We start from the raw sequence: 71,600 nt of genomic DNA, 5'->3' as shown, positions 1-71,600 counted from the left end.
CAGAGTTCAGGTGAGAGACAATAACACTAGGGTAGGGGTGGTGGAGGGATGTGGATGGACTGAGAGATGTTAGGAAGGGGCCTTAGCAGGACTTGGGGACTGACTGGATGCGGGGGTGAGAGGGACAGAGGAATTCCGGCCAATGCTCAAATCTGGGGCTGAATAGATAGAGGTGGTGTTGCTGAGAAACAGGTTTGGGGAGAATGAAGAGTCAGTCCCCAGTGCGAACATGAGCCCCTCAAGTAGCCTGTGCCCAAGGAAGCTTTTGCAGAGGGAGATACAGGCCCCCCCCATGAAGCCTGGCTAGAGTGAAGCCCCCACCACACCTGGAAGGCTGAGTGGACATTCAGGAATGTCCCACTAGAGCCCCAGTTTCCCAGGACATGGCCTGGGAGGTGAATTTGACCTGCCTGGAGTCTCTTTGGAGGGGTGCCAGACTCCAACTGCAGGGTAGCTTGTCATGAAGACACTCTGGAAAAGGAAGCCCTCAGGCTGGCAGAAGGAATTCTACTTCCACAGCCCAGTGCCTGCCAGTGTGGCTTCTAATCCTTACTGCTGGGAGTGCCCTAGGTAACTAGATCTGAGATGGGTCAGGTCCATGCCCCTTCCCTTGCTATGTGACCTCAGTGAGTTACAGGATAGCTCTGGGCCTCAGATTCCTCTACTGGGCCATGAGGCAGATCAAGGAGCAGTAGGGGTAGCAACATCCTCTCCCACTTACCAACCCCAGAGAATGAGGACTCCTATATGCTCCCAGAAGAAGGCGGGGAGGTGGAGGTGTGACATCTTCAGGAACCTAGAACTGTGGGGTCCAAAACGGCTGCCCTGGGGCCAGAGTCAAGGGTACGTGTGGAACACGCATGGGCAGGAGGAGGCAGGCTCCATCCTCAGCTGCCCCCTCCTCGAGCCCAAAGCACACTGAGGGCTCGGGGTATAGTCAAGAAAGCTCAAGAACCCAGGGGTGGAAGCATCTGACGGGGAAGGCAGAGCCTCTCCCTCTGCTCCTGTGGGATGTGCCTGAGTGTCTGCGTAAAGGGCTGGGAGTGGGTGGGAGCACATCAGCGTATGAGACTGCAAATCTGCCAGAGTGCACACGTGTGTGTGTGTGTGTGTGTGTGTGTGTGTGTGTGTGTGTGTGAGATGGCATCTGTGTGACTCTCACTTCCTGCCCCTTTTCTCCTCCTTCCCTGCGCTGCCTTCCTACCATTTTCTGTCTCCTGGGGCCATACCTGTTCTCAGTGCCCATTTGATCCCAGGCCCACCAAGGACTGTGACTCCTCCTTCATCGCTCTTCATTCCTTCTAGTGCTCACAGGCCAAAGCTGGTGATGCCCTTTAAGATCATCCCCTCATTTTAGTGAAAACTGGAACCCAGAGAGAGGAGAAAACTGGCTGAGTTACACCCAGGCTGAATCCATGCCACCTGCCTGGACCACCCTCTCCAAATCATGGCTACTCTTGTCTAGTACAGACTCCTACCTGCCTTTCAGGAAAACCATAGCTCTGATCTCCCCCTTGGCCTCAGTGGGACCATCTTGGTGGCTCCAGGCCACAGTATCTGATACCCAAGAAATACCGACCCTTTGGGGTGGCGCACCAGTGCCTCTGACTCAGCACGTCTAAAACCAGACTCACCCTCAACCCGTGATGGTCCTTCTCTCTCCATTGCCCTTCCTTCCTTCCCTCCCTCATCCCAGTGGGGAAATGTGATCATAGTTACCCTTAGTTTCCCCTCTCCCTTTTCCCTAGGTTCAACTTGCTACCAAGTCCTATTGTTACTTCTTTTGAAATGTTCCTGGAACCTTCACCATGTCCTATCTCCCCACATAGTCAGGGCCAGGGGCACAGCCAAGGGGGCTGAAACCTAGCTGGGGCACTGCTTGCCAAGCCATTCTGTGGGCTCAACTGCCTCGGAGGGGGTGCGTTTCCTTCTAATTCCTCTGTTCCACGAGAATGTCTTTTCTAGTTTTGCCCAGAAGTACAATATAGGCTAGGGGTGGCCATGCCCATGGGCTCCTGAAACTCCAGAATCCACTAGACTCTGGTGTCAAGGTGTCCACCTGTCTTGCCTCACCTCCCACTGCTCCCCTCACAATTGCATACTTTCAAGTTAGCCTTCTCACAGCCAGAACCTACTTCAACGATTGCTTAGCTGTTTCCATCTTCCTTAATATCCTCTCTTCTCTTCGGGGCGGATGCAGCTATAATCAGCCTTCAGGCCTGACTGAAGCCCACTTCCTTATGATCAGTCTCTCCCAGCCTGGAGAGTTGACAGTCAGCAGCGTGAACTTGGCATTCTGGGCATGAGGAGAACTGTGAGCCCATGGAGTTGAGCCCCACAGGTGCGTAGACTTCAGAGCTCTCTGACCCTCACCTGCCGCTCTAGAATTCCACAATGGAGCCTGACTTGGGAGAGACTTTTGCGTTACACTCTCGTCTGAGCCAGAAAAAGTTCTCCAGGACTTTTGCTCCATGGCAAAGAGCTTATTCCCTCCCGATATAACCCAGTCTGTTTGGGAGCAGCTTGGACAGTGAGGAAAGTACTTCTCCCCTTGTTCTTACTTGCCCTCTTGTAGCTGCCCCACACAGGTTGCCACTCTGCCCTCTGTGGCAACACAGAACTGCTCTGCAGAACCTAAAGGCCACATCTGGAACACAGAGATGTTCAGTGAATGTCCCTTTGTGGATTATATGCAAAGGGCAGAACGCCCTTCTTTCTCCTTGGAATGGCGTCAGGCTGTTTTGTTTATCTGTGTTCTCCTGCCATTGCTCCCACTTAGAGACGGTGGAACCCAGACCCTAGGAAAGGAAGAGTTCACCCAAAGTCAAGTAGAACCCATCAGCAGAAAGGCGAAGGCCAGAACCCACTGGGGGCATGTTCTGTTGGAGCTGTGGCCTGGCTGCATGTGGGCGGGCTCCTCTTGAGAGCTGCCCTCCAGCTGTGAAGGAGCTGGCACTGCCCCATACACAAAGCCGCTGCCCTTCTGGGCTCAGAGGCTTCTTTCAGAGCGCAGGACTCAGGGTTGTGGGCTCCAAATGCGGAGATGGCAGGGAGGGTGGGAGGGGCTGAGGGAGGCAATAATCCCACACCCTCACCCAGCTTCAGAGGAGCTGGTGCTGAGACTGTTGCCATGGTGACAACAGCTCCCTGGTCAGGAGATTTTTCTCTTTCCTCTTCTCCCTTTGCTCTTCTCCAAGCAGTGGCCATGGCAGCAAAAGCCAGGTCTTCTCCCTCTCCTTATTAGTGAGACACAGGGAATGATAAACAAAAGGTGGGCCCTGTTGAGCACCTCCACCTTGGAGCTGCCCATGCCATGTGGGCTGATGGTCTAGGAGGGACTCCGAACTGCTGAGGAGGAGCCTGGGCCTGGAGAGTATGTGGGAAGGGGTTGGCCCGTACCCAGGCCTGGGTAAGAAGCAATGTCCTTTTGGTGACGACTAAAGCCTCCTCTCTGAAATGTCCTAATGGTTCAGGGTAAGAGAGAAAGGGTCCTGTTCTCTCATAATCAACCACAGAACCAGAGTGCGTCAGTGTTGGAAGGCTGTCCAATATCATCTCATCAAGTCCACTCTCTGTCCTGCCCACCCTGCCCCTGTTCCCCATCTCATGAAGGATCAGAGAGGGAAGTGACTTGGCCAAAGTCAAACAGCAACAGAGGCAAAGGCAAGATTTGAACCCAGCTCTTCTGCCCTCCAGGTTCAGGCTGCCTTAGGGAAGGAGTAATACAGTCCACACGGATGAGACACAGGAAGATAGGAGAGAGGGAGTGGCTGGGAGCAAGAAGGCCAGAGAGGGTACGAATTAGAAAGATATTTGAGAGGTGGAATGAGAAAACTTGGTGCTTTGGCCGTGAGAAGTCAGGGGAACGGAGGAGGTTGGGATCTTGGCAGTGGTAACTGACAGGTATGGATGGTCTGCTGGGGAATGGTGTCCCTGATTTATCTTGAAGCCAGGTGAAAGAGGCCAAACATGGGGCCTCTGCCTTGCACTGAGACCATGGGCAGGGGGGCCTGTTGAGAGAGGGTCACAAGGAGGAGAAGTGGGTGGTGAGCCTCTTCCCACCCCGAGGTATGCTGTGAGCTCTGTCACCTTGAGGGGTGGAGGTGGGGACAGTCTGAGGGGACAGTGTGAAGTGGGAGTGGGCTCTCTTTGGAGGTGGAGGCTGTCTTTTGGGGCAGGGACATTACAATGTGAAGTGCAGTGAGCTGCGGGTAGGGCCGGGTAGGGTGTGGGTAGGGGCTATCTGTGGAGGTGGGAGGTTGCCATGGGGCTGAGCGGACTACCCACCTGCAAAGGAGGGAGGGTGATGGGTTCCTCTCTAGCACCCGCAACACCACACCCCCGTGTGTGTGTGCGTGTGACTGTGTATTGGGGGCCAGAGCAGTGGTTGCTCGGGGGGTAAGGAGGCAACTCTGCCTCCTTCCCTGGGACCTGTGGGGCGTGGACTTGAGTGGGGGGGTCCCCTGGCCAGGGGCGAGCCCTCCACATGCTGCCGCCTATGCTGGAACCAGGGGTCAGGGAGATGAATCAGAGGGGGCAGGAGACGAGGGAATGGGAATGAAGAGTGGAGGGGGAAGGGATAAGGGCCTCCACCCGGCCCTGCCCACGTTACCTGAGGCCGTTCGCCGGGTCGCTGGATGACTCTGAGCCTCGGCGGGCCGCGTAGACTGAGACTGGCTCGCGGGCCGACGGCCAGGTTCCCCAAGGTCCGCGCCCGAGTCGCCTCCCAGCTCTTGTATCACTATGTGTCTCTCAGAGGCGACACGATTTGCATAAGCCCCGCCTCATCCCGGGCAGATTGGGCGTTGATTGGGTCGGCTGAGGCGGAGTGGCAGGCGGGGTTTCAGGTGGGGACCTGGTGCCCAGTGAGGCCCGGCTGCAGGAGAGCGCTCCGCCCGCCCGCCCTGAGCTTCCCAGAGTAGCGAGGAAAGAGCGGAGAGCTGTACCCCCATCTGTACCCCGTCCTGAGGCTCAGACCCCGAGCCATCGTCTGAGGTTAAAAGTGTCCACGATTGAATTGGATTCGGAAAAACAACCGCATGGTTGCTATGGAAACGGAAGAGCCAAAGCTGAGTCTCTAAGCCTTTCCTTCTTGGGCCCCAGCGGGGGTGGGGATGGAAAAGAGGATGAGTCACAAGATGTGTCCCCCCCCACCCCATATCCCACCCAAAATCGGAGGAGGGCAACGAGGAGCTGAGTTGGGGAGGGAAGAGATGAGGTGGTCAGCAGCCCACGCCTTCGCATCATCCCCTCCCCCAACACATCCACTCCCCTCAAGCCATGGCGGGTGGGCGAGGATGGCAAAGTACCCAGCCTCTACCTAGCCCCATTCTAGCCGTGGGCCCCTCACAGCCTCTAATTCCGATCCGTCCCTTCCTTATTTCTCACGGAGTCCCAGAGGCCTCCCGGAATCTCCCCCGGAAGGATCTGCCTACCTCATGAACCCCTCCATTCCCCACCCTCCCGTCTTCCCGTCCCGTAGACGAAGCCTGTCCCCAGCCGCCAGTCTCCGGCCTCTGATGTTGACACAAGCCAGAGGCGGTTTACACTGAGTGGGTCTGGAAGGTTTCAGGGCCCTGGGAACACCTCCTCCCCGCACTTGGGGGTCTCCCCAAAGCCGGGCCCGGCAGCCCCAGCTGCAGTGGCAGCTGAGAGCTCCTGACCCAAGGCAATGAGACGGAATCGTTTTACTCCAAACTGGGGGCGAAAGGGGAGCAGATAGCCTCGGGTTGGGCCACGTGCGGGGGAGGCACTTCTAACCATCTGACAAAAGTAGGGCGGGGCATCTGGGGATTGGTTGAATCTGAGCCCGGATGTTGAAGAGCTTGCGGGGTGGGGGGGGGTGGAGGCGGGGCTTCTGCCAATTGAGTGAGTGTTGAGGTGGGCTGCGCAGTAGGGGATGCGGACCAGCTTGCCAAGAGGGGAGGCTAGGTTTCTCTGGCTGATCCCGGAAACTTCAGGGCCAGGCTCGCTGGGGAGGAGCCACTGGAGTTCTCTCTTTTTCTTTAGAAATCGTCCCGTTCCCCGTGAAAACTGTTTTGCTGTCCATCCTCCCAGCTTCAGGCTATGTCTTCTCTCCGGGGTCCTAGCAGGATGAGAGCATACCTGGGGCACCAATTAGCAGGCACGTCCCTGGCCCCTTTGTTTGGTGATTTACGAGAGACAGGTGTTTGAAAGTCCTGACTCTGTCACCTTCTGAGCACCTGGCCCTGGGGACCCAGAGACAGGCAAAAACTCATCCCTGCTCACAGATACCATAATCTAAGGCATGAGGAGGTGGGGAGAGGCAGCATGAGATGCTGGAAGTGGTCTCTGGAACTCTAAAATAAAATCCCATCTTTGCCAATGACCCCACATGTGACCATGGGCAAGACCCTTCTCTCTCTGTGCCTCCCAGTCTGTAAAATGTGGGAGCTGGTACAGGAGGCCCAGGATAGCAGGGGAAGAGTTTCAACTAGGAGGGTGAAGAAAGATTGTTTGTCACCCTGGACAGAATTATGTGGGCATGAATCTGACTGCTCCACTACACCTGTGAGCTTCTTAACAATAGGTAACATACAGATAGCTTACTTTGTGCCAAATGCTCTTCTAACACTGTATATGTATTGCCTAATTTATTTCTCATAAGAACTCTTCGAGGCAGGTACTTTTATCACTCCCATTTAACAGATGAGGACATTGAGGCACAGAACAGTTAAGTGACTAGCCCAAGTTCACATAGCTAGTAAAGCTGCAGAGCTTGGATTTGAACCCAAGCAGTCTGGCTCCAGAGCCCAGACTTGTTGCCAGTACACAATACCGCCTCTCTTTAAGATCATTCAAGTCCTCAACGGGAGGGGCCTTGGATTGGAATATTCTTTCCTGAACCCCCAAGGCATTAAAAAGACAAAGCCTAGCAGGATATATTGGTCCTGCTCTGGCTCTTTAATTCAGGCAGGACCACCCACAAGGCTTTGCCCTTGACTCATCCCCGGCCCTGTGACTGTTCCTGAACTGCCAGTCATAACCCATCTTCACCAGCTTATAATACTTGAGACCCTGATCTTGATCCTGCCTCTGCCCTTTAGGTTCGATGTTTAAAGCAAGAGCAACTGACATTGACTGAGTTGCTTCACTATGTACCAGACACTCTTGTTAGGGGAAACACTGACTGAAACTGCCTGCCCTGGCCAGGCAAAGACAGTAACAATTTGCATGACTTATTTTACGACAGGAGATCCTGGTAAGGAACATGGAACTAATAAGCCACCACCAACCGGAAGAATATGGGAAAGGTCAAAAGGAGAGAGGAGAGGCCAGTCCACATGTCCTACCAACCTCCCAGACTCCTCGCTGGAATCCATCTTGGCTGAGCGGTTGTGCGCGCCACCAGAAAGGACCCTGAGTCAGAATGATTGGCCAGAGACAACCTGGAAACTAATCCCATCACCTTAAAACCTGAGACTGTGAGCCACGTGGCAGAGCAGTCCTCCTGGGTTCCCTTACCCTCCTGCTCTCCGCCCGGGCGCCCCTTCCCAATAAAGTCTCTTGCTGTGTCAGCACGTGTGCCTCCTCGGACAGTTCATTTCCGAGTGTGAGACAAGAGCCCACTCTCGGGCCTGGGAAGGGGTCCCCCTTCCCGCAACAACTCTGCCCAGTCCTTTATCTGCATCATCCCAGAAATGACCTCTGCCAGGGGTCATTTCTGTTGAGGCACAGGCGTTACCAATCAGAACAGATGCTGGCCTTTGTGCTAGATCAAGGACTCTGTTCTGCCAAGAGTGAACACTTTAGTTACTGGATCAAGGGCAGCAGGCAGGAGAGAAGCTAGGGACGTAGGGACCCAAGGCTATGGCTATTTACCAATCAATCTGCAGATATTTTGATGTTTTAACAACCAGCTGTACCATTATGTAGGGACTGAATTTCAGTGCTGGTATCGTTACTTTATTTCATGACAGTGGATGGCAGCTCAGAGATGTTAGACAACTTGCCCATTGTAACACAGCCCACTAGTGACAGAACTGGGATTCCAACCTAGGTCTGACTCCAGAGCACACAGTCTTAACCAGTAACTGTCCTGTGTTCCTGGGAGAGGAGAGTGTCCAGAACAAGAGTTGTTGTTTCCACTGTTCTGCGGCTAAAGGCTGAGCCAGATGAATGAGGTTTAAGTTCTGAAACTTTGTCGTGGCCTCTCTTTTCTCAGGCTTGGCAATACCTACTACGTATGTTGAGGGAGTGGGCTCTGCAAAATAAGGAGGGTGGGGCAGGATGCAAGGAAGAAGGAATGGTGTGTCTGTGTGGGAGACCTCAGAAAGGAGGCACAGATGACACTGAGCCCATCAGGGTTTCAGTGAGGGCAGAAGTTTGCAGGCTGTGGCCACTTCAATTTGCTTCACAAAGATGCTAGCATTCCTCCCGTTGTTGGTCCCAAACTGTGCCTTTATGATGGATAATGCCTTCCTGGCTCCCTGGGTTTCCTCAGCCTTGGCAAGTACAGCCTGGTGATGGCTGGAATTCACCTTGGTTCTAGATATTTCCTAGTCTTCTTAGTGGCTGGGAGAGAGTAAGATCACCAGCTTTGGGCTCTCTCCCTTTCTCTATTGGCTAAGCAGGATTTTTTTTTTTTTAATTTCCAAAATAGAAATCTTTTTTTTTTTTTCCTGTTAATGCATAGTGGCTAAAAAAATAATAGAGAGAGTGGAAGTTCCCCATACTCTCTCCCTTGAACATTACCTGCAGGGGACCTTGTGTTTTGGCTGGCCCTGCCCTCACTCACTTTCTGCTGGAGAAGCCCCATAGTGTAGTGGGTTCAATGTATAGACCCTGGGGCCAGGCTGCCTGGGTTTGCATCCCAGCTCTATCACTTCCCAGCTGTATGACCACAGGCAGTTTACTTTATCTCTCTATGTCTCAATTTCCTCATCTGTAAAATAGGGATAGTAATAAGAGTACCTATTTCAAAGTGCTACTCTAAGAATTAAAAAGAGTTCATATATGCAAAGCACTTAGAACTGATTTTGCTTTGGGGAATTAGCCCCCATTGTATACAGTCTTGGTGGGACTATCAATCCGGTGTCCTGCCTTCCCATGGGCAAGTGTTGGGTGTGAGACTCAGGTAAGGCTAAATAGTGTCTCTCTCTCTCTCCCAAGCTAATCTGAATCTTGAGTAAGGTGACTCAAAGGTGGTAGATAATTAGCTCTGGTTTATTCCAGAGCAGTGCCCTGATGACACTGTACGTTCATTCCTGCTATCTGAATCCCCAGGGATCACTTTGGTACACATCTCTTCCAAGACCTACTTCTGCTTTTCCTTTGTCCCTGTGAGCCATTTCACATCCCTCCCCCCAAATTTATTTTCTTTCTTTTTTTTTTAAACTTAAGCTATCTAGAGGTGACTTCTGTTTGCTTGCAGAAAGTTCATATGAGTTTGTCATATTTCTCTATCGGTGATGACTTTTGGTTGCAAGTGACAGAAAATCCAGCCCACAATGGGCTAAGCAAAAAAAGGATGGAGTGGCTCCAGTAAGGGAAAACCCCAGGAGTAGATTGGACTTCAGGAGTGGCTTGATTCAGGGGCTTAAACAATGTGATTAATATCTGACCTCTTTCTAGGGCTTGGCTTTACTCACTTGTGTCGATGTCAATTTTGTTCTTGGGTTCCATATAAAGGCAAGATATCTGCCATCATCTCTAGCCAACATCCTTTCAGGTGGAGTCCCACAGAAAAGAAGAGAGTTTCTCTTCCCCAGGGCATCTAGTCAACATCCTGGGCTGGTTCTCATTGGCCTGATTTGGGACAGGCTAAGTTCAGAATCAATTGCTGAAAACAGGGGGATGCAGTGCTTTCATTGGCTAGGGCTGAGTCACTTGTCTACCCCTAGAACTGGGAGGTAAGGTCAACTCTTCCCAAAGGATGTGTATCCAGAATAGGGAAGGAGGGTGTTCCTACCAAGGACAACAGAAGTTCCTAAATTATAAAAACACGTACAAGTTATACTATCAGAGTACTGACAGGAAACAGATGGTACTCAAAGAGATAACTAAGACAGGTCAATGGGGGAACTATTTACACAGATACGGTGGGCAGGGTTGAGAAATCAGCAAGGTATTGTCCAGCACCCTGGGGCTAGCGCCAGTGGAGAGTCATGACTATTTCTAGCCTCCCGTGGCGAGAAAGGGAACAGAGCTGTTACTTTAGGAGAGTCTTCCAGTGGGATCCGTGGCCTTTGGTAAAGGAACAGAGTCACTGCCAACACCTGGCCTGGTACAGAGAGACTGAGGGTGGGTGGAATAAATACACTGACCCCTTCTATTCCCATGTGCCATTCTCATACTCATGTCTTCCATTGGCCAAACACAACAAGAAGCCAGAGGGCAAAGTAGCCCAGTTGATGCAAGTTCACAAGTCAGTCTCCCGGGGCAGCACAGAGAGGGTAGAAAGTGGAGGCAAGAAGAGAACAAACCTAACGGGGGAAATAAATAGATGATATAGATATGGATACACACACATATATATGTATACTAAGTAGCTCTCTCTATATAGACTTTCAGGTGCATTGACGTTCAAGTTAGGCAGCCCTGGGACAAGTTACTTAACTTCTCTGCAATTCTTTTTCCTCGTGTGGATTGGGCATAATAAGAAGAATGACTTGTTATGGGAGGCATTCAAGCAGGATAAACTGCTTAGCAGAGTGCCTGGCACAAGTAAGCACTATGTTCACATAAATATATAAACCACAGTTAAGGTGCTATATTTGTTGGGGCAGAGGCTAAGCTGCTGTAACAAATAGATCCAACCATACCATAACTCAGACGCAATAGAAATGTTTTCTTGTTTATGTACAGTCTAGGGTCAGTGTCAGGTTGGTGAGTGGCTCTCCTTATAGGAATTTGGGACGGAGGCTCCTTCTACATTGTGATTCTACCATTTCCTAAGGTCTCCAGCCAGTGAAAAGGGAAGGAGAATGGAGGAAGCTGGAAATGGCTCATATCGCTTCCTTTCATGTACCAGGGAAAACAAAAATGATTCTAGTATTTCCAAGAGTGTATTTTTTTTTTTTTTTTTTTTTTTTTTTTGCGTTACGCGGGCCTCTCACTGTTGTGGCCTCTCCCGTTGCGGAGCACAGGCTCCGGACACGCAGGCCCAGCAGCCATGGCTCACGGGCCCAGCTGCTCCGCGGCATGTGGGATCTTCCCAGACCGGGGCACGAACCCGTGTCCCCTGCATCGGCAGGCGGACTCTCAACCACTGCGCCACCAGGGAAGCCCTCCATGAGTGTATTTAATACAAGAGATTGGACACAAAAATGTTAGAAGGGCTCTAGGAACAAAACACAGACAGTGAGGTTACCCAGAGATGTCTAATTAGGGGACGCCATTACCACCAGTGAGCTGGAGGGGTAAAAAGGAAGACGATGCTCTCCAGAGCCCCTGTTCATTGCATTGCGAAGGCAGCTGGTGCACCTGCTGCTGTCACTACTAGAACCACCACCACTGCTGCCCTGCAGGAAGCCAGGAGCTCACTTGCTGCTGAAGTCACTTGCTGCTGCTGTTGACACTGCCAGACTTAGAGTTCAAGGGCACCAGGCTGCTGAGGCTGCTGGAGTGCCAGCCACCTACCACGTCTGGAAGAGTGCTGCTTGAGCAGGAACCCAGGAGCCTGCAGCCACTCATTGTTTTTGCTGCTCTTACAACTGCTGGAGAAAGAAAAAAAAGGCTTCTCCCTTCTGTCTTCCAAACTCCCACCAGTGCCTCTGATTGGCAAAACCTAAGGGGAAGCCAGCTGAAAAAGGAGTCTAAGAAATGTAGATTACAGGCTTCCAGCTCCAGGTTATACAGAGGAGGGCAGAGTAGGACGAGAACAGAGTTAGAGCAAGCAGATAAGTGGCTGGTATTATAAATTCAGAGTACTGAGGACTGTAGTTTCAGCCACCTTCTTCCAGTGTTTACTGAGAGATGCTCAACTTCAAAACTAGCCCAAGAATCTCTCTACCCTCCCAATAGATTTCTACAAAGAGGACAGAAACCGGAGGAGATTACGATTGTAAAGGGAGACAGACTGTCCTCGCCCCTCATTCCTTGTGAGTGTATTCATCTGGTTCCCTTCCTGATAGCTCTTGGAGGGGGATCCCAGAAATTAGCTCATGAAGTTTTGGGGTATCCTCAATATAAAGGAAAAACCTGTTTTCTGCTTCCTGTGTCTTTCTTTCCTGTGTGTCTCCTTTACTCTCACATCACTACCACACTCACACAGAACACTTCACTTTTGACCCTTCTGGTCCCCACACCAAAACAATTCTCTGGGACACAAGCTGGGTGGCTTAAAATTTAACTCAATTCTGATGCTATCTACCTGGAGATAGAGCCTGTGAGATCCCACGGTTAAGGGCTCAGTCTTACAAACTGCTCCCATATGAACCTCCCATTCAGATGCCAATCACAAGTAGTAGGTCCCCACGTCACTCAAAATTTCTATCCCACTTGGCTACAAATCATGGGTTTCCATGACCCCCTCCTTGGGGTTGATTAATTTGCTAGAGCCACATGCAGAACTCAGGGAAATACTTACGTTTACCACTTTATTAAAGGATATGATAAAGGATACAGATGAACAGCCAGATGAAGAGATGCATGGGGCAAGGTATGTGGGAAGGATGCAGAACTTCTGTGTCCTTTCCAGGAGCATCACTCTCCCAGCACCTCCAGGTGTTCACCAACCTGGAAGCTCTCCAAACCCTCTCGTTTTGGGGTTTTTATGGAGGCTTCCTTACATAGGCATGATTGACTATGTAATTGGTGATCAATTCAACCTCCAGATGATCTCGGGTGGCCTCGCCCTGCAGCGACTTGAAGCAGGGTTTCAGTTCCTGGCCAGAGATTGAGGTCGGGTCTCGTCAGTCAGAGCACCAGATCCTAGCCACTGACCAGTGGTCAGTGACAAGGCCCCTGGCCCTTCAGCTTTGCAGAAAAGAATTCCCACAAAGATGGAAAGTAGTGAAACAAGTAATTATTAGGAGGAAAAAGAGTGCAGTTACGTGGATGGACACACAGGTGGACTCAGAGAGAGAGAAAGTCGCACCCTCGTGGTAGTTTAAATCACTTATATGGGGCATTTCTTCCAGGTTTCCTTTGGCCAACCATTTTGATTTGCCTGGTTCAGAGTCCGTATTTGGTATATCTCAGGATCCTCCTATGTGTGTGCGTGCATCTCTCAGCCAAGATGGATTCCACTGAAGAGGACTATGGGTAGTTGACATCATCTACTATGAGGTGGCACCCCCTCCCCTTTTGACCTCCAGGAGCCTTTCTGCACATGTGTAGTCAGGGAGGTCTCCCTGATTTTCATGTATGAGAAATATGTGGTCTCTTATCTTTTATCTGGGCAGGGTCCAACCTCCTCTCTCAATTGTCCTGCCATTCTCCTCTTGGAGTATCCATCCACAGGGAACGAATCTCCAATTGCTTTCCTTGGGGGACCCATCTACCTCCTGCCTCACAGCCCTTCTCCCCTCCCAGGAGGTCAAGGGATGGGAAAGAATGTTCCAACCCTACAACCAAAGAGTTGGTTCCCCTGGCAACCAGCCCCATCCTTAGGTGACCCGAGGGCACGCCAGAAGTCACCTCATTAACATGACAAAAGGCACCATTCTCTATCCATTTAGGAAATTCCAAGCGTTTTAGAAACTGTGCTGTCAACGAAGACCAAATATATATTTCTTATTATAATTCACAATATCACACTCAGGAAAGGGAATTGACTCATTTGTCAGTTCTCTCTCAGTTGACCCATAATATCATCTGCCTCAGTGCTGCAACGGCAAGGGTAGGATGATGTCGGAAAAGGTATCGGGGAGAGATGATGTAGTGACAGTGCCAATTGGAGAGAGAAAAGAGCGTGCCCTGGAGTGGTCAGTTCCTGAGAGTTACAGAAGACAGATCTCACAGTCCAGCACTGATCCACTGAACTTTTGGCGACAATGGGAAAGTTCTACCTCCATGCTTATCGCTTATCCGATATGGTAGCTATTAGCCACTCGTGACTAGCACTTGAAGTGTGGCTAGTGTGAATGAAGAAACAATTTAAAATTTTTATTTAACTTTAATCAATTTTAATTTAAATAATCACATATAGGTCGTGCTTATTAGATCAGACAGCACCAGCTGCCGAACTTGAAGTTGGAGATAAAGAGACTACATAAGATTGGGAGCTGCAGGCTTGCTGGGACCATTGCAGAGGAACCCCACGTGCTGCCAGCTGGGAGTCAGCAGACAAATGTGACTATGTTTCAAGAGCCCATCCATATCTGAGAGAATGGTTTAGGATCAAATCTCTCACCAGCAGAGCCTGTAGGGAGCTCACTGCTGGCTCTTGAGTCTGCAGACCATGAATTGGATTAGTGGTGGCGAGGCTGAAATTCAACCAGAACACGCTGTCGACTAAAAAATTATTCACAGTCTAAAAGTTGAAAGTTATCTTTTATTCTGTAACGGAGCAGGACCCTATGGGGCCTTCCTGGGACAGGCCTTCCCCCATATCCTCTGTTTTAGCTCCTCTCTGAAGTAGCTAGATAACAGTATTTGATACACATTTCCTGAGTTGTTTTACAGATGTGAAAACCCCCCACCAAATGGAAGATGTTAACTACTTGATGACCATGAGCACATGGGCCCAGGCCTCCTGGAGCCTAAGGACTGATAATGTTAACCCCTGTGACACCACCCTGTTATCTCACCATCAGCCAATCAGAGAACTGTGCATGAGCTGATCACTTACCCTTTGACCCACCTCCCCCTCACCTGGCTTTTTTTTTTTTTTTTTTTTGGCTGCGTTGGGTCTTTGTTGCTGCGCACAGGCTTTTCTCTAGTTGCGGCGAGCGGGGGTTACTCTTTGTTGCGGTGCACGGACTTCTCATTGCGGTGGCTTCTCTTGTGGTGGAGCACAGGCTCTAGGCACGCGGGCTTCAGTAGTTGTGGCTCTTGGGCTCTAGAGTGCAGGCTTGGTAGTTGTAGCACACGGGCTTAGTTGCTCCGCGGCATGTGGGATCTTCCCAGACCAGGGATCGAACCCATGTTCCCTGAATTGGCAGGCGGATTCTTAACCACTGAGCCACCAGGGAAGCCCCCCTCACCTGCTTTTTTTTTTTTTTTTTTTTTTTTTTGCGGTACACAGGCCTCTCACCGCTGTGGCCTCTCCTGTTGCAGAGCACAGGCTCCAGATGCGCAGGCTCAGCGGCCATGGCTCATGGGGCCAGCCGCTCCGTGGCACTTGGGATCCTCCCGGATCAGGGCACGAACCCGCGTCCCCTGCATCGGCCGGCGGAGTCTCAACCACTGCGACACCAGGGAAGCCCCCCCTCACCTGCTTTTAAAAGTGCTTTGCCAAAATCCTTCCGGGAGCTCGGGGCTTTTTAGGGAATGAGACACCTGTCTCCTTGCATGGCCCTGCAATGAACCTTTCTCTGCTCCAAACTCCGATGTTTCAGTTTGTTTGGCTTCACTGTGCATCAGGCACATGAATTTGTGCTAATAATTCAGTGGGAATTTTTAGGACTTTAAACCCAGGAGGCAGCATCTCAAGTAGCCATGATAGAACTGCTCCGAGGAGGTGAGGGGGGAGCTAGGATATATCGGAGTTTTGCAACAAAGGGCAGGAGTAGGGAACATCAAAAGATTATTTTTGCTCACCCCCGCCAAAGCCTCCTCTGGCTGCACGGGTCCCAGGCCTAAGCCCCACCCCTGCCAAGGCCTCCTCTGGCCGTGTGGGTCCCAGTGGACCTGAGCACTGCCACTCCCCCATAGCCTCCATGGGCCACACGGGTCCAGGCGGGCCGAGCACCACGCGCCTCCAACGCCTCCTCCAGCTGTGCCGGCCCCTGCAGACACACCCATGGAAGCCAGCGGCCCAGCCAGCCTGTGCAGGCACATGCGCTCCAGGTCAGCTTCAGGGGCATACACTACTGAAAGGAACACACACAGAGGTGGTGCTGACACAGCAGGTTCAGAGACCTACCTAGAGGTCTTGGAGGCCCTCCTGGGGAGGCAGGGGTTGGATGTAGCTCACCATGGCAGCAAGGACCCTAATAGCAAAGGCACCAGGGAATTTTAATTTATTTTAATATTTTTCCAATTTTTTTCTAATTTTTTTTTTGCTGTTGTGTTTTGTTGTTTCAATTTTACTTTTCTAATTTTATTTTATTTTTTATGCTTTGTTATTGTTATGCTCTTTTTTGTTGTTGTCTGTTTTGTTTTTTGGGTTTTTTTTTCTCCCCGCTGCATGGCTTGCGGGGTCTTGGTTCCCAGGCCAGGGGTTGGGCCTGAGCCCCTGTGGTGGGAGTGCTGAGTCCAAGCTACTGGAATAACAGAGTACTTCAGGCCCCAGGGAATATTAATAGGTGGGAGCTCTCCCAGAGGTCCTCATCTTGGCACCAAGACCTGGCTCCACCCAACTGCTTGCAAACTCCAGGGCTGGACATCTCAGACCAAACAACCAGCAAGACAAGAACACAGCCCCACCCATCAACAAAAAAGAGATGACAGAGAAATATGTTACAGACGAAGGAGAAAGGTAAAAACCTACAGGACCAAATAAATGGAGAGGAAATAGGCAATCTACCTGAAAAAGATTCAGAGTAATGATAGTAAAGATGACCCAAGATCTTGGAAATAGAATGGAGAAAATACAATAATGTTTAACAAGGACCTAGAAGAACTAAAGAACAAACAAACAGTGATGAACAACACAATAACTGAAATGAAAAATACACTAGAAGGACTCAATACCAGAATTACTGAGGCAGAAGAACAAATAAGTGAGCTGGAAGATAGAATGGTAGAAATAACTGCTGAAGAGCAGAATAAAGAAAAAAGAATGAAAAGAAATGAGGACAGTCTCAGAGACCTCTGGGACAACATTAAACACATCAACATTCAAATTATAGGGGTCCCAGAAGAAGAAGAGAAAGATAAAGGGTCTGAGAAAATATTTGAAGAGATTATAGTCAAAAATTTCCCTAACATGGGAAAGGAAATAGCCACCCAAGTCCAGGAAGCACAGAGAGTCCCATACAGGAAAAACCCAAGGAGAAACATGGCAAGACACATATTAATCAAACTAACAAAAATTAAATTCAAAGAAAAAATATTAAAAGCAGCAAGGGAAAGCAACAAATAACATACAAGGGAATCCCCATAAGGTTATCAGCTGATTTTTCAGCAGAAACTCAGCAGGTCAGAAGAGAGCAGCAAGATATATTTAAAGTGATGAAAGGGAAAAACCTACAACCAAGTTTACTCTACCCAGCAAGGATATCATTCAGATTTGATGGAGAAATCTAAAGCTTTACAGACAAGCAAACGCTAAGAGAATTCAGCACCACCAAACCACCTTTACAACAAATGCTAAAGGAACTTCTTTAGGTGGGAAACACAAGAGAAGAAAAAGACCTACAAAAAAAACCCCCCAAAACCATTAAGAAAATGGTAATAGGAACATACATATCGATAATTACCTTAAATGTAAATGGATTAAATGCTCCAACCAAAAGACACAGACGAGCCGAATGGATACAAAAACAAGACCTGTATATATGCTGTCTACAAGTGATCCACTTCAGACCTAGGGACACATACAGACTGAAAGTGAGGGGGTGGAAAAAGATATTCCATGCAAATGGAAATCAAAAGAAAGCTGGAGTAGCAATACTCATCAGATGAAATAGACTTTAAATAAAGACTCTTACAACAGATAAGGAAGGACACTACATAATCATCAAGGGATCAATCCAAGAAGAAGATATAACAATTATAAATATTTATGCACCCAACATAGGAGCACCTCAATACATAAGGCAAATGCTAACAGCCATAAAAGGGGAAACCGACAGTAACACAATAATAGTGGGGGACTTTAACACCCCACTTACACCAATGGACAGACCATCCAGACATAAAATTAATAAGGAAACACAAGCTTCAAATGACACATTAGACCGGATAGGCTTAATTGATATTTATAGGACATTCCATCCAAAAACAGCAGAAAACACTTTCTTCTAAAGTGCACATGGAACATTCTCCAGGACAGATCACATCTTGGGTCACAAATCAAGCCTCGGCAAATTTAAGAAAATTGAAATCATATCAAGCATCTTTTCCAACCACAATGCTATGAGATTAGAAATCAATTACAGGGAAACAAACCATAAAAAACACAAACACATGGAGGCTAAACAGTATACTACTAAATAACCAAGAAGTCACTGAAGAAATCAAAGAGGAAATCAAAAAATACCTAGAAACAAATGACAACGAAAACATGACAACCCAAAACCTATGGGATGCAGCAAAAGCGGCTCTAAGAGGGAAGTTTATAGCAGTACAATCCTACCTCAAGAAACAAGAAAAATCTCAAATAAACAACCTAACCTTACACCTAAAGCAACTAAAGAAAGAAGAACAAACAAAACCCAAAGTTAGTAGAAGGAAAGAAATCATAAAAATCAGAACAGAAATAAATGAAACAGAAACAAAGAAAACAACAGCAAAGATCAATGGAACTAAAAGCTGGTTCTTTGAGAAGATAAAAGAAATTGATAAACCTTTAGCCAGACTGATCAAGAAAAAGAGGGACAGAACTCAAACAAATAAAATTAGAAGTAAAAAAGAAGAAATTACAACTGACACCACAGAAATACAAAGGATTATAAGAGACTACTACAAGCAACTACATGCCAATGAAATGGATAACCTGGAAGAAATGGACAAATTCTTAGAAAGGTACAACCTTCCAAGACTGAACCAGGAAGAAATAGAAAATATGAACAGACCAATCACAAGTAATGAAATTGAAACTGTAATAAAAAATCTTCCAACAAACAGAAGCCCAGGACCAGATGGCTTCACAGGTGAATTCTATCAAACATTTAGAGAAGAGCTAACACCCATCCTTCTCAAATTCTTGCCAAACGTTGCAGATGAAGGAACACTCCCAAGCTCATTCTACGAGGCCATCATCACCCTGATACCAAAACCAGACAAAGATATCACAAAAGAAAGAAAATTACAGACCAATATCACTGATGAACATAGACGCAAAAATCTTCAACAAAATACTAGCAAATAGAATCCAACAACACATTAAAAGGATCATACACCATGGTCAAGTGAGATTTATCCCAGGGATGCAAGATTCTTCAATATATGCAAATCAATCAATGTGATACACCATATTAACAAATTGAAGAATAAAAACTGTATGATCATCTCAACAGATGCAGAAAAATCTTTTTACAAAATTCAACACCCATTTATGATAAAAAAAACTCTCCAGAAAGTGGGCATAGAGTGAACCTACCTCAACATAATAAAGGCCATATATGACAAATCCAGAGCAAAATCATTCTCAATGCTGAAAAATTGAAAGCATTTCCTCTAAGATCAGGAACAAGACAAGGATGTCCACTCTCACCACAATTATTCAACATAGTTTTGGAAGTCCTAGCCGTAGCAATCAGAGAAGAAAAAGAAACAAAAGGAATCCAAATTGGAAAAGAAGAAGTAAAACTGTCACTGTTTGCAGATGACATGACACTATACATAGAAAATCCTAAAGATGTCACCAGAAAACTACTGGTGCTAATCAGTAAATTTGGTAAAGTTGCAGGATACAAAACTAATGCACAGAAATCTCTTGCATTCCTATACACTAGCAACAGAAGATCAGAAGGAGAAATTAAGGAAACAATCTCATTTACCATTGTCATAAAAAGAATAAAATACCTAGGAGTAAACCTACCTAAGGAGACAAAAGACCTCTACTCAGAAAACTATAAGATACTGATGAAAGAAATCAAAGACAACACAAACAGATGGAGCGATATGCCCTGTTCTTGGATTTGAAGAATCAGTATTTGAAAATGACTATACTTCCCAAAGCAATCAATAGATTCAATGCAACCCCTATCAAATTACCAGTGGCATTTTTCACAGAATTAGAACAAAAAATGTTACAATTTGTATGGAAACATGAAAGACCCTGAATAGCCAAAGCAATCTTGAGAAAGAAAAATGGAGCTGGAGGAATCAGGCTCCCTGACTTCAGACTATACTACAAAGCTACAGTAATCAAGACAGTATGGTACTGGCACAAAAGCAGAAATATAGATCAATGGAACAGAATAGAAAGCCCAGAGATAAACCCATGCACCTATGGTCACCTCATCTATGACAAAGGAGACAAAAATATACAATGGACAAAAGACAGTCTCTTCAATAAGTGGTGCTGGGAAAACTGGACAGCTACATGTAAAAGAATGAAATTAGAACACTCCCTAACACCATACACAAAAATAAACTCAAAATGGATTAAAGACCTAAATGAAAGGCTGGACACTATGAAACTCTTAGAGGAAAACATAGACAGAACACTCTATGCCATAAATCACAGCAATATCCTTTTTGACCCACCTCCTAGAGAAATGGAAATAAGAACAAAAATAAACAAATGGGACCTAATGAAACTTAAAAGCTTTTGCACAGGAAAGGAAACCATAAACAAGACGAAAAGACAACCCTCAGAATGGGAGAAAATATTTGCAAACGAAGCAACTGACAAGGTATTAATCTCCAAAATATACAAACAGCTCATGCAGCTCAATATCAAAAAACAAACAACCCAGTCAAAAAATGGGTGGAAGACCTAAATAGACTTTTCTCTAAAGAAGACATACAGATGACCAAGAGGCACATGAAAAGATGCTCAACATCACTAATTATTAGAGAAATGCAAACCAAAACTAAAATGAGGTACCACCTCATACAGGTCAGAACGGCCTTCATCAAAAAATCTACAAACAATAAATGATGGAGAGGGTGTGGAGAAAAGGGAACCCTCTTACACTATTGGTGGGTATGTAACTTGATATAACCACTATGGAGAACAGTATGGAGGTTCCTTAAAAAACTAAAAATAGTACTACCATATGACCCAGCAATCCCACTCCTGGGCATATACCCAGAGAAAACCATAATTCCAAAAGATACATTCATCCCAATGTTCATTGCAGCACTATTTACAAAAGCCAGGACATGGAAGCAACCTAAATGTCCATCAACAGAGGAATGGATAAAGAAGATGTGGTACATATATACAATGGAATATTACTCATCCATAAAAAGCAACAAAACTGTGCCGTTTGCAGAGACGTGGATGGACCTAGAGACTGTCATAAAGAGTGAAGTAAGTCATAAATAGTAAAACAAATATCATATATTAACACATATGTGGAATTTAGAAAAATGGTACAGATGAACCTATTTGCAAAACAGAAATAGAGACACAGACGTAGACAACAAATGTATGGACACCAAGGGGGAAGGGATGGATGGGATGGATTGGGAAATTGACATTGACGTATGTACACTACTATGTATGAAGTAGATGGCTGGTGAGGGCCTACTGTATAGCACAGAGAAGAAAAAAAAGAAGGTACAATCTGTTTTCAGGACATATATTGAGTTAACCTTAAAAATGGATTTCAATATACATTGGGAGCAGACAAATACTGTTTGATTCCACTTATACGAGGTAACTAGAGTAGTCAAATTCATAGAGTCAGAAAGTACATTGGGAGATGCCAGGGGCGGGGGTGGGGTGGGGGGGTGGGGAGTGGGAAAGGGGGTTAGTGTTTAATGGGGACAGAGTTTCAGTTTAGGAAGGTGAAAAATTCGGGAGATGGATGGTGGTGAGAGTTGCACAACAGTGTGAATGTACTTAGTGCCACTGAACTGTACAGTTAAATATGGTTAAAATAGTATGTTTTATATATGTGACTTTTACCACAATAAAAAAAAACATTAAAAAAAGATAACCAGGATATATTAAGTAAAAAAGAAAAAAAAAAGATTACTGTTAATTAAAGAGAACCAGGTATCCCAAGTTAAGGAATTTAGCGCTTTTCTATGTATGGGAAGATGCAAGAGTCTGAGCTCACTGAAATCATTCCTGTGATATGTACCTCAGCTATCTGGGGCCAGTATCCTGTGTTTTCACATCCGGAGTTTCCTCAGGGTCTGATGGCTGCTAGATGGCAGGTATTCTTTCCTTCCTGAGTTTCCTCAGGGCTCACCAGCTCCTGTTGGAGGGCTGCAATCGCTGATGACTGTGACAGCCTTTGTTTACTGATATGGCAGGAAATATCCCATTTCTCGATGCCAGAACAACATACCAATCATTAAAATATCGAAACATTTCTACATCAGTTGGTAAATAGCCACTTGCCCAAGTGCCACCTGCCACCCTGCTCCCACCGCCAGGACTCCCTGGATTCCTGAACCACCAAGTGGAACCACCCCTGCTCCTCTGCCTCTGGCCTGACACATCACGGAGCTTTCAGGACCGGCAACTGGCCTGCAACTGTTCTGATGGGTTGGTGCCTGTGCTATTGTGGTTGTTAAATGTTTGAAGCATCACCCCTGGTGTTGGACACTGAAAGCACAGCAACTGCCATGTGTTTGCTCGTGCGGGGGAAGAGCGGTTATGATCCACAGGAAGAGGCCTGCCCCAACCCACCATGGGCAGTCACATGAGAAACCTGTTTTCTCCTTTCTCCCTCCTCCCTGAAACTCACACCAGAGAAGCAATCACAGGAAGGGGGTGAGTGTGTCAGAGCTCCCTCCCTGCCCCTAGCAGCTGGAGCTTTAAGTCTGCCTTTCATGGAGTCATGGAGTGGAGCTGGGAAAGAGTTTTGAGTCAAATGTGAAACTGAAACTTTAACGAATTGAGGTCAATTCAGTCATTAAATGTGACGGAGGGCTTCCTTGGTGGTGCAGTGGTTGAGAATCCGCCTGCCAATGCAGGGGATACTGGTTCGAGCCCTGGTCCAGGAAGATCCCACATGCTGCGGAGCAACTAAGCCCGTGCGCCACAACTACTGAGCCCACGTGCCACAGATACTGAAGCCCGCGCCTAGAGTCCATGCTTCATAACAAGAGAAGCCACCGCAATGAGAAGCCAGTGCACTGCAATGAAGAGTAGCCCCCGGTCGCCGCATCTAGAGAAAGCCCGTGCGCTCAACACAGCCATAAATAAATAAATAAATAGATAAATAAATTTATTTTTAAAAAAGTGATAGAAATAGTGGGGTAGGGATGGGTGGGAAGGTGAAAGGAATCTACTCCCTTGATCCAGGCGCTGACCTTCTGTCTGCTATTGCCCATCTCTGGCACATCTTCTTCTCCCTGGCCCTGGAATGCTCAGCCACTGAGCCCAGGGCAGGCCCTGTCCTTTGGCCACACACACACACACACACACAGACACACACACACACACACCCTAGCATGCCTGGTTGCCTCTTAAGACGTCTAAGAACCTTTGGGAATACCAGAACAGATCAAGGCATGTAGGGGCCAGCCTGGCCATTAAAGGAGGTGAGCTGCCATGTGGCCCCATGGCCTCAGTCTCTACTTGTGGAAATACCTGTCTCAAGTTGTGCTGATCAGATGCCATCTCTGGGAATTTGGAATTTTGAGTGGAGAGGCACAGAAATCTCAGTGTCAATGGACCAGAAGCCCTTTGATGGTGGTGCTCTAGGAAGAAAGCCCTGTGATCTCTTGCTGGGGCAGGGGAGGGAGTGTCTCTAAGTCTGCCCTTGTGGCAATTTCTTGGCTGTTCAACCCTGTCTTGGAATCCATGATCTATCCTTGACCCTTCATGACCCTAATGTTCATCCCCTGCTCGCCCCTCCTACCTTCTGCCTTTTTCCCCTTAAGTTAGCCAGAGCTAGTACCTATGGCTTGCAGCCAAACCACTCTCAACTAATGAAGGCCATGTAAGGTGAGAGACAGGAGATACAATGAGAAGGAGTGCCAGCAGAACACACTCTCGGCTCACTTTGAAGGGGTCTTTGAGTGGTCTCAAAGGTTCTGGAGGCCTTTGAAGGGAAGACGGGTGGCTCTTCCTTTATGTATTTATTCTAGCAAGGACAGGGAGGGTACATGAGGAGATGGTGAAGTGGAAGTTGGGGCCTCTGTTTCAATCATATCTACATCATTCACTTTACTCGCTGTGTGACCTTGTGCAGGTCACCTAACCTCTCTGGTTTCCTCATTTGTAAAGCTGAGATAAAACTAGAACCTACCTTACAAGGTTGTTGTGAGGATTAAATGCAACAATGCATCTTTTATTTATTTATTTATTTTATTTTTATTTTAATGCATCTTTTTTTAAAAAAATTTAAGTATAATTGATTTACAATATTGTATTAGTTTTAGTTATACAGCAAAGTGATTCAGTTATACATTATATATATTTTTTCAGATTCTCTTCCATTGGAATTCCCTTCCATTCCATTCCCTGTGCTATACAGTAAATCCGTATTGTTTATTTTATATATAGTGGTATATATCTGTTAATCCCATACTCCTAATTTATCCCTCCCCTCACCCTCTTTCTCTTTTGGTAACCATAAGTTTGTTTTCTATGTCTGTGAGTGTGCAACAATGCATCTTAAGTGCTTAGGAAAAGGCCAGAGATAGAGCCAGAAAATAACAAGTAACAACAAAAGAGGGTGACTGGACAGTGGTCACTGACTTCAGACGCTTCTAGAGAACAGAGATGTTATGGGGGTGGGAGGCTTGGTGCAGAGGAGGAGGATGGGAAGAGGTGGAAGATTCTGAGGTCAAAGTTTGGTGGAACAATCTGGAAAAGGGAAATGGGGACACCTTCTCCTTTGAGGTGATAGGAAGGGCAATTAGGACAAACACTGGAAAAATTGCAGGTAGGCGTGTAAGTCAAGAGACTTCCTCCCCTCACACAGGCCTCCAGTCTTTGTGAAGCAGCCCATCTGCTCAATGAGGGGCTGGATGAGGAAGGTTCAGCTCCTCCACATTCACAAGCCTGGGCCTCCTTTTTCATGTGAGTCCTATGTCATTCTTCTCTTAACTTGCATCATTTATTCATTCATTTAATACATATTTTTGGATTAAATGTACTAATTCTAAGTACTAAACTCTGGGTATACAAATGTGAACCAGACTGTATTAACCAGGGTTCTTGAGAGAGACAGAACTAAAAGCAATTTATCTATCTATCTATCTATCTATCTATCTGTCTACCTATCTACAGAGAGAGAGAGAGAGAGAGAGAAAGGGAGAAGGAATGGCTCCTACCTTTATGCAGGCTGAGAAATCCCAAGATCTGCAGCCAGCAAGCTGGGGACCCAAAAGAGCCTATGGTGTAAGTTCCAGTCCTAGTCTGAGTCTGAAGGCGGAAGCAGACCAATGTCCCAGCTCAGAGATAGTCAGGAGAGAGAGCAAATTCTCCCTCAGCTTTTTGTTCTATTCAAACCTAAGTGGATTGGATGAGGCCCACCACTATGGGAAGGGCAATCTGCTTTACTGAGTACATTACGTCAAATACTAACCTCATCCAGAAACACCCTTGCAGACACACCCTATATGGCCCTGTCCAGTTGACACATGAAATTTACCATCATGAAGACCAACATGGCAACCCCTCTCACGGAGTTTACAGCCAAACAGACATAAAGTTACCAATAATTATGTAATTACACATTGTTGTCACAATATGCCATGAGGGAAATGACAGGATGCTTGACCGAGTAAGGGGGAGCGGAATTCGGTGCCAGACTGGAGGTGTGGGGAGGCGCCTCCACGAAGATGGCATCTAAAGGACTGGAAGTGGCCAACTGCATGAGAGAAGAGGAGGAGTGTGCCAGGCAGAGGGACTGCATGGGCAGAGAACTTGAGGTGAGGAAGAGTGACTTCTCACATGAGCTCAGAGGAGACCTTTATGGCTGGAGAGAAGTGTCTTTGCTGAGAGAAGACCACGGCCAGGAGTTTGGATTTTATCCCAAGTGCCATCAGACTGTTTTGTGGCTGCGGGTGAGTAACATGAACAGCCTGAGTCACACTTTTAGGGATTACTTGGGCTTCTAGGTGTCGAGTGGGTTGGGGGCCTGAGAGCTGGAGTGGCTGAGGGGATGGAGGTCTGGACCGGAAGTGCTGGCACCCGATGGAGACGGGTAAGCAGATAAGAGCTGTTGGGAGAAGAGTCTGCAGACCCGCTCCCATGACCTCCCACACCTAGAACATGGGAGGTGATTGGGAGCCTGGCCCATCATTCCAGATATTGGGGGCATCTGGGTGCTGGGTGCAGGGAAGGTGCCTGTGCATTAGGGTTCTGGGGGTGAGTGGTGAAGCCTGAGGGGAGCCAACCCATGGAGAGTGAAGTGCTAAGCTCATTCCTCTCTTCCTGGTAGACAACAGGTAGCTAGACTGAGTTTCAAGGGCACTTCTGGATCTGAGTTCCAGCTCCTGCTCTTGGGTGAGCATGTAGGAAGGGAAAGAGCAGGCTTCAGGAGGCTTCAGGACAGGTCTGAATGGAATCCCGACTCTGCCCTATACTCTCTACTGGGGCTTCACTGATGCCTGGTGTCCTCTTCTCAGAAGCAGGATTAATCATGGTCCCAGGACCCTCCTACACTGTTGGTGGAAATGTAAATTGGTGTAACCACTGTGGAAAATGCTATGGAGGTTCCTCAAAAAACTAAAAATAAAGTTGCCATATGGTCCTGCAATCCCACTCCTGGGCATATACCCAGACAAAACTATAATTTGAAAAGATCTATGCACCCCTACATTCATAGAAGCACTGTTTGCAATAGTCAAGACATGGAAACCACCTAAATGTCCATCAACAGAGGAATGGATAAAGAAGATGTGGCACACACACACACACGCACACGCACACACACACACAATGGAATAATACTCAGCCATAAAAAAGAATGAAATAATGCCATTTGCAGCAACATGGATGGAAGTAGAGATTGTCATACTAAGTGAAGTAAGTCAGAAAGAGAAAGACAAATACCATATGAGATCACCTATATGTGGAATCTAAAATATGACACAAGTGAGCTTATGTATGAAGCAGAACCAGACTCACAAACATAGAGAACAGACTTGTGGTTGCCAAGGGGAGAGGAGGGAAGGATTGGGAGTTTGGGATTAGCAGGTGCAAAGTATTATATATAGGATGGATAAACAACAAGATCCTACTGTATAGCACAGGGAACTATATTCAATATCCTGTGATAAACCATAATGGAAAAGAATATGAAAAAGAATGTGTATATATATATATATATATATATATATATATAACTGAATCACTTTGTTGCACAGTAGAAATTAACACAACATTGTAAATCAACTATACTTCAATAAAATAAAATTTTAAAAAATCCCAGGCTCATAAGATTTGTTGTCAGGATTAAGTGAGGTGATACATGAAAAAATACAGCATGGTGTCAGGCACATAACAGGGGCTCCACAGGTGGAGGTTGCTTCCCAGTGCCTAAAGAAAGTTCTAGTTTCTGGTTGAGACTAGGGGATGATCAATCTGGGGCTGTGTGATCCGAGATGGGTCTGCAGCCTCAGTTACCCTCTCTTATTTGCAGACAGAGCCTGGATACTTTGGGCCATCCAACCCTATCAACTGGGGGTAAAGAATCACCAGATCTGGAAGGCAGAGCAGTAGCCTAGAGCCAGAGAAGGGCAGGGCTCAAAGTGGCCTGGAGAAAGTCTTACTGTCTCAAAATTGGAAACTCAGGGGTGACTCCTGGGAATCTGCCTTTGTGTATCATAAAATTTGAGAATTGCTGACTTGTCCATCTTAGTTATTTTCAGTTCAGGGAAACTGGAGGCCAAACGAGGAGAAATAAAAGCAGGGTAGTTGGTGCCCTTGGGTGAGGAGCATTGGATGGGAAAGAAAGGGCCCCAGGATAAACCAGCTGTGCATGGGGTGAGGACACAGGGTTTGCCTGCAAGCAGCCGCATGGCATAGGGATATTGGCTCGGTGCTTTGTGACAGCCTGGAGGGGTGGGATAGGGAGGGTAGGAGGGAGGGAGACGCAAGAGGGAAGACATATGGGAACATATGTTTATGTATGACTGATTCACTTTGTTATAAAGCAGAAACTAACACACAATTGTAAAGCAATTATACCCCAATAAAGATGTTTAAAAAAAGAACAAATGAAATGCTTCTACGATTTGAATTCTGAAAGGAGAATTTGCAGGTGGGAAGAACTCCAACTAAATCACCAGTTTGCCCTGCCATCCGCCCCCAACGATGGCGAGCACTAATGGGGCTGCGGGACAGGTATGCACTGTGAAGCCTGTGACAGGGGATGAAATATTGAAATACTAAGATATGAGTTGGCAAATGGTAAGCAGCAACTGCAATAAATAGTACAATTAATTATTTATAAATATGTTATAATATAAGCTCATCCGTTCATTGGATACCATCATGACCATTGATAAACGGGCCTCTTAAATAGCCACTTCTGAAACACCGATGGCATTCTGCTGCTTCGCTCACGTCCCCGGCCACAGCACACGCCGCATTGCTCATTCTTTAGGAAGAACTCTGCTCTGTGCTTTAGAGGAATCATCAGTTTATCTTTATCCTCAAATTACTCACCTGTTAGTGATTCTACATAGTTGACCCTTTCCTTTGGTTTTATTGTGGCTGTGTTCTAACACTGGTATAAGTAGTAAGTCAGCAGGGTTTTGTTTTCTTGAAAGATCCAGAACCAACTAGTGTGGCACTTGCACCATTCAGAAACGGCAATTATGTTCAGTTCAAATCCAGAGTTGATATTGATCATGGTTGGATCATACAAATGGAAACACGATGGCCAATATAGGAAAAGGAATGAGAATTCATTCAATTGTTGGGATTCGTTCAGGGCGGAGTGGGGGAAGGTGTATCTCTGTTCCTCAGTGTCTGGGGCCTCGGTTGGGAAATTTTGACAGCCGAGGGCTAAAGTCATCTGGAGACATCTTCACACTCATGTTGGGCACTTGATGCCGGTGTTGATGGGGATCTCAGCCGGGGCTGCTGGGGGCGGACATGTGACTGAGAACTGGAAGTGATATGCCTCGCTTCCTCATACAGACCTCCCAGGCATGATCCTTTCTCCTCTCCATCTATCAGATGAATGGAGAGGATTTCAAGGACCTAGAAGAAGGCAGAACCCTAAGATGGGAGAAGTCTGGGTCTCTGAATGACCGTATAGAGCAAAGACCTCACCATCCTACATCGGATGGTGACATGAATGAGAAATATCTTTCTATTAAGTTCAGCCGTTTACATCTGGAGATGTTTGTTCCAGCAGCTAACGTTACTCACCCTAACTAATAACCATCTCCGATCATTTATTGAAGTTCTGAATGACTGGAGATGTTCAGCTGGTGAGATCTGGTGTTGGGAACATCCATGGTGGTTTTTCTCACCATCACACTGTTACGTAAGCCCTGTTTATAGTCACAGGTTGGTCTTGTAGCTTGTATTACTTAAAACGTGTTTGACGGCATTTTAATGATCACATATGCCTTTTTTGACTAATGGTCACAGCTCATTATATTGGCATTTTGTTAGGAAAAAAGAGGAATTCCATTGTCTTTCTATCACCAAGTTGACAAACCACTGATGTCTGGATCCATCTCTTCTGCCCCCATGAAAATGGAAAGTGTTCGTCTCCTATCTAAAGGCAGTCCAGGGTACAAAAGCCCTCCACTCTACCAAATCCAATAGCAATTTTATATTCTTGTCCCTCTTAATCCCTTCAACAACTTTCAATGTAGTCGAACAAACTCCTCCTCGAAAAACTTTCCTCATAGCCTTCTGTAACACACCTTTCCTGTAACTCACTGGCCTCACCTTGGCCCCGTTTGCGGGCTCTTCAGTGAGGTATCTAATAGGAATCTCAAATCACACACATCCATATTAGAATCTTGATTAATCCTGCCACGTCCACGCCTCCCAGACATCCCCAAATAAATACATGACACCACTATTTGTCTCGTGGCCCCGGCCAGCTACCTAGGAATCATTCTCGTCACTTCCCGCTAATACCTCCAAACTCTAATCAGTCAACAAATCCTATCAAGTCTACCTTCAACTGATATATATTAGAAGCAGTTGATTTCTCTCCATCTCTGCTTTTATTACTCTAGTTCCAACAGGCATCACCTTTGACATGGATAATGGCAATAGCCTTGGAATTGGTTCGCTTTCCTGTACTCTTGTTCCTATATTGTCTATTCTCCACACAGAAATGAGAGTGATCTTTTATTTTGTTTTTGTTTTTTTTTGCGGTACGCGGGCCTCTCACCGTTGCGGCCTCTCCCGTTGCGGAGCACAGGCTCCGGACGCGCAGGCTCAGCGGCCATGGTTCACAGGCCCAGCCGCTCCACGGCATGTGGGATCTTCCCGGACCGGGGCACGAACCCGTGTCCCCTGCATCGGCAGGCGGACTCTCAACCACTGCGCCACCAGGTAAGCCCGAGAGTGATCTTTTAAAAGCCAAAATTGTGCTTTCATTTCCCCTAACATACCAAGTTCTTTCCTGCCTCAGGGCCTTTGCACGTGTGGGTGTCTTTTCCTGGAACATCCTTCACCTGCTTGTTGAACGGCTGACTATTTCTAATCCTTCAGGTCCAGATCTAAATGTCACATCCTCAGAGAGCACTTATCGCCCTGTAGAAATTAGGTTCTCCCTCTCTACTATTCTCTATCACAGCACCCTGTTTACTTTTTAATAGGACTTGTAATTATATTTTTGTTTACTTGTTTATATTGTTAAGTTGTCAATCTTCATGAGACCGTAATCTCTGTGAGGGCAGGTGCCGTGGACTGAATTTTATCCTCACAAAATTGATAAGTTGAAATCCTAATGCCCAATATGACGGTATTTGGAGACAGGGTCTTTAGAAAGTAATTAAGATTAAATAAAGTCATAAGGGTGGGACTCTAATCCTTTGATAGGTCTGGTGACCTTAGAAAAGGAAGAGAGGGAATTCCCTGGCGACCCAGCGGTTAGGATTCCGCACTTTCACTGCTGAGGGCCCAGGTTCAATCCCTTGTCGGGGAACTAATATCCCGCAAGTCACATGGCCAAAGAAAAGAAAAGAAAGAAAAGAAAAGAAAAGAAAAGGAACAGAGGGATCTCTCTCTATCTCCCCCCTCCACCACAAAATGTACACACAGAAGAAAGTCCACGCAAGAACACAGAAGAAGAGAACACAGAGAAGGTGGCTGTCCAAAAGCCAGGAACGGAGCCTTCCCCAGGAACTGAACTGGACTTCCACCCTCCAGAGCTGTGCTAAACAAATTTCTGCTGCTTACGCCACCCAGTCTGTGCTATTCTGTCATGGCAGCCCGAGCTGACTAAAACAGCAGGCTTACAGAGTAGGCTTGTTTCCACTTTTTCATCCCCTACACTTAGCATAGTAACTGCTACGTGTAGGCAGGTAAAAATTATTTGCTGAACAAATGAATGGGCTGCACACAAGCTTCTCCCTACTTGCACCACTGCTTCAGCTGTCTCTACCACCCCGAGGCCAATCCTCAGATGCCCCACCTGGGCTGCTTTGAGGGAAAGACAGTGTTAAATGTCACACTCGTGTCACAGGCATTTGAAGAGCAGCTCTTCCTTTCTCCTGCCCGCCCCCCCACGTCTGAGAGATTCCTGACGGATGACTACACACCTTCCCTCTGCTTAAGACAGCTCTATCCAGAGCCAAGCTTAACTCATCAAGGTTGGCACATGAGATGAAACCTGTTTGCCTTCCCTGGACTCACAGAAACCAGCTCTGCTGAGAAAACCAGGCCTGCCTGCTTGGTCCTCACTCAGGACTGGGTTAATAGAAAACTGGGTTTGGGGTTTTCCAAGCTTGTTCCTATTTTCTGTGAGTAACCGTGGCCTGCAGTGCAATGACCTGTGAACAGCGGGGAGGAGGCCTGGGTGTTACCCACCCCGCCTCGGGCATGGAGGTCGGTGCTTCTGTTGGGAGCCCCCGTGTGGGGAGCTGGGGGCGCTGCAGCAGCCTCCCTAGGACACAGGCCATGCTGGAGGTGCAGAGTGGAGAACTCAGGCCCTGGTCCTGGGTAGAGCTCCGCAGCCTCCCTGTGTGGTCATGGGTGAGGCCGGCTCAAAGCTGCCAGAGTTACATCTCCAGCCCAGACCGCTGAAGTCCAGATCCGGAAACCCAACAGCCAAATGTCTCAGAGGCATCTCTCCACTTCTCACCACCTGCACTGCCACCTCCCTTTCTCCCCTGACCCCGCCACGTCCCCACCACGTGTCCATCCCTGCAGTGACCTCCCTGCCTCCGGCCTTGCCCCGCAGTCCATTCTCCTCACAACAGCCAGGAGAAGCTTTGAACACACAAGGTAGATGATGTCACCCTTTTGCTCAGAACCCTCCAGTGACTTCCCAGCCCACGTAAAGGCCAAAGCCCTCCTGTTGGCTACGAAGCCCTACACCATGGGCTCCTCCCTCCCATCCTCACCTCTGGCCCCATTTCATAGGACTCACCCCACTGTTCACTCTCTTCTGCTACCCCGGCCTGTATTCGTCAGAGTACTTCAGAGAAACAAACCAATAGGATGCATATTATAACTATGGTGAGAGAGATGGATTTTAAGGAATTGGCTCACACTGTTGTAGGGGCTGGCCAAGTCTATAATCTACAGGGCAGGCCAGCAGGCTGGAAATTCAGGCAAGAGCTGATGTTGTAGTCTTGAGTCTGGTGGCTGAAAACTCAAGCAGAAATTCTGTGTCGTCTGGGGGCAGAATTCCCTCTTCCTCAGGGGCAACTCAATTTTTGCTCTTAAGGGCTTCAGCTGGTTGAATGAGGTCCCGCCACATTACAGAGGGTCATCTGCTCTACTCAAAGTTGACTGATTTAAGTGTTCATCACATCCCCAAAAATGTCTTCATAGCAACAGCTAGACTGATGTTTTACCAAAGAACTGGGCACCATGACTTAGCCAAGTTGACACATAAAATGAACATCACGGAACTTCCCTGGTGGCACAATGGTTAAGACTCCGTGCTCCCAATGCAGGAGGCCTGTGTTCGATCCCCGGTCAGGGAACTAGATCCCACATGCGTGCCGCAACTAAGAGTCCACAGCTAAGGAGCCTGCCTGCCGCAACTAAGACCCAGTGCAACCAAATAAATTAATTAATTAAAATTAAAAAAAAAAAAGAACATCACATGGCCTCTTTGTCATTTCTTGAAGACAGGGTCATCCTTTCTCAGGGCCTTTGCCCTTACTATTTTCACTACCCAAATGATCTGCTCCCAGATATCCACATGGCTCCTAGACAACCCCATAGCCCATTCCCTCCCTTCCTTTGGATTTTGCTCAGTGTCACTCCTGGAAGCCTTCTTTGATAACCCCATCTTAAGTTACAAGCCCTCCTCCGGCCCTAGCTCTCGCAGGCCTTCTCTGCTGGCCTTCCCTATGTGGTGATCTCAGGTGAGGCATGTCTCAAAGGTGCAATTTTCTACTGTTACTGTCCAGTCATAAACAATTTTGTCATAGACTAGAAGCTCCTTCGTAAACAGACCTTATTTAACTTGTACACTGGCCAGAGCGTCCGCTGTTATCTCTCTGCTTCAAACTCTCCTTTCTGTACTCTCCCTTGTGAGGCTGGAGCTGGGACTCTTGACACCCACATTTCTCCTTTGTGAACTGGCTTCCTGTTAGGCTCTGTCATGAAGGGATGCTACAGGGTGTTTTAAGCATACCTGGGATTTGATTAATCTGTGTGACACACAGATATGGAATTGACCATCATGAAGGAAGAAATTTGCTCAGTTCCCTAGAGACAGGAGGCATGGCACACCACTCAGGGTCACATGGCGAAGCACCAGGGTGGGTCAGGGGGCAAAAGGGGTGAGGAATAAACATGGGCAAGAGTTTTTATTGTGGTTTTCACTGGAAGGAACAGGCAAGGCAGGGTAAGCAGGCTTAAGGTTGGCTAGTTTGAATAATTTCAGTGGTCTCTGAGGTATAGGGACTGTCCTTAGTTGTCTGGTACCCGGCCTTGGAGTGATTAGGGTGGATGGATAGTGGCCCAGAGTGTGAGAGCTCAACAGAGGAGATGGTTGGGATCATGGGCTCTGGATCAGTTGGTTTGCATATGAAAAGAATGCTCTAAGGCAAGTTGTTTGCCATCTCTAAAGGGGATGTTAGCTAGCCTTGGAAGAAACAATCCCTCCAAGGTCAGTAAGGCCCCAGAATGCCCAAGCAACAAATAACAGGAAATTAAAAGACGTGATTAATACACAGGGAGAGAGAACACGCAAGGACGGTGGTAGCAGAAGAAACTTGCTTTTGGTTTCCTATGGGCTCTCTGATGGCTTACACTTTCTGAGTATCACCCCAGGGATGCTTCTAATCCCTGGTAACAGCAGTTCCTTCCTGTAGCAGCAGCTGCATCCAGTCACAATCTCCATCACTTGCAGAGACAGCTCCATGGTGCTTTTCTCCGAGATACCAGCATGAGCTGGCCAGTGCCCTGTCCCCGAGACGTCTGGTTCTCAGCCCCGTGGGACCCTTTTCCAGGTTCAGAGACACCAACATCATCTAAGCAGTGACTCATCCTTAGGGATGTGAGTTTCAGCTCTACAGTGCCCCTCCTCTACGCTCAAGCGTTTTGATTATTCACACTTCTTCTCTTAGTTCCTTCAACCCTGCGGGTGGTAGCTGCTTCCTCCAATTGCTATGTCTATGATAAATTGGTGTATTTTTTATTGCTCTTTTACTTACCTCATTAACAACTGTATATCTAGTTTGCAATGATTTATAATCAGTTCTCTCTGTTCAAATAACTGGTGGGGTTCTGTCTCCCCATTGGACCCTAGCTGATTGAGAAATTGGTACCAGAAGAGGAATTTTTGGACAATGCTTTGGTTGTGTTCTTGGAGTTGAACTCAGTGCTGACCTCCTTGACGATGGGAAATACTAGCAATCCATGGTGTGCAGTGACTTCATGATGGATCAAATTTTCACCTGTGGTTGATTGTGATGAAGTGCCTATTGAAAGGGCTGTTTGACAGAGTGGCTCTTTCACTTGGTCTCAGGGCACTAATAAGGACTACAAGGACTATGGTGTGGGATGAATCCTTCTGAATGCCCTAGAGTGCCTACAGAGAGGGAATGACAAGCTCAAATGAATAATCAGTTGGGATTAAGGCTGAATTTGAGGAGTAATGAACATGTTTTAGAAATGGATGGTATGCCTGTCACTCAAAGATGATTTGATTATACAATGATTATGGCAACTTTGCATCTCCTCATTCAGGGTAGAGAATTAGATGTCTTCGTTTGAATGAAGGACAGTTGTACCTTGTTAGAAAGAAAAATAGAGTGTTTTTAATTTTCTTAAGGAAGTTCAAATATGTGAAGAAGGTACATAGGGATGCTGAATAGCCAAAGGGACGGATTGTGCCATTAAATAATCTGTTTTCTGTTAGCTCCAACCCACCCTTCTATACTCTACGTTGTGATGCTGGGGAAGGGACCAGAGTAACCATATTTCTGCTTTGCCAAAAGCAGGTTCCTCTTAGGCATTATGAATAGGTGGTACGTGAGGGGGCTACAAGACTGGAGGAGGAAGAAGGAGCTGGTTTCTTCCCTTGGGCTTCCTGAGCTTGTGAACATCCTCCAGCAATGCTTCTTCGCCCTGGCCGCAACACTTCCTTCCTGGGGAGGATGCGGAATCTAGTTTGCAGTATTTCCAACACTTGCGTACCAACCTTATTGTGCTTCACCCAGAAAATCCAGCAACAGCTGAACAGTCCCCCCTCCTCAGAAATCTGAGTTTCAGCTCAGCAGGGCCACTCCGCTAAGCTTGAGTTTTAATAATTTAAATATCTTCCATTTGTTCTCCCAGCCTAAGGGGCAGTAGATGCTTCCTTAATTGCTGCTTCCAAGATACCTTACTGTTCCTTTCTTGAATTGTCAGTTAACCAGTTAATAACTTTATACCTAGGTAACAATTCTTTATATTAAAATCTCTGCTCAGGGTTTCTCTGGTGGCGCAGTGGTTGAGAGTCTGCCTGCCGATGCAGGGGACACGGGTTCGTGCCCTGGTCCGGGAAGATCCCACATGCCGCAGAGTGGCTGGGCCCGTGAGCCATGGCCGCTGAGCCTGCGCGTCCGGAGCCTGTGCTCCGCAACGGGAGAGGCCACAACAGTGAGAGGCCCGCGTACCGCAAAAAAAAAAAAAAAAGAGAAATCTCTGCTCAAATAACCAGTGTAATTTCTATCTCTTGATCAGACTCTTCCTGATACACACACACGTTTCAAAGGGTCTTTCAAACGGAGAATAGTGCCTGACATTGTAGGCACTCAGAAAAATATTTGTTGAACTAAAGGCAATAGCACTTAGTGAGTTCTTACCACCTCAGGCTTTGTTCTAAGTGCCCTACATGTATCATTTCATCATCAAAATAATCTCATGAGATAGGAACTCTAATTCCTAATAAAAAAATAAATACTGATATGTGGTCAGTGATTAAACTGACTGTACTGCTGGGTAAGGCAGGGAAACTTGATCTAGTACAGAAGTCAGACCATGTAAGATTGGGTCTTCAGATGAAATGTTAGCAAACAACTCAGGATGATTAGCTAAAGCATAGAGGGTTTACTCTCAGGTAGGGTATCTACAAGGAAAAACAGGGCACATGAAGACTGACTCCCACTCCAAAGACAAGGATGGGCTTCTAAGAAAAAAAGGCACTGTACAATATAAGGAGAGGTGACTGGCTGGTTAAAGAAATCTTTAGCTTGTTGGCACAGGACTGTTTGGCTTGTAATGAAGCAGAGCCCCAATTCCATTTGTGGCTTTTAAGGACTTTATTGACCCAGTAGGTCCAGTAGGTTGAGTCCAAGTAGTACATCTGAGACACAGATCACAAACATAACAAGTTCATCATCAGGCTGGCTATTTTATTTTATTTTTTTTTTGCGGTACGCAGGCCTCTCACTGTTGTGGCCTCTCCTGTTGCGGAGCACAGGCTCCGGATGCTCAGGGTCAGCGGCCATGGCTCACGGGCCCAGCCGCTCCGCGGCATGTGGGATCTTCCCGGACCGGGGCACGAACCCGTGTCCCCTGCATCGGCAGGCGGACTCTCAACCACTGCGCCACCAGGGAAGCCCCAGGCTGGCTTTTGTGTTTGTTGTTGATTTGTTTTCTGCTGATTCTGATCAGTTCTCCAAGAGGGATGCACTTTGGTTCCTTCTTTTGGGACCCTGACTGATTGTTTTCTTGCATTTTATTAGCAATACAGGCTCGAGTCATGCGGTATACCGCATATGCTCAAGACTCAGCAAAAATTTCCTTTTATCCCCTCATTTTTACTGATAAGGAACCTGAGCCACAGAGCAAGTAAGTAACTTTCCCTTGGTCACACAGCTGGCAATAGAGCCAGAGGTTGGTAGGGTTGCTAGGTGCCTTACTCTTCATGGGACTCAATTTCCTAATGCCATTATGCCCCGCAGGTACTCACTGAGGCCCAGCCTCCCTAGTCAAGCAGACTGACTTTAGAATTGTTAAGAGTTGGTACATTTAACCAGTTTGATATACTGTTTCTATTGGGAAGAGAGAGAGAGAGAGAGAGAGGGAGAGAGAGAGGGAGGGAGGGAGGGAGGGAGTGAGGGAGGAAGGAAAGGAAAGAGAAAGAGAGAGAATGAAAGAGAGAGAATGAGAATATAGTGTGGTTAAGAGTATGGATTTTAGTGGGAAATAGATGGAGGTTAAAATCCCAGATCTGCTTTATGCTGCTTAAAACTGCTGTAAAATAAGCAAATTACCTAGTTTTTCTAAGGCTCAGTTTCCTCATCTGTAAAGTGAGGGAAATAATACATACCAAAAGGGGCACTCAGTTTAATCTATTTTTAGGTAATCGTTTTTAGAACAGCCCTACCAATTTATGATCTATGACTGCCCTCTAGAGGTAAAATTAAAACATTGTCTCCATAACCATGCTAAATACGATCCCTGAAAGCCTCTTTCTTCCCAAATTGTCCAGCCAAAAAGCAGTAGTTTCTGCAAATCAAATTGCCCAATAACAACTGGTCTTTAGTGACTCCAATATTTTTGAACTGAAATATCAGACTTCCTTGAAGAGAAACAGGAAGGCTTGGCCCAGTTGCGTAATGCAGGGCAGAATGGCACCAAAGAATTAATTGCCATGAAAAATAAGTTACCCGCCACCACCAATAACACACACACACACACACACACACACACACACACACACACACACACACACACACGGCATGAAAGCCAGCTGGCTTCACAAACAAGTTTTCCACACTTTAAAGAAACAAATTATCCCTATCTTATGCCAACTATTTCAAATACACTGCTTCCCAACGCCCCGCCAAAAAAAACCCCACAAAAAAACCTGGAAAATCTGACCAGTTTATTACGGTAAAATGGTCCACTATCCTCATCTTAAACTTTTTGGGGTTTGGAAGTTTAGAAAGATGATGCAGTGTGTAACTTGTGTATAAACACCCTCAGCACAGATGGGACCAGTCCCCTACAATTAAATATGTTCATATCTCTGCCATAAAACATACTAAGTGGGACAAATAAAAACTGTAAATAGTCTCACAGATCAAGTTTAGTGGCCAGGTGAGTTTGCTGAAAATGTACCCCCTCCCCCCAAAGAAAACCTGTTGCTAGTTTTCAGAACTTTTAGAATTTTGGAATTGCAGATAAGAATTGTAGACTTATATAACTGATGCCAAACCAATCTGGGATGCTAGTACGAGAAAAGAAAATTTAGCCCAAACTCATGAATATATTTGCAAAAATCCTAAGATAAAATGCTAACAAATAGAATCTGGCAACTTATAAAAAATCATATATCACGACCACCGGAATGGAAGGTGCAGTACCACCACTGTGATTATGGCTTCAAGTTGGTGATCAGACCCATGAGACACAAATAGATTTTTAAAAAATATTTATTTATTTGTTTGGCCACACTGGGTCTTAGTTGTGGCACATGGGACCCTCGTTGCCGCGTGCGGGATCTTCATTGCAGCATGCGGAATTTTTAGTTGGCGGCATGCGGGATCTAATTCCCTGACCAGGGATGGAACCTGGGCCCCCTGCATTGGGAGCATGGAGTCTTAACCATTGGACCACCAGGGGAGTCCCACAAATAGATTTTAATCTAGAATACAAAGCAGGATATATGAGATGCCATTTTCATCTTCCTGGGAGGCCCAGCAGCTACCCAAGTACACAGATTCTTTTGTCGCTTACCCACAGGTCATGTACAGGAGAGCCAAGGTGTGTGAGGGTCACCTTGACTTATAGAAGCTGCAGCCTCTATTTCCCACCAATAATTTACACCATTTTGGATGTGTAAGCCCATTGACAACCCCCCAAAATTTAAGCACACAACAAAGGAGGTGTACACTATAACCCCCTTTTATCTTAACTCTACTGTTTCTAAGGAAACATTATTGTGGAAGACCATGTTCAGTGTCAGGCAGGCTTGCATCAGCCCAGGTCCGATATTAATTTTCACTTTACTCACAGAAAGATAAGTTAACATTAGGAAATCTATCACTGTGATTTGCTAATTAACTGATAAAGGAGAAAATCAGATGATCCTTTCAAAAACTCAAAAATACTTCTCAACAAAATGAAACAGAGATTCCTTATAAAAATGCTTAGCAAATTGAGAATAGAAGGGAACTTTTAAAAGGTATCTACCCCAAACCTAACCTTTATACTTAAGATGAAAGTTTGGAAGCATTTCCATTGAGTCAGGAACAAAGGAAGATTGCTCACTGTCACCTTACTAATCACCACTATCCCGACTTCCTAGCCAACGTAATGAGTGAAATAAATACAAGGGATAAGAATTAGGAAGAGGCAACACTGTTTCTATTTTCAGGTTATATTACTGTCAATTTAGGAAATCTACAGAAAAACTATTTGAACTAATAAAAGAGTTTGGCAGGGCTACTAGATATAAGATCAACATACAAAAATCAACAGATTACCATACTGATTGTAATAGGAATAAGAAACTAGAAGATGTGATAGGCAAAAAGATACCATTCACAATGTCAGTAAAAACGATCATGTATCTAGGGATATATCTTTAAAAAAAACATGCTAGACATTTACAGAGGAAAATACAAAGTATTTCCGAGTTATAAAATGAATATTTTAAAAATGGAGAGATATAACATGCTTGTGCATGGGAATACTATCATAAAGATGTCACTTCTCCCTTAAAATAAATCTACAAATTCAATTCATTCCAGTAAAAATGTATGAGGATTTTTCATGTAACTTGATAGGTGGATTCTAAAATTCATATGAGGGCTTCCCTACTGGCGCAGTGGTTAAGAATCCGCCTGCCAATGCAGGGGGCACGGGTTCGAGCCCTGGCCCAGGAGGATTCCACATGCTGCAAAGCAACTAAGCCCTTGCGCCGCAACTACTGAGCCTGTGCTCTAGAGTCCACAACCACAACTACTGAGCCCGTATGCCGCAACTACTGAAGCCCACGCACCTAGAACCCATGTGCTCTAGGTGTGTTGTCTGCAATAAGAGAAGCCACCGCAATGAGAAGCCTGCGCACCGCAATGAAGAGTAGCCCTCCTCGCCACAACTAGAGAAAGCCTGTGTGTGCAACAAAGACCCAACGCAGCCAAAAATAAACATAAAAATAAATTAATTAAATAATTTAAAAAATAAAATAAAATTCATACGAAAGAGTAAACACCCAAGAATATACAAGGTAATTCTGAAAAAAGAACAAGATAGAAGATATAAAAATTTATTATTAAACTATAGATATTAAATAGGATAGAATTAATTCAGGATCATTCTAAAGGGGTAGAGAGCCCAGATACAGACCAAAAACACTGGAGACGATATATGACAGAAAGGGCACAATCAATCCTACAGGATGATAGAATGGGGCATTGGACCATGTTAATAAATAACATAACAACTATAATATAGGAAAAATCAGCTTTCCATCTGGAAAATCTCTGTAGATCAACAGGAAAACGGGGGAAATGGGGGAAAAAAACCCTAATGATATGTTCTAGCAAATCTCAACATAGGAAAACACCATGGCCATCCTCAGCATCATTAATATTCAGATAAATACAAATCAAAGCCACACTGAGATACCACTTCACACCAACTAGGTTGGCTATAATAAAAAAGACATACAATGACAAGTGTTGGCGAGGATGTGAGAAACTGGACCCCTCATACATTAACGGTGGGAATGTAAAATGGTTCAATTGCTTAGGAAACGGCAAAAATGTCCTTTATTGTCTCTTTTTTATAGATGAGGAACCTGAGCCACAGAACAGTGAAACAATCTGCCCTTGGTCACATAGCTGGTAAGTGATACAACCAGACTTAGAGTTCCTCAAAAAGCTGAATGCAGAGTTACCATATGACCCAGCAATTCTATTCCTAGGTATATGCTCCAAAGAATTGAAAACATATGTCCACACAAAACGTGTACAAGAATGTTCATAAAAGTATTATTCATAATAGCCCACAGTCCATCAACTGATGAGTGGATAAATAAAATGTGGTATATTCATATAGCAGATTATTATGCAGTTAAAGGAAATGAAGTACAGACACACGCTACAGCATGGAGGACCCTTGAAAGAATTATGCACGTGAAAGAAGCCAATCACAAAAGACTACATATTATGCGATTCCACTTATATGAAATATCCAGCATAGGCAAATCCACAGAGTCAGGAAGTCAATCAGTGGTTGCCAGGGGCTGGGGGGCAGGGGTAACAGGGAGTGATTGGTATGGGGCATCTTAGGGGGAGGGATGAAAATGTTCTAGAATTAGATGGTGATGATGATTGCACACCTTTGTGAATGTACCAGAAAACACTGATTGAGCACTTTAAAGTGGTGAATTTTATGGTACATGAATTATGTCTCAATAAAGAACATGTTAAGCACCTTTCAAGCAAAACGAAACAAAAACAAAAAACAGAATTGACCAAACTCACTACAGATGTCTGTCAGAAAATCCTGCCCAAGCATCTGATTTGCCACCTCTGCCCAAGCCCTCCTCCTCCCCTGCTGGCCCTCCGCAGGCTCCTATTCATTCTCCTCTTCCTCTGCTCGCCCTCACCTGTCCACTTCCATGATGTCAGCTCCACAGACTCCCGAATTTCGGTCTCCATCTCACACTCAGCACACCCCTAACCAGCATCCATCCCTACTCCTGCACACCTGTTCCTTCACCACAGGAAACAGCACTGCCAGCCACCTAGTCATCAAGGCAAAAGCTGGGGAGTCGTCCTAGTGACCTCCCAGCCCCTCCTGTCCCACCTCCCGGCTCATTCGTCTCCACCTCTGCAGCCTCTGGTTTACTTCAGGTTGCATTGTCTCTTGCCTGCAAACAGGCAAGAGGCAGAGAGCAGAACTGTATACACATCATTCCCTCACCTCCATCTCAACAATTCATTCACCACTCTGCAACCTGAGTGATTTTCCAAAAGACAAATCTAACCCTGTTACCTCCCAGTTTAGAACATAGCCTATTCTTGACCAATAACGGCTAACAATGATTGTGATTCACTTGTTGCCATTTGCTAAGCATTTTGTATGAATTATTTAATGCTGCAACAACCGTATGAGGTAGAAATGATTATTATTACTCCTCCATTATGGATAAGAAAACCAAAGCTGATTTTTCTGTACCTGTTGAATGTGATTAATGTTAAAACAACTTTATTGAGGTGTAATTTACATATCATGAAATATGCCCATTGTAAGTGTGTACTTTGATGATTTTTAGTAAATTTACAGTTTGACAACTCTGTAAGTCACAACCCAGTTTTAGCACATTTCCATCATCCCTAAAACTTCCCTTGTACCCATTTTCAGTCAGTCCCTTCTTCCACCCCCAGGCCCAGGCAAACAGCTGATCTACTTTCAGTGACTATAAATTTGCTTTTTATGGACATGTTATAAAAATGAATTCATACAATATATAGCCTTTTGTGATGTGTTTACATTGTGTTTTTGAAGTTCACCTATGTTGTAGCATGTACGTTTTATCCTTTTATATAGCTGAATAGCATTCCATTGTATGGCTATACTATCGTTTGTTTATCCATTCTCCAGTTGATATTCAATGAATTCCACTTTTTAGCTATTTATGAACAATGGTCCCATGAACACTTCATGTGCAAATCTTTGTGTAGACATATGTTTTTACTTCTCTTGGATAGATACCTAGGAGGGGAATTGCTGGGTCATAAATAGAGTTTAAATTTTAGTAGTTGCCAAACTCTTCAAAGTGGTTGTACCATTTTACATTCCCATCAGAAATATATGAGGACTCCAATTTCTTCACACCCTCACCAATATTTGTTATTATCCTTTTTTATAGCCGTTCTAGTGACTGTGTAGTGGTATCTTATTTTTGTTTTAATTTGTGTATCCCAAACGACTAATGATCTTGGGCATCTTTTCATGTGCTTGTTAGCTCTTTGTACCTTCATATCTTCTTTGGTTAAATGTCTACTCAAATTTTTGCCTATTTTTAAATTGGATAATATATTTTCTTATTATTGAGTTGTAGGAGTACATTATTTATTCAGGATATATATCCTTTATCAATCATTGAGAGTGAGGTATTGAAATGCCAAAACTATAATTGTTTATTTCTCTTTTCAATTCTATCAGTTTTTGCTTCATGTATTTTGGGACTTCTTTGTTAGGTATGTATAGATTTATAGTCGTTACATCTCCCTGATGTCTTGACTCTTTTATCATTATAAATATTCCTCTCATTGCCAGTAACATTTCTGATATTAACACAGCCACCTCAGCTCTGTTAGAGTTACAATTTGCATGGTCTCTTTCCATCTCTTTACTTTCTACATGCCTGTGTCTTTGAATCTGATTTGTGTCTCTAATAGATAGCATATAATTGAATCTTGCTTTTTTAAAAAAAAATCCAATCTGACAATCTCTACTTTTTGATTGAATTGTTTAGTCTATTCACTTTTAGTGTAGTTATTCATATGGCTGGCTTTATGCCTGTCATTTTGCTATTTATTTTCTATATTTATCCTGTTTTCTTTTGTTTCTCTTCCCTCTTTGACTGCCTACTTTTGTGCTAAACTATTTTTTAGAGTACCATTTAAATTTATTTGTTGATTTTTTTTAAATGGTATTTTATTGAGTCATCCAAACTCACTCAAGAACTTCAGCCATTTTACTCACTCAAACTATATTTGTAAGTAGAGTGGTTGCTCTGGGGACTGCAGTATTCATCCTTACTTACTATAATCTTCTTTAGATTAATATTAGCTTAAAAACGGTTAAATATAGCAACTTTGCTCCAATATAGCTTCATTTCATACCCCCTCCTTTGTGTTATTATTGTTACATGTATTACATCTATATATGTTATAAACCCAACATACAGTGTTATAATTAGTGGTTCATAAAATCTTATATCTTTTAAAGAAATTAACAGGAGAAAAGAGAATATATATTTGCACAGTTTTTTAAAAATTAATTAATTTATTTTTGGCTGCATTGGGTCTTCGTCGCTGCACGTGGGCTTTCTCTAGTTGCGGCGAGGGGGGCTACTCTTCGTTGTGGTGCACGTGCTTCTCATTGTGATGGCTTCTCTTTTTGCAGAGCACGGGCTCTAGGTGCGCGCGCTTCAGTAGTTGTGACATGAGGGCTCAGTAGTTGTGGCAAATGGTCTTAGTTGCTCTGCAGCATGTGGGAACTTCCCAGACCAGGGATGGAACCTGTGTCCTCTGCATTGGCAGGCGGATTCTTAATCACCGCGCCACCAGGGAAGTCCCTTTACGGTTCTTTTTTTAAAAAATAAATTTGTTTATTTATTTATTTTTGGCTGCATTGGGTCTTCGTTGCTGCGTGCAGGCTTTCTTTAGTTGCGGTAAGCACGGGTTTCTCACTGCAGTGGCTTCTCTTGTTGTGGAGCACGGGCTCTAGGTACGCGGGCTTCAGTAGTTGTGGCATGTGGGCTCAGTAGTTGGGCTCGCGGGCTCTAGAGCGCAGGCTCAGTAGTTGTGGCAGACGGGCTTAATTGCTCTGTGGCATGTGGGATCTTCCTGGACCAGGGCTCGAATCCGTGTCCCCTGCATTGGCAGGCAGATTCTTAACCAATGCGCCAGCAGGGAAGTCCCTGGTTCTTTATATTTACCCACATACGTCACTTTTCTGGTGCTCTCCATTTCCTTCTGTAGAGTCAAGTTACCACTGGTCTTATTTCCTTTCACTGTGAAGGACTTTATTTATATTTCATGTAAGTCAGGTCAGCTAGCAATGAATTCTCTCAGTCTTTGTTTATCTGGGAAAGTTTTTATTTCATCTTCATTTATTTTTTTAAATTCAATTTACTTAAACTAAAAAAATAATCCATTTATGAAGGATAATTTTTTTTGGACATAGAAACTTTTGTGAACAGGTTTTTTTTGTTTTTTTTTTTTCTTTCAGCATCTTGATTATGTTATTCAAATGCCTTCTGGCCTCTGTTGTTTCTGTTGAGAAAAGGCTTGTCACAACTGTACTTAAGAGTTCCTTTTTTATTTTTTGGCTGCACTGTTTGCGGGGTCTTAATTCCCTGACCAGGGATCGAACCCAGCTCCTCAGCAGTGAAAGCACCAAGTCCTAACCACTGGACCACCAGGTAATTCCCGTTTTTTACTTTTTATTTTGGCCGAGAACTCTACTTGTGAGTTCTGATGCGCTGTTTTTCTCTTGCTGCTTTCAAAATTTTCTGTGTTTTAGGCTTTCAACAGTTTGATGATAATGTGTCCAAATGTGGATTTCTTTATGTTTATCCTACTTGGAGTTCTTTGGATCTGTAAATGAATGTTTTTCCTTAAAATTAGGACATTTTTTTGGCCATTATTTCTTCAAATATTTTTTCTTTCCCTCTCTCTCTCTTTTTTCTTTCTGAATTGCTGGGTCATATGGTAATTTTATGTTTAACTTTTTGAAGAAGCACAAAACTGTTTCCAGAGTGGCTGCGCCATTTTACATTCCACCAAGAATGTATGAGGCTTCCAGTTTCTCCACATATTTGCTGACACTTGTTTTCACTTCTTTTTTCAATCATAGCCATCCTAGTGGGTATGAAGTGGTAACTCATTGTGGTTTTGATTTGTATTTTCCTAATGACTGATGACATAATGACCTTGATTCTTTTTAGCTTTATTGAAATATAACTGACCTATAACATTGTGTAAGTCCTAGGTCTACAACGTCTTTATTTAGTACACTTATATATTGCAAAATTATTACCACCATAGTTAACTAATACCTCCATCATGTCACATAATTACCATTTCTTTTCTGTTGTGAAAACATTTAAGATCTACTTTTGGGACTTCCCTGGTGGTCCAGTGGTAAAGAATCTGCCTTACAATCCAGGGGACGCTGGTTTGATCCCTGGTCAGGGAACTAAGATCCCACATGCTGCGGGGCAACTAAGCCCGCGCAGCACAACTACTGAGCTCGTGCGCCTCAACTAGAGAGAGAAAACCGGCACGACACAGCTAGAGAGAAGCCCGTGCGCCACAACAAAGATCCCGGTTCCGCAATGAGAGATCCCACATGTCTCAATGAAGATGCTGCAACTAAGACCCGACACAGCCAAAAATAAATTAAATAAATAAATAAATAATAAATCTTTTAAAAAATCTACTCTCTTAGTAATCTTCAAGTATATAATACAGTATTATTAATAATGAATCCTCAGAACGTATTCACCTTATAACTGGAAGTTTATACTCTTTGAACAATATCTCCCCATTTCCTCCACCCCCTCATCCCCTGAAAACCACCAATCTACGTTCTGTTTCTACGAGTTCAGCTTTTTTAGGTTCCACATGTAAGTGATATAATGACATTGATCTTGTCATGAACTTTTGATCACTTACATCTCTTCTTTGGAGAAAAGTCCTTTGCCCATTTGTTAATAGGGTTGTTTGCCTTTTTGTTGTTGGGTTTTAAGAGTGCTTTTCACATTCTGGACAGGAGACTCATCACCTATATCATTTGCAAGCATATTCTCCCATTCTGTGGGTTATCATTTCACTCTCCTGATAGCGTCCTTTGATGCACAATAATTTTTAATTTTGATGAAGTCTAATTTACCTATTTTTCTTCTGTTGCTTATACTTTTGGTGTCTTATCTAAGAAACGATTGCCAAATCCAAGGGACAATTTTTTTTGGACACTATCAATTGTTTATTTTTTATTGAAATATAGTTGATTTACAATGTTGTATTAGTTTCTGGTATATAGCAAAGTGATTCATATATATATATATATATTTTATTCTTTTCCATTATAGGTTATTACCAGATACTGAATATACAGTATAATATTCCCTGTACTATACAGTAGGGCCTTGTCATTTATTTTATATGTAGTAGTTTGTATCTGCTAATCCCAAACTCTTAATTTATCCCCTCCACTTTCCCCTTTGGTAACCATGTTTGTTTTCTTTTTTTTGCGGTACACGGGCCTCTCACTGTTGTGGCCTCTCCCGTTGCGTAGCACAGGCTCCGGACGCGCAGGCTCAGCGGCCATGGCTCACGGGCCCAGCCGCTCCGCGGCATGTGGGATCTTTCCGGACCAGGGCACGAACCCTCATCTCCTGCATCGGCAGGTGGACTCTCAACCACTGCACCACCAGGGAAGCCCATAAGTTTGTTTTCTATATCTGTGAGTCTCTTTCTGTTTCATAAATAAGATCATTTGTATCATATTTTAGGTTCCACATAACAAGTAATATCATATGGTATTTGTCTTTGTCTGACTTACCTCACTTAGTATGATAATCTCTAGGTCCATCCATGTTGCTGCAGATGGCATTATTTCATTCTTTTTTATAGCTGAGTAGTATTCCATTGTATATATACTTGTATATATCTGTATACTGCATCTTCTTTATCCATACATCTGTCGATGAACATTTAGGTTATTTCCATGTCTTGGCTATTGTAAATAGTGCTGCTATGAGCATTGAATCCAGTGTTATGAGATGATATTGAAAGGAAGGAAAAGTGGCCACAAGCTCTAGGTTCTGGCATACCTGGACATCTGTCCCTCCTGCTGCCAGTGAAGAAAAAAGTCCATAGCTAGCAGAGAGAATGTTTTAACTTCTAGTCCTTCAAACAGTCTCCATGATATAAACACTGACTCAAAGGAAGACGTCTGGAGAGTGTGGTTGCCAAGAATGGTGGGATCTAAGTTGGCTTTTTCTTTTCCTTAGGGGTTCCCACTGCACCTGAGCCACCACTCATGCCCGTGCTCCTCCTTGGGCTTTTGCTCCACGGAAATGCACCCAGTGTCAGCAGCCCACATCCCATGCTTCATTCATCAGATATTAAAACTCCACTAAATGCCAAGGAATTGTGAGTGGGATGGCGTCACAGTGGTAAACAAACTGACATAGACTCTGCTCTCAAAATGCTCCTTCTGTAGCAGGAGAAAGGGGATTTTAAAAAGTAGATACAAAAAAAAATTAAATACAACTTGTGCTAAATGTGAGCACAGTGTCTAACTACTCCCTTCAGAAATGCAGGAGAGAAACGGATGTGGCCCACTGTCTCATTCACTTCACCTACCTAACGCTCTCTAAATATGGGAGTTCCAAAATGTAATGCCCTGTTGAAAAGATACGAATCCTTTCTTTTTTTTACACCTTTCCTTTGGATTTATTCTTCTTCACAAGTGAAGCAATTACTATTAGAATTCTTTTAATTGGGCTCAAACATTGCAATGCATGAATCCTTTCTATAGCCTGCAAGGTCCTGCTTCTATGCCCCAGATCATCACTGACCCCACAGAAGCACCTAGACATTGATGTCTAGAAACATCTCATGTTTCTATAGAGCATTTTATGAGAGAGGGCGTATGGTATGTAATAATTATAACTGGTCTGAAATGCATGCCCTTGGGCCCAGTCCTTTCTGGGAGTCCCTCCAAAGGAAATAACGGGGTCTTTAGGAAAAAGCTGTACTGCTAAAGATAGTTACTATAACTTTGTATGTTCAATAAACAAATTCAATACTCAGTTTTTATTTTGCTAATGTGAGGAAATGACTTGACCTCATTGGGCATCATGGGTAAAATTGGGTGATAATCTCTACCTGCAAAAGTTTATGAGGACTAAATATCTGAGGAAATATCTGCCTAGCACTAGGCCTGACAAAGAGCAGGTGTGTTCTCTATGGGTTCATTTCACCTCCCCTTTCTGACTGTACTGCATTGTATTACATACCTGAATAGGTACACAGGAATCTATATAGGTTTTATATTCCCACCACTCCCCTCTCAGTGGACTGAATTTGCACAGGGACCTCTCGTCCTCCTCTCCTGGCGTGCTGAGTGGTAGCATTCAGGTGTTGAATGGTTGGACTGTCCTAACCTCTACCACTGTCAAGTGTCCTTTCCCTGGTGCTAGCCCGCCGCCTCTCCTGGTTCCCAGGCACCCCAGCCTGCGGTCCACGTGCAGGGGCAGGAGCCGCTGACCGCCTCCATGCTGGCCGCAGCACCCCCGCAGGAACAGAAACAGATGCTGGGTGAGTGACCCACGTGCTTGCAGAAGAGGGGGCCAGAGCTGCTACTGACCTGGACACCAGCGTCCCTTCTCTGCTGGGATGCTACTGGGTTTTTCACGGAATACCTTCCCACAGGTGAACGTTTGTTCCCGCTCATCCAGACGATGCACTCAAACCTGGCTGGGAAGATCACGGGGATGCTGCTGGAGATTGACAACTCGGAGCTGCTGCACATGCTGGAGTCCCCCGAGTCTCTCCGCTCCAAGGTGAGCAGGTTCCCAGACCCCCGCGGCTTCCGCTCACTCGGCTCAGGAGGGCAGGGGGTGGCCTTGGGCACCCAGGGGCGGCAGAGAGAAGTGTCTGCTGCCCCTGTGACCTCCTCGTGCCTCGCCTGTGACCTGAGGGCTGCTGGCGTGTGGGTATCTGGGAAAGTGGTCAGCACCAGGAGAGGCCACCGCTGGGCCTGGGCGCCAGGGAGGGGCGGAGGGGCTCTCCTCAGGTGTCACTGACCACCTGGAGCTTCTCACAGGTGGATGAAGCTGTGGCGGTCCTACAGGCTCATCATGCCAAGAAAGAAGCTGCCCAGAAGGTGGGCGCTGTTGCTGCTGCTACCTCTTAGACAAGGACAAACCGTGTGTTTGGCTATTTCATTTCCTGCGATGGTTTTGATTTACAATCATCATCCTAAAAAGGCAGAAGGAGGAGGGAACGGAGAGAACCCTGCTTCTGTTACTGCTTATCCTGCCCACTTATCCTGTTACCTTTGTGCCTTATCTGTCATCTGAAGTTAGAGAAAGGAGGGGATAAGCTGTGAATTATAAAGGGCAAACAACAGTTTCCACTGTGGTTTTCTTCTGACACCAATCAATTCTACAATTTTCTGACAACAGCGGGGACCCACCATTTCAATTCAGTTCTGATACCACGGACCCCACAGGTTAAGGGCTCAGTCCCACAAGACTGCCCCTACTTCAGACACCAGCCACAAATGGGGTCCCTATGCTACCCACACTTATGCTCAGCCAACTACAAATTTGGGTTCCCATGAACTGCACGCCCCCCAGGTTTGAAAATTTGCAAGAATAACTCAGGAAAGAGGTATACGTATGATTATAGATTATTATAAAGGACACAACTCAGGAAGAGTCAAATGGAAGAGAAGAATAGGGCCAGGTGTCAGAGGAAGGAGATGCGGAGCTTCTTTGCCCTCTCCAGGCACACCACCCTCCCAGCACAGCCATGTGTTCACCAGCCCAGAAGCTCCCCAAACAAACCGCATTTAAAATTTTTACATGTGGTTTCACTATCTAGGCATGATTGATTAAATCATTGGCCATTGGTGATTGAACACAATTTCCATCCCTTTTCCCCTCCCTGAAGGTCAGGGGTTGGAGCTGAAAAGTTCCAACCCTCTAATCATGTGGTTTGTTCCTCTGCTGACCAGCCCCCATCTGGAAGCTATCTAGGGGCCTGTGATAGATAATTTTATATACCTACTAGACTATGTCATAAGGTGCCCAGATATTGGCTAAACATTGTTTCTGAGTGTGTCTGGGAGGGTGTTTCTAGATGAGATTAACAGTTGAATAAGTGGACCCAGTAATGCTATTGCCCTCTGTAAGGTGGGTGGGCCTCATCCAGTCCATGGAGGGCCTGAACAGAACCAAAGGTGGGGGAGAGGAGAATTAGCTCTTTCATCTGCCTAAATGACTGAGCTGGGACATCTCAATTCATCTCTTCCTGTCCTTGAACTGGGATTTATACAATTGGCTCCCCTGGTTCTCATAATAAATCTCTCCATATGTATCTATATGATGTATATATATTTATCCTATTGGTTCTATTTCTCTGAAGATCCCTAACTAATACAGGACCCCACTATGCGTCACCACCTTAGGGTAAACTCAGGTATGGTCAAAAGGGTTCATTATGAATTTTAAAAGGCCCTCCTAGGGCTTCCCTGGTGGTGGAGTGGTTGAGAATCTGTCTGCCAAGGCAGGGGACACAGGTTCGAGCCCTGGTCCGGGAAGATCCCACATGCTGCGGAGCAACTAAACCCGTGCGACACAGCTACTGAGCCTGTGCTCCAGAGCCCACGAGCCACAACTACTGAACCTGTGTGCCACAACTACTGAAGCCCGCGTGCCTAGAGCCCGTGCTCCACAACAAGGGAAGCCACTGCAATGAGAAGACTGCGCACCGGAACAAAGAGTAGCCCCTGCTCACCACAACTAGAGAAAGCCCGTGCGCAGCAATGAAGACCCGACACAGCCAAAAATAAATAAATAAATAAATTTATTAACAACAACAAAAAGGCCCTCCTGTCATTCAGGAAATTTCAGGGGTTTTAGGGGCTCAGTGCTAGGTACTGGGGACAAAGACCAAATATATATATATATATATATTATACCATATTCACATAAAGGACACCTGGTCAGGTTCCTCTCAAGAGTGACCTGTTGGTCTGGAGTACAGACAGTTTCACAAGGGGATCTTGTAATCAGATCTCACAGCCTCATTTCTATGAGCAGTACCCCTCTGGTTTGGCCTAAGGATGCTGAGGTTGGCTGTGTTTGCATCCACTGCTTAGCTCTGGGAACACAGCAGACACAGGCCTTGTTGTCAAAGAGGGAGACAGACACACACGTGACTACAGTCACAGGGTGTGTTTCAGTCAACTGTTGGACTTGGAGGCCATGGCACCTCTCTGAGGGGTAAGCAGGACCTCCAACAAGGACAGGTGGATGCCTCCAGATGGAGAAAGGAGAGAACCAAATGGGCAGAGGCAGAGTCAAGAGAATCAAGCACATGGTAAGGGCCAGGGCTTGTGTGTTGGTGGGGCTTGACTTGACGTGGCCATGGCCCCTCGTGAAGGGCTCTAGGAGCCTTGTCATGAGTAGCACTGATTAAGAAGGGCACTCTAGGGCTTCCCTGGTGGTGCAGTGGTTGAGAGTCCGCCTGCTGATGCAGGGGACAGAGGTTCGTGCCCCGGTCCGGGAAGATCCCACAGGCCACAGAGCGGCTGGGCCCGTGAGCCATGGCCACTGAGCCTGCGCATCTGGAGCCTGTGCTCTGCAACAGGAGAGGCCACAACAGTGAGATGCCCACGTACCACAAAAAAACAAAAACAAAAAAAAAAGAAGGGAACTCTAGAGAGTTGAGGTTTGTTTTGATGAAAGATCATCCTGGGAACAAGTCAGAGGGCAGACTGGAGGGAGAGAGTCACCATCAACTCTTCCTTAGTCTCGACTGCATTAACCTCCTGGTCTCCAGGTTTCCATTGAAATCATTCTGGGCATAGTAGTCAGAGCACGGTTTTATTTTTTTATTTATTATTTATTTATTTGGCTGCATCGGGTCTTCGTTGTGGTTTGCGGGATCTTTCGTTGTGGCACACAGGCTCTGTGTTGCGGCGCAGGCTCTTTGTTCGAAGCTGTGTCCCCTGCATTGGAAGTTGAATTCTTAACCACTGGACCACAATGGAAGTGCCCCAGAGCATTGTTTTCAAACATAAATGTGAGAATGTAACTCCCTGTCACAACCTTCAGTAGCTTCTCAAAGCCCCCACATCCTCCACGTGGTTCACAGGGCCCTGCATCAAGCAGCCCCTGCCCACCTTTCCTGCCTGATGTTTCATGCCCTTCCCCTCCCCAGCTCCCACACCTAGCCTTTCAGTTCATTTAATCCGCAGAAGCTGTCTCCTCTCCCTGAAACCCTTTTCCCTGCTCCATCCTCTCTCTGGCTCCTCTTCCTCCAGGTTTCAGCTTAAATGTGGCCTCAGGGAGGTCTTAACCAACTGCTGTATCTAAAATAAGTGGCCCCATTACTTTGTACCACTTAAGTCAATCAATGATTTATGTATTAGCTGATTTATTCCAAGAGTCAGCAAACGCTTTTCCCAAAGAGCCAGATGGTAAATATTTCAAGCTCTGTAGGCCCTGGGTTTGCCCTTGCATCCTGAAAGCACCCACAGATCAATACTAAAAGGAATGAGCAAGACTGGATTACAATAAAATTTTTTTGGAATTTTTTTAATGAAAATTGAATTACATATAATCTTCACATGTCACGAAATATTATTCTTGTTTCGTTTCTTTTTCTTATCTTTTTTTTTCCAGCTCTTTAAAAATGTAAAAATCATTTGTAGCTCCCGGATTGTCCAAAAACAGACGGGCAGGATGGCCCGCGGACCGTAGTTTGTTGGTAGTTTATTACTTGCGGACACCGGCTGACTCCTCACAGGATTGTTTTCAGCACCACGGAACGCGGGCAGCGCCGTTCACCCACAGAGATACACCTGTACAGCGCCCGCCGCTCAAAGGGAGCCGGAGGCGGGCTGGGCCTAAGCGGGAGTGGGCGGGGTCTGCGAGAGCGGTACCCGGGGGCGGGGCCTTGGAAAAGGGGGCGGGCTGTGCGTAGGCTTCCGGCGGAAGAGTGCGGGAGCAAGATGGCTACTACCAAGCGAGTGCTGTACGTGGGTGAGCAGGCGCGGGCTCTGGGTGGAGTCTGGGCGAACCGGGCAGCTAGTGGGTCGTGGTGTGGAGCTGGACAGGTCTCCGGGCGCGGAGGGCGGCGAGCAGCTGTCTAGGCCGTATCTTTGGCCTCAGCGTGTGAGCCTGAGACATAACGATCTTTGCAGCTCTTCCAAGTCCGCCAAGCTCTGACAGGAATCTCTTCACCTCCTGGGCCTGGGGCAGTGGTGGAGGAATATTAGGGACCTCTGAATCCTCGCGCCCATTCACTTTATGTTCACAGCAGTGAGGGCTGAGCCCCCGCTGTTGCCCTAAGCAAGAGTTCCCAGACTAGCCGGCTAAAAATGGGAATAACCTCAGTAGCACAGTTTGATGAGCGCTTTGGTGGGGACGGACATTGGTGATATGGGCCTGGGTGCGGGGAGAAGTGACCCCTCCATCTGGAGAGGTGAGAGCAACCTTTGAGGATGCGGTGACGCCGCAGATGAGCCGGAGTTAGCCAGGTAGCCGAAGTAGAAGCAAGTGTGTTTACTGAAAGGGAGCAAAATCCCAAAGGTGTAAAATAGCCTGACACTTGGAGGCAAGTATATCATTTTGCGGGGAATCAAAGGGAAAGAGGCTGAAGAGGTGGGCAGGGGCTTATGAAGAGCCTTGCGTATACTGCTAAGTTTATGCTTTATCCTTAGGACAGTGGGAAACCTTTGAAGTAGTTTAACCAGGGAAGTGATGGGTTAAAATCTGCACATTCCCGGGATCTTTCTAGTTGGCTTTGTGGAGGAGAGGAAGGTCAGTTATGAAGCTATTGCAGTAATCCTGGGGCTAGATGAGGGTCTGAAAGAAGGGTGAAGAGAGGGGTGTGCATCATAAGTAGGTGTGAGGGAGCATATGAGAGGGATGTTTATGAACCCAAAGGACTGGATGGAAAGACCCCTCCCCTTGGTGGTAGCATGCTAACTTTACAGCAGGGACTTCTCAACATGGGCGGGGTCTTGAGAGAATAGAGGACAGTGTCTCAGAAGGCCCTTGGCTTCTTTGCAGGTGGACTTGCAGAGGAGGTGGATGACAAAGTTCTTCATGCTGCTTTTATCCCTTTTGGAGACATCACAGATATCCAGATTCCTCTGGATTATGAAACAGGTAAGTCTTTTTAGTGTCTCGCCTGCTCAGAATCCTCCTGCAAGGAAAAGAACTTAAAAATATTTTTTTAAGTCATATCACAGTGCATTCTAAATATGCATTGGGCAGCATGACAGTGGTCTTGGTGCAGAAGGACTGTTCCGAGGCTTGTGATTGTGAGCTGTAACATGCTCTGCAGAGAGTCCCATCTGTTGCATTTGAGCAAAGACAAACTTTTCAGTTAGCCGGTAGGAAGATAGGTTTTGAGCTACGTGGAGATCTGTTGTTTTGAACTACCTGCCAGGCACTCTAGCGCACCTGCTCCTTTCTTGGCGGCTGTGCTATTAAACAGGGTAGCAGGAAAGCCCAGCTTCAACAGTGGGGCCTTAGCCTCTGTGTACCTGGGGGTACACAGGTTACCACCTTTCCATCAATTAGTATCACATTTGTAGTTCAGTTTTCTATTTTAACCTTTGTTGTCATTTTTAAGATTGGAGTTTTAGGCCCAGCTCTGATAGGGATAGAGTACACAGCTAGTTTAGAAATCCCACTAGGGGATCATAGATAGAGAGGGAACTGTGGCAGACTCCTGTAAGTTAATGATCACTCAAGAAAGCAGGCTTGCTTAACAACAAAACTATACATCAAGTCAGTGATGCCTGCATCCTGCTGGTTGAGGTCAGTAAGTTAATGATCCCTAGGACACGCTTCTCTGCACACACTAAAAACAAAAACATAGGGGAAAGGTGACATTATGCTGAAACCTGAGGTGATTTACCATATTTTAGTGTATATTACCGCCTTTTTGCTCATTTCCATAGCTCCATGACAGTCCAGGTTGGACCAGATAGGGTCAAAAACTCCCTTGCCCAACCTGTAGGACGAGTTAATTATGGAAGACTCGAAGAATGAGGAAGAAGGTGGTCTTCTCCCCCTCCCCACTTTTCCTTTAATTATAAAACTGTATGTAGCCCGCTGAGTTCTCTGTGAGGCACTCTCTTTTCCTGCCCCCTTGTATCTCTCACAAGCGTCCTATACTAATAAATCACTTCTTGCCTGTCACTTTGCTTCTCACTGAATTCTTTCTGTGCCAAGACAAAAGAACGTGAGCTTCATTAAGTCCTAAGACGTGTTTTGAGGTTTTAGCAACCTATGCTCTACTGAGTCCCGAGTCGAGTTGTGTGTTTCAGCTCTGTCATCAACCTTGCATATCATTTTAACCTCCCTGGGATCTTTATATGTTATAAAAATGATAAGGTTATATTGACTCTCTAAGGTTAATTGGTTAATTAAACTAGTGCTGTTGTGCACTTGGCCTTTCTACTTAGATTAGTGTTTTGCTGAGGATAAAGACAGTGTCCTTACCCAAGTTTTAGGATTCATGCTTTATGCACAGTTGATGTTCAAAATGTATGCTTGGAATGAATAATTGATAGGTTAAATGACTTCATTTTTCTAGCTCCTGCATGCAAAGGTTAAGGTTTTAATTTGGCTTTGGTAAAAGAATTGAATGCTGCTTTTAGAGATTAAAACTATAGTTGATTATTCAGCTATGTTCACTACAGAACAGTTTAATATTGCTTGAAATGTTATTTAAACTAGAAAGAATCAAAGAATAAGATTCCTTCTTCCTAAATAGTGATTGTGTAGAATTTCGAATGAATGGATAAGGCATGCAAGTGACTTCACTTTCCTTGTGACCACCTGCTTCCTCCCATTGCCCCACATGATAATTGCTTGGCTTTGTTTGCCTTTTTTCAGAAAAGCACCGAGGATTTGCTTTTGTTGAATTTGAGTTGGCAGAGGTGAGAAAATTCTGTTACCTATGTTAAGTCTTTGGCTTGTGTTATTATTGTTACTGATTACAAAGGGAGCTGTTCTCCATTTGGTTGGGTTTTGGGGTGCTGATGCTTCCAGAGAGATAAGAAGTGCTATTTGAAAGAAAGTTTCCCTCACTTAATCAAACTGTAGGCTGTGGTTAACATCGCAGACAGGTCCTGCGCCTCTTGCTCTGCAGAGCTCTTGTGGCACTGGTGATTATTTCTTTGTCTTCCCCTAAATAGCCAATAGCTGAAGTCACCCAGGAAGTGCACTTTGTTAGACACATACAACCTGGGCAAGAAGTATAAATAGACCTTTTCCTGTGAGGTTGGGTGTTTTTTTTTGGCTACTGAGTATGTTTAGACACCACAAGAAGCATTTGACTACAAGCCTAAACTTTTTTTTTAAATAAATTATTATTATTTTCTATACAGCAGGTTCTTATTAGTCATCCATTTTATACACATTAGTGTATACATGTTCATCCCAATCTCCCAATTCATCCCACCACCGCCCCGCCACTTTCCCCCCTTGGTGTCCATACATTTTTTCTCTACTTCTGTGTCTCAATTTCTGCCCTGCAAACCGGTTCATCTGTACCATTTTCTATGTTCCACATATATCGCAAGCCTAAACTTGTCCCTTGTCTTTCCTTGGCAGGATGCTGCAGCAGCTATCGACAACATGGTATGGCTAGGAATCCTCCTTCTTACAGAAGTTGCTTTTTGGTGGTACAGAGGGCACTTATTCATACCTGAGTTTGCTGAACCTCCAAAGTTACAAGGTTGCATGGGGAAGTACAGATTATCATCATATGAAAATATTCACTGTGAATTGATCGCTTTTGATCAATTTGATAATAATGTAAATGCTGACCGTCCTTGTTGACCAGTCTCTCACTGGCTGCCCGAGCCTAGGATAGGAAATTGCAAACACAATGCAAATTGATTGCACAATGAAATTGCATATTTTACAAAAGAGGCAGGATTTCATGAAGTGTTAGACCAGTTAACAATTGAGAAATTCGACAAGGATAAAGATAGGTTATGCTACTGATGCAAATGATTGGAATAGCCTGGAGAGCTCCTTGGGGAAAATGATGTAGCTCTTGATTATGTATTCCCTCTTCAAGATGCTTATGATTTTCACAGCAGATAAGAAATGCAAAAATATCATACTGATATTTTGATAGTATTTTATTGGAAAAATACTACAGATTAATCAGCATCCATTACATCTTTGTCCTATAAATTAGCACATAAATCGAATTAAACCTGAATTTTAACTATAAGAAATTTATTTTCATTATTTTTAGTTTCATCACAGTAAATTCCCAATCAATCTTTTTTCCCTTCACTTTTTACCATGAAATTTTCTTCACTGCCTTAAGTGAATTCACATTAAGTGACCTTTCCTGGTACCAGTTATCTTAGGATAATAAGGTTTTCCTTTATTCCTGTTCTCTGTTTCCCATTCACCAAACATATTCCTCAGCTCTCAGAGAGAGAGAGAGATCATTTCTCACCACTTAAAGCTGATCTTGACTTTTGAAGGTGAACTCGGGTACTTGGAAACTGCATTTATCCTTGTAATTTCAGAGTGCTCTGAACCCAGAGTCACCTTTGGAAGCACAGGTCATTGTGGTATTGAAAGAAAGGTCAGATACATGCTACTATATACAAAATAGATGTACAACAAGGACCTACTATATAACACAAGGAACCATATTCAATATCTTATAATAACCTACAATGGAAAAGAAGTCTGAAAAAGAATATATATACATGTATATATGTGTCTGTGTGTGTGTGTGTGTGTGTGTGTGTATATATGTGTATATATATACACACACATATATGTAAAGTATAACTGAATCACTTTGCTGTACACCTGAAACATTGTAAATCAACTATGCTTCAACTTTAAAAAAAAAAAGAAAAGAAAGAAAGGAGGTATGTGATGGCTCCAGGGAGGAAATTCCCTGCAACCTACAGGCTGCTTTGCAGTAGGTGCATAGCTTGGGTGCTAGGGGCTCAGGGGTTAAGGGAGAACAAGTCATGAGCTTGTCTCAGGTTTTTCAGAAGGAAATGGAAAGCTGTCTGACTTTGTTTTAACCTAACAGAGTTTAAGCAGCTGGATTTTCAATCTTTTCAGAATGAGTCTGAGCTCTTTGGACGGACAATTCGTGTCAATTTGGCAAAACCCATGAGGATTAAGGAAGGCTCTTCCAGACCAGGTGAGTGGGAGCAATACAGATTCCCCATCACATCCTCCAGTTTGGCCTTGGTTGCCTTTCTGTCCCGATTTTCTTGGAAGTGGGAGCTGAATGCTACTCTGGTGCACAGGAGTAGAGCATGGTTTACATTGGCGAAGGACACGCGCCACCTTTGTGGGGAAATAAAAAGAGTTTGAGCTTCTCAGCCAAGCCAGGGTAATTGTTTGCTTTATGAGAGAAACGCAGCCTGATCTCTTACCTGTCCCCATTTTCTGAACACTCCTGGCGGGTTCCGTCAAGGGCTGGGACTGGCAAAGGCTGCACCTTTCCCTGGGGCATAGCTTTTTCACTTAGTCCTGCTAAGAGCCGGGCTCCAGGGCTGGCAGTCCCTGAAAGGTGGGAACTTTCCTTACCGTGGGAATTCCCAAAGTGGAGTCCTCTGGCCGAGAGGGCCACAGAGTGTGTTCTGCTTTGCTGACCAGAGCAGCTACTTAGCAGCTGGCTGATAGCTTGAATTTGTTCTCATTTGCCTGCCTCTTTCCTTTCAGTTTGGTCTGATGACGACTGGTTGAAGAAGTTTTCTGGGAAGACTCTTGAGGAAAATAAAGAGGAAGAAGGGTCAGAGCCTCCCAAAGTGGAGACCCAGGAGGTGAGACTGAAGGCTGGCACTTCCCACAGGAGACTTCGTTTCTTAGGTTTTTATGGAAATTTGCAAACATATATACAAAAGCAGAGAGAATGAAAAATGAGCTTTTAGTGTTTTGGTGGAGGTGCTAATGAGTGAACTAAAGGGAAGCTTTAGGCCTCTTGTCCTTGTCCTCTGCGTGAGGAGCTTCTCACTCTGCCCGGGTTCTGTTCTGTGATTGCCGCCGACGAGGAGGAAGCCTGAGGTGGGGAGGGGTGGTGAGCGCACCACTGCAGCCCTCCTCATCAGTCCCCCCCGTCACTGGAGCTTCCTGTCCTGACGCAGGGGAGGCAGGGCTGGGTGGGGGTACCTTCCCGGCAGCCTGGGCACAGGTTTGAGGTTCTCCCTTCCAGACAACCCGCCTTGGCACTTCCTCCTGATTCTCGGCGTGCCTCTGTAACCATTGCCTCTCAGGCTGCCTCGCCCCTTCTTCTAAACGTTGTTCTTCTGAATTTCTTGACTCACAGCAGCCCTCTCCCCTCTCTGCCAGAACAGTGGCAGTCACTCTGATTTTGCACAGCCTCTCCTGTGCTGTTGACTTTCCTGGCCTCTGTTTCTAGTCCTGAGCTTCAGACGTTTCTGCTGCAAGTCTTGCCCTCCCTTCTCTAATCCCGTTCTTTCTGTGTTCTCAAACTCACCACCTTGCCACCATCCATCCACATTGACCCAAGCCAGAAATCCAGATGCAAAGCAGAGCACATAAATGGCCCTCAGTGGAGTAACCCTAGGTCACTCTGGACCCCTCTTTAAAATAGAGCCAGAACATTGTATTCTGCCAAGTTTTTCTCTTAAATCTTCCTTGAATCCATCCTCCCCTGATTACTCCATCGTCCCAATGTAACTTCTTGTCTCATTTGGATAATTGCAATAGCTTCCTAACTAGCCTTCTAGCTGCAGTCTTGCTCTCCTCCCGTCTTTTATAAAGGCAGCTAGAATGATCTTTTTAAAGCATACCATGGATCATCTGACTCTCCTGCTGAGAACTTTTCAGTGGCTGCCCATCACCTGTCCCGTGAGATAAAGTCGCGGGGGGACTCTCCCAGCCTTGACCCTGCCCACCTCTCACCTTGTAGTCCCCACTTTACACTCTTGGTAAAACCAGTCTTTGTATTTCCCTGTATGTCTTTGCTTTTGTAAAGACTACGCAAGTGCTTATTGCCTTTCCCTTTCTAGTCAGTAAATTCTGTGAGGATAGGGGCCTCTTATTAATAAAGGCCTTGTTAATAAAAATGTGGAATGTGAGATGGGGTAATGTGATTAAGAACATGGACTTGGTTGGGGGGTGGGGGGGCTTAGGTGTGAATTCCAGCTTCACCACTTAGCACCTCTGTGACCTTGGGCAAGTTACTGAACTTCATTGTACCTCAGTTTCCCCATCTATGAAATGGGAATGATGGTAGCACTGATCTCACAGGTGGTTGTAAAGATTAAATGAGCTGATTACCTAAAACGTTCAGAATAGTACCCTGTACATGGCAAGTGCTATGTGAGTATTTGCTGTTACAACTATGCTACTGCTGTTGTTAACAGCAAATAATAGTCACAGTGTCCTCAGTGCCCAGCGTGATACCTCAGCGAGTTTGTTAAACTGAAGCACAAACAAGAACACTTGAGTTTTCTCTTTGGAGCAAATGTGACAGCTGTAATAAATATCTCCTCTGTCCAGCCTTGTCTACTTGGAGTATAAAGCAAGGTCCCAACCACCTCCATTCTGAGCACTTAGGCCCTCCTTGCTTCCACTGCAGCCAGCCTGTGGATATGCAGGGCTAAGCATAGAGGAAGGGGGTGGTGTTACAGAAGTGGGTCCGTTTAACTGACTAAGGTGGGTGGGCTTGAACTGGGGCTTGAAGTTGTTGAGAGTTGTGTGTTTTGGGCCAGAAAAGCAATGTTCTGTGACTGCAGGGGAGAGTGAAGGCGAAGCGAGCTGACGTGTCTGAGGGAGTGAGATGAGATAAAATGCCTGAGGGGTGGGGCTCTGGGTAGACGGTGCTGAGGTCTCCTGTCACTGGGTGTCCGGCTGGGGGCCGTGGCCATGGCCTCTGTCTTCTGCAGCCCCATCAGGGCCCAAGGCCTTTCCTGTCGGTGCCTTGCTCAGCCCGCTCGCTGCAGTGGGTTCTGGGGTGTCTTCAGAAGAACACTCGCTATCCTAGTCGGGGAGTCAGGCTGTTCTCTCTAACCTGGCCATTTCTCCTGCGTCTAGGGAGAGCCTGCTGTAAAAAAGGCCCGGTCAAACCCTCAGGTGTACATGGACATCAAGATTGGGAACAAGCCAGCAGGCCGCATCCAGATGCTCCTACGTTCAGACATCGTTCCCATGACAGCAGGTGAGCAGGACTCCGGTCAGGATGGCCGGGAAGCTGGGAGCTGAGCAGTGAGCCTTTCCAAGGTTCTCAGTGCCTTAGTTCTTGTGTCCTTGACGTTGTTTCTGACCTGAGTTGATTTGCGGCATCTCAGATCCTGGGATCTATTAACAGATGAGTCAGAGCAGGCATTTTTGAAGCTTTAGAAGTGCTGGTTTACTACTTTTTTTTAATATAAATTTATTTAATTTATTAATTTATTTATTTTTGGCTGCATTGGGTCTTCATTGCTGCACACAGGCTTTCTCTAGTTGCGGCGAGCGGGGGCTACTCTTCGTTGCGGTGCCTGGGCTTCTCATTGCGGTGGCTTCTCTTGTTGCGGAGCACGGGCTCTAGGCACGCAGGCTTCAGTAGTTGTGGCACGTGGGCTTGGTAGTTGTGGCTCATGGGCTTAGTTGCTGCACAGCATGTGAGATCTTCCCAGACCAGGGCTCGAAACCATGTCCCCTGCGTTGGCAGGTGGATTCTTAACCACTGCGCCACCAGGGAAGTCCCTGGTTTATTACTTTTTAATAATAGTTTTTTATTTAATACAAGTAAATGTGTATTCATGGTTTTAAAAAAAAAGTGTACCCACATGAGTATATTCCAACAATATTGAAGGCAATGAATTGAAAACCTAAGTCTTTCGTTCTTCTCCACATCTAGTCCTACTCTCCAGAAGTAACTACTGTTAACTAACAGTTTCTTGAGTATTTTTCATTTGCTAAATATTGACTTCTATTTATTCTTCTTTTAATCTAAATTTTATTATATAGACATAGAGTTTAGAATGTTAATTCCACAAAGCTTGTTTTGAAAAACAGCAGTGCCCCCATGTTGTCCTCCCATCCTGCCCCATCCCCCACTTTGCTGCTTCTCAGAGGCAGGCAATTTCCCCTCTTAGCTGATTCTTTTGGTTTTTACCTCCATGTTGGTAGATAACAGATTTATGTTGCTACTTTCTGGGTTTTTTTCATTTTAGACATCTATTGGCTTCCCACTTCAGAAAGAAGATAAGGAATTAGCTTTCTAAATCACCTTCCCTGATCCTTCATCCTCCTTACATTGTTACCATAATTTTGTTTAGGTCATAGGTTATTCTAACTATGTAAGCATCATACTGTGATAACTTCCTTTCATACATAGCACTTTGTTTTCCCTGGAATTCATAATTGTCTTGTTTTCACATTTGCTTAGTCTTCTGTACATATATTCCTGAGTCTCTCCGAAATTCTCCTGCTTCTATAAATCTCTCATGATGTTCAAATACATCAGATATTCTGTCAATTTCACTGTTCCTCCTTGGAGCCTTCTGACCTCCTCTGGCCTGGATCAGTTGCTTTCCAGACACCACTGCATAGCTATTGTCATGGGATCTCCTGTTTTCGCTTATGTTGGAACCTCTGTTGTCTTTTTTGGTCTATTCTCTTGTTTGGGTAGAAGACATACTTCTGTACCTTCTGGAGAAAAGAGCTTGGAGGGTAAGTTTTTTGAGACTGATGTGTGAAAATATCTACTATCCCACTTGATGGTTTGGTTGTAAAATTGTAGAGAAGTCTAATATTCTGATTCTTGGTCCTTTATACAAAACCTTTTTAAAATTTTCTGCCTAGAGCTCAGCTGTTCAGTATGGTAGCTACTAGCCACATGTGACTATTTAAGTTTAAATTAATTCAAGTTAAATAAAATTAAAATTCACTTCCTCAGTTACACTATCCAAATGCTTAATAGCTGTTAGATAACACTGGTCTGGAGGCTTGGAGTGTCTCTTTGTCCTGTGTTCTGAAACAGTGTGCCTTTGGAGTAGATCTCCTTCCATTCGTCATGCTGGATATTCAGTGGGCCCTATTATGTTAGTTTTCTCTTCCTGCTGTAACAAATTATCACAGACTTAGCAGCTTACAAGAACATAAATTTATTATCTTAACTATTATGAAGGCCAGAAGGCCAACACAGGTCTCAGCAGGCTAAAATGAAGATGATGGCTGAGTTGCTGCGTTCCTTACTGGAAGCTCTAGGGGTGGATGGATCTGTTTCCAGAGACAGTGAGGTTGTTGGCAGAATTCAGTTTCCTGTATCTGTAGACTGAGGTACCCATTTCCGTGTGGGCTGCCAGCTGAGGGCTGTTCCCAGCTTCTAGAGGCTTGTGGTCCCCTTCTTCTATCATCGCAGCCAACAGTGGTAGATCCAGTCCCTCTCATGTTTCTATTCTCTCCTGCCTCCTCTTCCATCCACTTCTAACTCTCTTTCTGCCTATAGATGGGAAAGGTTGTGATCGTATTAGGCCCACCTGGATAATCTAGGCTACTCTCCCCATCTCAACGTCCATAATCTTAATCACATCTGCAAAGTAACTTTTGCTGTGTACAGCATAACATAGTCTCATGTTCCAGGGGACATAGATATCTTTGGGGAGCCATTATTCCGCATACCACAACGATCAATCAGGACAGTCCTATCTTTTGGTTTGGGAAAATTTCCTTGGATTATTTCTTTGCATTTGTCCCTTCTGATTTCTCTCTTCTCTCATTCTGGAACCTTCCTAAATGTCCTTTTTCATAGCATCCTGTGCTTATTTCATGCATGTACTGCCATTTCATCTTGGGAGATTACTAAAGCTTCTTTTTCCTATACAGCTTATGTTTCAGGTTACTTTTTTCTGAGTTTTAAAATTTTGTTTTGCTTTGTTTGTTATTGGTCTGTTTGCTTGTTTTGGTCTCTGCTTTTCACATTAGATGCCTTTAAGACTAGGGCCCTAAAAATCTGCTTGGAAACTCCCTGGATATTGGTAAGGCTTGCTGACTGAGGTCTCCACTGCAAGGTGGTTCTCTCTCTCTCTTGGACCCTGGATGGTCAGTATTCCTGAGTTGTAGTCTCTTGGACAAAGCAGAGTCCACAGAGAAAACTCTAGTCTCTTGCTAGTGGTCCTGTTTACAGCTCTTTGCCATCATGGTTGGGGGGGTGGGAACAGTATATAAACTTCACTTGATCTCCGTTTGTCATTATGGTACCTCAACCCTCGGCTATGTGTAGTGCATCCCAGAGCATAGACCCTCTGCTTTGACATACCAGAGGGTAGACCTCCAGCCGGCAGCCAGGGCCAGGGAAGGGAGAGGATCTGGGGGCTAGCTACTTTTTTAAACAGGCTTTCAACCACACTTACTGTTTTTAGAGCCATCTTCATTCTTGGCTCTGAGCTTTTGGCATTTCTGCAGCATAAATCGAATTGCTCTCGGCTTTACCAGCTTAAGCTTCAGGTTTGTTAGGTCTGCTATATCAGTTATGGCTCATCTATTTGTCTTCTAGGTTTCAAAGATTTTTGTTGCTGTTGTCTTTTCTCTTGCTCCTATTTTTTTTTTTTTTTGGTCATTTTATCCATTTTTTAAGTGTACAATTTACTGGCATTAATTGCATTCACAATGTTGTACAACTATCACCACTATCTATTTTCAAAACTTTTTCACCACTCCAAAGAGAAACTCAGTCAGTACCCATTAAACAACAACTCCCCATTCTCCTCTCCCCTCTGCCCTGGAACATTTATTCTATTTTCTGTCTCTCAGAATTTGCTATTCTAGACATTTCATATAAATGGAATCATACAGTAGTTGTCCTTTTGTGTCTGGCTTATTTCACTTATCATCATGTTTTCAAGGGTCATCTGTGTATCCATGTTTTGTTCATTTTTATGACTAAATAATATTCCATTGTCTGGATAGTCCACATTTTGTTTATCCATTCATGTGTTGATGGACACTTGAGTTTGTTTCCACTTTCTGGTTATTGTGAATAATGCTGCTGTGAACGTTTGTGTACAAATATGTGTGTGTGTTTTTTAAATATAAATTTATTTATTTATTTATTTTGGCTGCGTTGGGTCTTCGTTGCTGTGCGTGGGCTTTTTCTAGTTGCAGCGAGTGGGGGCTGCTCTTCATTGCGGTGCGTGGGCTTCTCATTGCAGTAGCTTCTCGTTGCAGAGCATGGGCTCTAGGCTGTGGGCTGCAGTAGTTGTGGCATGTGGGCTCAGTAGTTGTGGCACGTGGGCTCAGTAGTTGTGGCTCGTGGGCTCTAGAGCACAGACTCAGTAGTTGTGGCGCACGGGTTTAGTTGTTCTGCGGCATGTGGGATCTTCCCGGACCAAGGCTCGAACCTGTGTGCCCTGCATTGGCAGGTGGATTCTTAACCACTGCGCCACCAGGGAAGTCCCCAAATATGTGTTTAAATCCCTGTTTTCAATTGTTTTGGGTGCCTACCTAAGAGTGGAAATGCTGTGTCATATGGTAATTATAGTTTGACTTTTTGAGGAACTGCCAAACTGTTTTCTACAGTGGCTGCACCATTTTACATTCCCACAAGCAACGTATTAGGGTTCTCATTTCTCCACATCCTCACCAAAACTTGTTTCCTGTTTATTATAGCCATCCTAGTAGATGTGAAGTAGGATCTCATTGTGATTTTGATTTGCATTTCCTTAATGACTAATGATGTGGAGCATCTTTTCATGTGCTTAGGGGAAGGAGCCGTTTGTGTATCTTCTTTGGAGGAATGTCTATTCAAGTCTTTTGCCTATTTATTTACTGGGTTGTTTGTCTTTTTGTTGTTGAGTTGTAGGAGTTCATTATATATTCTGGATGTTAAATGCTTAAGAGATAATGATTTGCAAATATTTTCTCCCATTCCCTGAGTTGCCTTTTTACTTTATTGAGAGTGTCCTTTGATGCACAGAAGTTTTCATTTTGATGAAGTCTAATTTGCCTATTTTTTCTTTTGTTACCTACACTTTCGGTATCACAATTAAGAAACCATTGCCAAATCCAGAGTCACAACGAGTTGCCCCTGTGTTTTTTTTCTAAGATCCTGTTTGGTTTTTCTTTTTAAAAATTGCTTTACTGCCAGTTTAGTGTGGAACAGAGCTGGAATGCATGTGTTCACTCCTTCTTTAACTAGAATCCCCTCTAGTCCTTCAAGATGTCAGTATCTCAAAGGTTTATAATGAGCATGTCATATTTTGAAATGAAAATATGAACATTAAACAAATACAACAGTTTTTCAGAGCCTAGTTAGAGGTTTCATTGGCTTGTTTTTTAAGCCGGGTACCTTTTCCTTTCTCGGCGCTAGAGAATTTCCGCTGCCTGTGCACCCATGAGAAGGGCTTTGGCTTCAAGGGCAGCAGCTTCCACCGCATCATCCCCCAGTTCATGTGCCAGGGCGGCGATTTCACCAACCACAATGGCACTGGGGGCAAGTCCATCTACGGGAAGAAGTTTGACGATGAAAACTTTATTCTCAAACACACGGGAACAGGTGGGACCCGATCAGTGGCTGGTGATCGGTGGGCTGGGCTGGGGCAGGATGACTGTGTGGGGGGAGTGATGGGCTGTGGTTCTGGCTGACAGGTTGGGGGTCTGGAGGGGACCCACCCAGTGAACAGAGGAGAGGCGTTGGGCCTGGCTAAGCAGAGTGAGCTTGTTTCCGTTCATGTACTGCCCGTCCCCCCACCACGTCCGCACTCCCTGTCGGCCTAGCTTACATTCTGTGGTCGGCCAGTGTAAGCCCTTGTCTTCCCTCAGCCCCACTACCCACCTCGCTCTGTCAGACTCATTCAGTAAAAAATTTCAGTGCTTGGTCCCCCAGCAGCTAGAAAAAACACAGAACTGTACTGAAATTTATGACCAAAGCTCTGTAGGAGGCCCTCGGCAGCCGTACTAGATAGAGCTCCCTAGTTAACACTCAGTCCTGGTCAGAGATAACAATTCCATCCCTTCCTTCATTCCCGAAGCCTCCACGTCACCGTCTGCCTCAGCTGATGCTTGGCCTCCTGCATCTGTCCACACATGTCCGCTCTGACTTCCCTCCAAGTACAGGGGTTGAGCTGTCTTCCCTCTGCTCATGGCCTGGACCCCTACTCCTCTCCCCTACTTCGGAACCTGGCTTCTGTGGATGTGCCCCTGCAGCCTTGTGTAATGCATTTCCCCTGCTCTGCTAGATCAGTCCATCAGAGCAAAAGTGCGCAGTGTCAATCTTTCAAAAAAATATTTGACTCATGTACCCCCTCAGCTATCACCCATGCCTCTGGTCCCCATTGTAAGCAAAACTTCTTGAAAAGGTTATGTAGACTCCCTGCCTTCCATTCTCTCTGTCACCCTCTAGACAGACTTCTAGTGCCACCTGTCCACTGAAACCACTCTTCTCAAAGATGCTGGCAGCCTCCATCTTGCCAATAGTCAGTTCCTGGTCCTCATTCCATTCCCCCTCCCAGCAGCATTTACGCTCCTCCCTCTACTACCAGACGTCCTGAGGGCCGGGAGCAGGGTGGAGGGGGTCGATGTGGTCGTTCTCTCCCCCAGGCCTGCTCTCCATGGCCAACTCTGGCCCAAACACCAACGGTTCCCAGTTCTTCCTGACATGTGACAAGACGGATTGGCTGGACGGCAAGCACGTGGTATTTGGGGAGATCACGGAAGGCCTGGACGTCTTGCGGCAGATTGAGGTGGGTGGCCGCCCGGGCCCCCGGTGCACAGCCGTGTGGGAGGGCAGGAGCGGGGGCTCCGGGGCCTGGAGAGAGAGGCCACGGCTGCTGCTGCTGGAGGGGGTGGGGGCAGGGGGCAGGGGGCGGGGTGGGGCGGGTATCCTGAGCTGCCCTTTCCTCTCCACCCTCCCTCCCTCCCCTGATTCCTCCTCTTCTGTTTTGCCTGCAAAGGCCCAGGGCAGCAAGGACGGGAAACCCAAGCAGAAGGTCATCATCTCCGACTGTGGGGAGTACGTGTGAGAGGGCAGCTGTCAGCCCGGGGAACCGGCAGGCAAGGTGTCCCGTTTGCAGCAAGCAGGGCTTTGTGTCCTGGCCCTTCCTTGGGGTCAGCGTGGGGCAGCTCCTCTGCAGGCACGGCCTGGGCCGCCTCTGGCTCTTCCCCAAGTGGGGCCGTGGGCCAGGGTGCTGCCCTCCCCACCGTGGACGGCTGTGCGTGCCGTTTCCAGTCCAGGGACTCTCCTGGGCCCACCTGTGTGGATCCTAGACATTTTCTTCTGGTAAAATAAATTCTATTTTTTGTACTGCTGCCTCCAGCTAGTTCCTGGGAGTTGTCAGAGGTTGCATCTAAAGCTAAACTGCCCCCCGAGACAGGTTGGTGAAGGAATAGGAAATAGCGTCTTCCCCACGGCTTTTCTTTCTTCCCTCGGGCAATTCCCTGAGATGTCGGGTGCTGTATCTTCAAGCCAGATACCCTTGTCAGACCATTGTCAAGACCATGGGAATCAAAGACAGTGAAAAAGTTCCTATCTACAGTGCCTCCACTCCCCAATCATGCTGCCAGTCTTGCAGCCAGTGGGTGTACTGCTCAGTCTCCGTGATTCATTTGCTCATTTGCTCACTTTCATTCTACAGGTTTTTTAAATGATATTTTATTACTCAAAATGCCTTCTCCATGCCAGGTACTGTACCTATTTGTCAGGAGACAAGAGGTCAGCAAACCCGTTGGGTCTAATCCAGCCCACTGCCTGTTTTTGTGAATAAAGTTTTATTGGAACACAGCCACACCCATTTGTTTACATATTGTCTGTGGCTGCTTGCTCACCGCAGTGACAGAGTTGAGTAATTGGTGACAGATACCGTATGGTCCCTGTATTAGAGTTCCCAGAGAAACAGAACCAGTAGGGTGTGCGTATATGTTCATAGAGAAAGAGATTTATTTCACGGAATTGGCTCTGCAGTCGTGCGGGCTGAGAAGTCTGATAGCTGCAGGGCAGGCCAGCAGGCTGGAGCCCCAGGAAATAGTTGATGTTGAAGCTTGAGTCCAAAGGCCGTCTGGAGGCAGAATTCCTCCTCAGGTGATTCCAGTCTTTCTGTCTTAAGGCCTTCAATTCATTGGATGAGGACCACCCCCGTTATGGAGGGGTCATCTGCTTTACTCCAAGTCTACTGATGTAAATGTCAATCACATCTGAAAAATACCTTCACAGAAACATCCAGACTGGTGTTTGGCTAAAAAGTTGATACCATGGCTTAGCTATAGACACAAAATTAACCAACGCCGTCCCAAAGCCTAAAATATTTACTATCTGAACCTTGGCAGAAAGCTTGCTGACCACTGATGAGGCAAGTGGTCTCACCCATGCTGAGCTCACAGTCTGGTCCCTGTGTGCAGCCACTTCCTGGAGCTCAAGTCAGGCTGGCTTCTCTCCGCTCCCCCTCCATGGACTGGTCAGCCAAGTGGCTTTAAAGGAACCCTGACCTGCTGAAGGCACTGAGCAGAGACTGAGCCCTGTAGCCGCTAGATACCTCCCTGTGGCGTGGGGTTACTCAGACCATTCGGAGTCTACCCGGCTGGGCTTTTACATGTTGAGTAGAAATCTGGACGAGGCAGGGGTGGGGCCTGTTGTCCCCTGGCCCTGGTGGCCCCAGGAGAGCTCCTGTCGAGGGATGATGGCACTCTGGCTCTACGTCAGGCTCCCATGTGCCGAATGGACTCCTGGCCTCGGCTGAGCCCCCTTGGCTGCAGCTGACCAGGTTTCTGTCTCCTCGGGCCTCAGATGTACCACAGTTACCCCTGATCCTTATGGAGCTGCCAAAAGAGACCCCCCCCACCTCAAGGCCCAGGTGCCCCCCCTCTGAGTGCAGACTGTGGCCATCACAGGTCAGTCTACCTGACTGCCCACAGCGTTAGGGCAGGCTTTAGTGAAGCAGGGTGATGGCAGCAACTTCAGGGCTTTTATAAGAGCCAAGAAAGGGTATGTATGAAGAGCTTAGTACAGCCAGCCCCCCAAGAGAGGACCGACTCCTGATAGCCTAGCGAGGTTGAGACCAGCCAGCAGGTTGCGAAGCTCAGTGGGTTTGGAGCTACAGTGGCCTTCCCAGTGCCCCTCTGGGTGTCCACAGGTGTTAACTCACTGTTTCCACACCAGAACCCCGTGCAGAGGTCAACCAAGGCTCAGGTGACATGACTGTCCAGGTCCCCCAGGATGACATGGCAGAGCTGGGGTCGGAAGCGTGGCCATCTCCCCATCAGTCATAATGGAGTCCTGGGGTGTTTCCTGAGCTCTAGCCTCAGTCTACAGCAGGGCAACCCCAGGCCTGTGGGAAGACAGAGTCATGGTCTCCATGGTTGGTCTGGGCCCTACTCTGCCAGGCAGGACAGGGAGCCCAGAGTCTGGGGAGCAGTGGCCCAGCCACCTCGCTCAGCCAGTCACAGCACAGCACTGACCCTCTGTTGATCAGGAGGGCTCTGGCTTGTGCGAAGTGGACCCGGGGTGCTGTGGGCCTTTGCTGCAGGCTGAAGGTCAAAGCTGCCTTCCTGGGACTGCCTGGCCTCCCCGTCCACGTTTCCATTGCCCTGTTGCTCCAGCACCAGGACTGAGAACACGAGGCTTGGCTTTGCTCATGCATCTCCTCACTAGCTCCTCCAGGGCCGGGCCCCATCTGTGCAGGCCCTGTGACGGCTGCATGGAGGAACAGACCTGGGGCTGTAGCCCTGGGACCAGTCCTGTGA

General features: G+C 45.8%; 2 protein-coding genes across 2 annotated transcripts; both read left to right on the top strand.

Annotated features, from left to right (window-relative positions):
* Positions 1–49,397: 49,397 nt before the first annotated feature.
* On the top strand, positions 49,398–50,103 carry LOC309957359 (polyadenylate-binding protein 4). Its single transcript, XM_082832554.1, has 3 exons — positions 49,398–49,488; positions 49,603–49,733; positions 49,997–50,103. Exons 1-3 carry the CDS (start codon positions 49,446–49,448, stop codon positions 50,084–50,086), a joined length of 264 nt encoding a protein of 87 aa, XP_082688680.1. The 5' UTR covers positions 49,398–49,445; the 3' UTR covers positions 50,087–50,103.
* A 3,804-nt stretch (positions 50,104–53,907) lies between these two features.
* Positions 53,908–69,173, top strand: PPIE (peptidylprolyl isomerase E). Its single transcript, XM_082833445.1, has 10 exons — positions 53,908–53,945; positions 54,978–55,076; positions 56,817–56,860; positions 57,537–57,563; positions 59,031–59,112; positions 59,640–59,740; positions 61,977–62,100; positions 67,237–67,422; positions 68,466–68,608; positions 68,819–69,173. The coding sequence occupies exons 1-10, from the start codon at positions 53,915–53,917 to the stop codon at positions 68,885–68,887; spliced, it is 906 nt and encodes a 301-aa protein (XP_082689571.1). The 5' UTR covers positions 53,908–53,914; the 3' UTR covers positions 68,888–69,173.
* Positions 69,174–71,600: the final 2,427 nt, after the last annotated feature.

This window comes from Leucopleurus acutus (genome assembly GCF_964270905.1).
Source record: "Leucopleurus acutus genome assembly, chromosome: 2".
NCBI classification, from domain to species: domain Eukaryota; kingdom Metazoa; phylum Chordata; class Mammalia; order Artiodactyla; family Delphinidae; genus Leucopleurus; species Leucopleurus acutus.
Note: the sequence above shows the minus strand (reverse complement) of the source record. Positions and strands in the feature narration are given on the sequence as shown.

Coding starts and splice junctions, on each gene's coding strand:
- LOC309957359 (XM_082832554.1), top strand. CDS start 49,446: ATGCTGGCCGCAGCACCCCCGCAGGAACAGAAACAGATGCTGG. Junction 49,489..49,602: donor GGAACAGAAACAGATGCTGG/GTGAGTGACCCA, acceptor ACCTTCCCACAG/GTGAACGTTTGTTCCCGCTC. Junction 49,734..49,996: donor CCGAGTCTCTCCGCTCCAAG/GTGAGCAGGTTC, acceptor AGCTTCTCACAG/GTGGATGAAGCTGTGGCGGT.
- PPIE (XM_082833445.1), top strand. CDS start 53,915: ATGGCTACTACCAAGCGAGTGCTGTACGTGG. Junction 59,113..59,639: donor GGAAGGCTCTTCCAGACCAG/GTGAGTGGGAGC, acceptor CTTTCCTTTCAG/TTTGGTCTGATGACGACTGG. Junction 68,609..68,818: donor ACGTCTTGCGGCAGATTGAG/GTGGGTGGCCGC, acceptor TTGCCTGCAAAG/GCCCAGGGCAGCAAGGACGG.